General features: G+C 41.6%; 1 non-coding gene and 1 pseudogene across 1 annotated transcript; both read right to left on the bottom strand.

Annotated features, from left to right (window-relative positions):
• Nucleotides 1–38,912: 38,912 nt before the first annotated feature.
• Nucleotides 38,913–42,645, bottom strand: LOC122810450. The gene has a single exon (XR_006366105.1). It is a non-coding gene; the product is annotated as a 28S ribosomal RNA (ribosomal RNA).
• Nucleotides 42,646–43,066: 421 nt separating this feature from the next.
• LOC122810454 lies at nucleotides 43,067–43,219 on the bottom strand (annotated as a pseudogene).
• Nucleotides 43,220–72,089: the final 28,870 nt, after the last annotated feature.

The raw sequence follows: 72,089 nt of genomic DNA, 5'->3' as shown, positions 1-72,089 counted from the left end.
GAGCTTTGGATGTATGCTTCAGTTCACTGTTGTGTTTCAGGATGATACCCCTCCCCATCCTCAGCCTTATTGCAGATGCTTGACAACTATGGGCCACACCCCTGTCTTATTCATCTTATCTGTCTTCTGACCCAACCTACCTTCCCAAATATACCTACTATCCTTCCCCAACATCTTACTCTCACCTTAAAAATAAAAAAGCAATCTGTTCCCCCCAAAAATGTTGCCCCATACATAACTGTCCATTTCGCACACATGTCCACTGGACACATGGAATCTGGTCTAATTGGCTTCACAACACATTATTGTTGTCCTCACCCCTGTCTGAGGGGTTTGAGTGTCCAACTATACCTCCAAATTCAGTATATAAGCACAGCTGTTGCTGTAGAAGAAATGAACAGCTATGGACATTCCCTACACCCAACCTACACATCCCTAGTTACTTTCCCTATTGTTTTTCCCTCTTTGTGCCCCCTTTTTCACCAATTTTCTATCACCCCTTTTTTCTTTTCTTTTAAAGAAATTAGTTCGGGGGTAAATGGGAGTAAGCACATTTAAGCAGTAATAAGCAGGATTAAGCCTGTTTATGTGGCGCTAAGCAATGCCTACACAGATTAAGCAATTTTCCAGCTAACTGTCTGTAAGCATATTTAACTGACAGTTAGCATTGCTTACCATCGTGCAAACCCATGCACACCTGCTTAAAACTGCTTAAAAGTGCCTTAATCACTCTGTATCTAACAGCCCTTGTTCCGCCCAGCAATAAAATAATCAGCCCTGGCAAGTCTCGAACCCAAGACCCGGCACACAATAGCCACATCAATTTATCACTAAGCCATCTGAACTGCAGATATGTGTGATGTTTTCTCAAACATATCATGCAGTATATATATAAAGTGCATTTGGACATCGGATCCACACTGTGAACCACTCACTGCAAAACATCTGACCAAAGGCACTGTAAATGGGGTGAAGGCACCCCAAATAAGGATCTCTTGTAATTATTACCATTATCCCTTCCTACACCCCTGAACTGTTCTGCCTTGCAACAAAATAGAGCATCACACGTGGACAAAGCCTAACATTAGGGGGTTATATAGGGACAGATCATAGATATGCTTATTACAAAGCTCTGAAGTTTGTGCATGATACATTTCACATTACCATGACTGTTCTGAAGGTGGTGGGGTCTGAAACTCATGTCTCTATCATGGCTTCATTACTTCCATCCTCAGCTATTTGCCAGACTAATACAGACGTTTGGAGGAAAAGCACTAACACTATGATGGCTTAAATCTTGACATTCTATGCAGATCTGCGCAGTTGACAGGTATGGCCCACTGACAGGTCAGATGTTATGTCCATAGCAGTTGTTCATCAGGACATCATTACAGCAAGTCTTGATTGCACATAATCTTTCAAAATCATCTATCCCATTATTACAGACCTTGTACTACATTCAATTACATGCTGACCTATTTCAAATACCTGTTTTATTATTATGCTCTCTTATGTGTTTCAGTTGATGTCTTCTTTGTTTGTTTTTTTTAGTATTATTTTTGTTTTTCCTTTTTTTTATTTCTCTCTCTATCTCTCTCTCTCCACTACAGGGATCGTGCTGGTTTGAATAGGTTGCAGTATGGCTTTTGTAAGTGATGCTCATGATCAGGTGATTGCCTCTGCACCAATTGGTGTCCCCCACTTGCTAGTTGCATGCAAGCAGCTGTGTAGTTCTTCCCATAGCCAATGTCATAGCAACCTACTACTATAAATGACTACATCATGTGGGCGTTGTCCCTTTACCTTTCCTGTATGGAAGACATCCTTCCTGTGTGTGGGCAGCGATATTACAGACAGCAGGTAGCAATACCTCTTACAACAGGACTTGTGGACACAGGCCAACTACATGTTTGTATGAGGTTCCAGACCTAGGGACAGTGTGTGAGTATTGCTGTTATATGCATTGAGTACTGCTAGTTTTACAGGGTTTGTGTGTACATGCTAGTTTTGCATGGAATGCAGTGTGTCTGCATAGCTGTCAACTGTGGGCCTATCCACATGATGGCCAGAGGATTGGCTGTTATGTTTTGTCTGTTCTACACACAGGCCTTATCTCTGACATATCAGTGGCATTCTCTCCATTGATTGCTATCAGTACATGGCAACATCCATTTGTATTTCTGACTTCATATTCCTGAACAAGTGTATATTGCAACCAATCCTGTAACACCAGCAACTTCCACAGTGTATAATAGCAATATTTCAAATATGGCCCTGTGCTTCAACCTCTGTCCTTTACCTATATATCAGTCTTTGTTCAGATGTCATGCAGTAAGAGGTTGATAGGTAATGGTCTATCATTATTTAGTGCTGACATCCCTGCTATCATTCCAGTGATGTTGTGGACTACCACACAAATTGTGGGGTAGGTTCCATATATATGAGGGCTAAAGCTGGACAAAACATGTGTGACCCTGTACAGCCTGGAGGTCAGTGTATAGAGACCACTGTTATATCCCCTTGTAAGACATTTTATGGGGAAGGGGTATTAAATGTTTTTAACGTAGGCTGTTGCAACATGTGAAGGATATCAGTAATAAGAAGCATTAAGGTATATGGCTGTACATTTTCATATGTTTCACCATGGGAACAGTGGTGGGATAGAGCTTATTGTCTTACACACAGTTCTCTTTGTCAGTGTGATAATGACATTTTAAGTTAGGCATTGTTATGTAATAGATACATTTACATTGTGACAACTAATACTTTTCCCCCTAGGAGTTGAGTACAGAGTGCAATTGGAGGCTGTTAAACTACATCTGTAATTAAGTGATGATTGATTCTTCTTATCTTCAAGGCAAGTGTGTTTTATTACTGTTGTACTACTTGAAGGCTTTAGCCTAGACAGCAAAGTATGTTATGTTTTGCAGATTACTGTATCATATGTTTTCTTTGACAGTTGTATTAATTAGTTATGTATTTCAAACACCTAAATGCTATAAGAAATGACATAAACAACTGAAATAGTACACAAATAAACATTTATATGTATGCAAACTGTGTGTGGTGTCATGTCCTTTGCATTGTATGTTGGTATATGTTTCATGCAATAATTCTCATCTGTAGGAAATAATCAGATACTGGCCATTTGAAAAGGTGTCAACTGTAGGACTAATGGCTGTTTGATATGCTGTGCACCCTCTATATATACTCTATATATATATATATCTATAAGTATTTATATATGTATGTATGCGTGTATGTATGTGTGTCTATATATATATATATATATATATATATATATATATATATATGTGTGTGTGTGTGTGTGTGTGTGTGTGTCTATGTATCAATGTTTAGTACTTCCACAGTGTACATTCCCTATGGTAGACTGACTGTTCTGCATGATATTTTAGAGAAATCATCCCAACATCTTTCAGCTGAGATCTCTTACTGGTAACTTGTTGCAGTTATGTTGTGCAGGGTCCAGGGTTCAAGACTTGCAAGTGCTGGTTATTTTGTTGCAAGGCAGAACAGTTCAGCTGTGGAGGAAGGGATAATGGCAGTAATTACAAGAGGTCCCTATTTTTGTTCCCTTCACCCCCATTTACATTGCCTTTGGTCAGATGTTTTGCAGTGAGAGGTTCAGAGTGTGGATCTGATGTCCGAATGCACTCTCTCTCTCTCTTTATATATATATATATATATATATATATATATATATATGGGTCCCCTTCAGAATGCCAAAATTCAAAACTTCAAAACCCATATGATTGCAGACCATACGTACGAAGTTTTGAAATACTGACATTCTGGAAATCACATACAGCACGGACCGGGAGATTTCCCTTGTTCTCGCTGTAGTGAGATCTCGGAGTTGGTATATTTAAGTGGGGGGTTGCTGGGGGGCAAAACCCCCTTGCTATACACAGGTTAATGTGTGTTCTTTTATTTTTATGGGTCTAGTTCACATTTTTGAACATTCAAATGTTCGATCATATGGTCTCAGCCATATGAATTTCGAACATTTGAGCGTTCGGTTATGTGAAGTAGATGCCGTATTTGTGTATATATATATATATATATATATATATATATATATATATATATATATATATATATATATATATATAGACATGTAGTTCTACATATATACATATATATATATGTAAATACATTTTCCCTACTGATGAATGACTGTGCTGCATGATATTTTTGAGAAAACATCACACATACCTACAGTTCAGATGGCTTAGTGGTAAATTTATGTGGCGATGGTGTGCAGGGTCCTGGGCTCGAGACTTGCAAAGGCTAATTATTTTGTTGCTGAGAGGAACAAGGGCTGTTGGATACAGAGTGATTAAGGCAATTTTAAGCAGTTGTAAGTGGGTTTGCATGATAGTAAGGAATGCTAACTGCCAGTTAAATATGCTTACAGACAGCCGGAAAATTGCTTAATCTGTGTAGGCATTGCTTAGTGCCATGCAAACAGGCTTAATCCCACTTACTACTGCTTAACAGTGCTAACTCCCACTTACCCCATGCTAATTTCTTTAAAAGAAAAGAAAAAAGGGGTGATAGGAAAGTGGTGAAAAATGGGGCTCAAAGAGGGAAACATAATAGGGAAAGTAGCTAGGGAAGTGCAGGACGGGTGTACTGAAGGTCCATAGCTGTCCATTTCTTCTGCAGCAACAACTGTGCATATATACTGAATTTGGAGGTATATTTGGACACTCAACCCCCCCCTGAAAGAGGGGTGAGGATAACAATAATGTGTTGTGAAGCCAGTTAGACCAGATTCCATGTGTCCAGTGGACACGTGTGCAAAATGGACAGTTATGTATGGGGCAAATTTTTTGGGGGGGACAGATTGCCCTTTTTTTAAGGTGAGAGTGGGATGTTGGGGAAGGATATTAGGTATATTTGGGAAGTAGGTTGGGTCAGATGACAGACAAGATAGACAAGACAGCATACAGTGGTGGTATATGAGACATGTGGGGGGTAAACACCTTGGATGGGGAGGGGTTTTGGAAATTGGAAGCCCATGAGCCCCCAAATGGAAACAGTGAGACTGAGGACCCCACACATGGGCAGTCACCACTGCACCTTCACGGCCCTGAAGGTGGCTGTGCTGGGGGCTGAGCAGGAGGGGCAGGCTGACCCTCTAATTGCACCACATGGCCCTCAAGCTGGTGTAGTAGATCTGCCAATTCTCTGTGGAGCTCCGTAAGCATCAGACCCAGGACCTGACTTTGGGTGACATGATCCTGTCCACGCCCACTGCCAGGGGGGGATGAGCCCCATCACCTGAGGCAGTTCCACCCAAAGGTGGTGCAGGACCAGCGGACAAGGAGGTTCCGGGGTGGGTCCCAGATGTGCTGGGGCCCGGTGCCATGGCCAGATGAGGTGGGAGAGGTGGGTCCGCTGGCACCAGCCTTCCCAAATGTGCTATGGTGTTGCAGTTTTAGAACATATGTGGGTTAGTAATAGTCAATACAATCCAGGATTAGTTATAACAGCATGCACACATATTCCCATTAACCCAAAACACTAGATTTGGAACAGTTGCATAGCAAACAAAACACATGCATATATGGAACCACAGTGGCCATTACAACGGCATGCAGGTTACATTGATAGCAACAGGCCACCAATGATAGTATTTCAATATGGAACATTAATAGAAACACATTTCAATATTTATTGAACAATAGGCCATATTTCCCAACAGTAGTTTTGGTGTAAACATACCCATTGATTTGTGTGTTTAGATTATTGTTGCAGATATGTTGGGGGGGGGATGTTGTTTAACAACTTATATATCCTTGCAGTACTCACAACTTTAATGGTCACTGCTCTAATCTTTACTCTACAGGTATTATTACAATATCCTATGGCCTTGGTTTGGGCAGTTGTATATTTGTACACAGTGTATACTTCAACTGTCTTATAGCTAAATTCTACTTCTCTTACCCAGTAGACCTGTGGAGGGAATGTTTGTTAACACTACCTGACTGTTTCTACACATATTCCCAGATGCCTAGGTATAATTATGCACATACCTTTCAATCTATTAATGCACAATATCTGGCCAAAGTTTGACAACATGGGGGTAACAAACATATTTTGAATATTGCCCTTATAAACTTTTAGACACTTGCTAGAGTAACATGATTAGTTTTTATACACATTTTCTGTAGGATTTGAAGTCTGACACTCAAGTTTATGTCATTAGTTGGTGACTACAATCCTGAGATCATCCCACTGATTTCCCAAGAAAAAAGAGAAACAGACCAAAACTATCAGCCAAATATCTGGACATTCTGGGAAAATCTGTACAGTTGAGAGGTATGATTATGCATAGAGTTTACTACAACTCCCAGGATTCAAACCATGGCTGTGTATTCTGAAAGTACAACAATTTCTGTTTCATCAGATTGACCTGTTTAGACACCACTGTTTGTTCCTTCAGTGCTTTCTTTGTAAGTCTCTCTTGGTTGTCTAATCTGACCTTGTAATTACAACAGTCCTATGCAGACATTCCTAGACATATTTTTATGTAGCACAGTGTGGTTAACAGTGGTTAACACAACATTATTATTCAGAGACTGGAACACTAAATGCCATACATTGCCAGAGTAAACAGAACCAGTCCAGGATTTAGAACTTTATTGCCAGGCAGTTACGGTTTTATTGAAATATCACCTATATGGTACTATTACTATCATATTGTCTGATTTATTCAGTACAACCCATGCACAGTTTTTATACTGCCAGGTGACTTTCTACTACTTTATATTTATTTGATATGACTACTACAAGCAGGATTGTTACTCACCAGCCTCACGACGCAGCCTTTGCAACCTGCTGGCATGGACTTCCTGATTCACAGCTCACTCAGCTGCAGCTGTAAAGGGAATAGAGAAATGTTTAGGCATACCTATCCATCACATACACAGGCTGGACTTTTGTAAACAGTTATTGATATGAATACTTACACACTACTGGGACATCACCCCTCTACCTTGCTTCTTGGACCCACTCATCCAAGACCTCCCTCTTTCTCTGCTTTATGTTGGCATAGTGGTGCTGAACCTGCTCACCAGTCCGAGGGATACCAGTGGCACTGGTGAGATCATGGGCGAGATGGTCCCAGGCTACCACTTTATATTGGGAGCCCTGGTACTGACCTTGCAGCAGTCTCTCATTATGGTTATTTACCACATGTTTTTCCATGACCTTGGACTCCTGTATGCCCCAGTGCTGCACCCAGGAGCGCATGCCCTCGCCAACACCTGCCATACCGCCTACAGATGGAAGCTGCAACCAGTTATGAGCTATATACCCGCCTGCAGGGTTTAAATACGGCCAATTCCCTGCCCTTTGCCATGATTGGATGGTTTTGAATATGCTGAGCTAAGCTAAGCTACAGGCAAACCTGCTTAGCTAAGGTTAGCAGTGCTTAAAGGGGCAGGTTCAGCATTGCTTGCCAATGGGCAAATTCACTTAGCTGGGCTCCTCATTGCTTAGCAGTCATATTTACACAATGCTTACACCTGGTAAGCAGAGCTGTGCATTGCTTAGCATTGCTTATTTTTTTTTATTTTATAGACTATCTGCTGCATGGGATTGATTCATCATTCATTACATATTATAAATCTGCTTACTGTCCCTGACATCCCCCAATGTGCTTTCATTACATTTATTCATGTGTGACTATATGGTATGGGGCACTTGTGTTTATATGGGGGGTTTCACAACTTTATTACACTGACACCTCACATCTGGACCTACTACTACAGTACTCTGGTTAACAAATATATGTTATTTTTAGCTAATTATAATAAAAATGTTTATGTACTGCTTTCACATGTAAAATGCAAATTAGTTATAGTGGGGATCAAACTGGAAATGGCTGCTTGCAAAGTGTACACTCTAACCACTACATTATTGCAGCACTGCTTAAGTTGGATGTCTCTTGCTATTTAACTTCTTGTGCTGTTTAAGCTGGACTAAGTGTAGCTAAGCAATGGGCACACCCACGCAACTTTGCTTAAACTTTATCACATTTATAAAAAAATGTATTTGTTGTGTTTTTTTATTTGTACCTTTCAGAATATCCCTGTTAAAGCTAAACCTGTTATTCTATCAACTTTCTGCTTTGTGGGATGATTGTCCCTTATGAATTTGTCCAGATTCCTTACTCTGATGGGATAGGAGGTGTGTGCTTTGTGCTTATGTTAAACCTGTTATTCTATCAACTTTATGGCTTGGTAGGGATGATTGTCCCTTATGGCTTTGTCCAGATTTCTTACCCTGATGGGTTGGGGGTGTTACGAGCATTCTCGCTCATTTGAAATTGCTGAATGGCAATTCTGGAGTGCAAGCAGCATGTGTATTGTGAGAGTTCTGCTCTCAGACACACTCCCTGCACTGATACACAGAACCATGTCCATTTTACAGCATGGCAGCACGCCTTCATACATATGCTTGGCACACTTCCGTGTGCAGGAATAACGTATTCATGCATGGCTGCTTGCTGAATCCGGGGGTGAGAGAGTGCTGTCTCTTTCCCTTTCCAAGGTACGGTTTTGGATTTTTGGTTACAGTGACTGTTTGGTGCCATTATTCAGCTTGTTTACCGTCCTATAGCACAACAGTTATGGAGTAACTGATACATAATTATAATTAATGCCATACAACATTACTACATTTTCTTTGTTAAAAGAGATCTGTGGTCTTCAAATTGACATTTCAGACATGACATCTGCACCACTGTAAAAATCAGCTCATATGGAAAGGGTATTATACCAGTAAAATTGACAATTTTGGAGAGCAGTAATGTCATAAGTTATCTATCAGTATTAAATATTATAGACAATAAGTGAGACTTAAGAGCTGTTTCAAATTATTTTTCTTACCGAAACAGTACTTTGACAGGAAATAAAAAAAATACATATATGTAAAATGTTTTTTAACACTGCCAGACATTTCATTAGCAGGATGTGGCTACTCAACATAAACAGAAATACCATGAATGATGTGTGCAGCAGACAACATAAAGTTATTTTACAATTTGAATGGATCTTAAACTATCTGATATGCTAAATATAATAAGGTCTTCCTTTCAAAGATATAAATCTGCTTGCATTGACAATGGATCTTTTACTAAAAGGAATAAGTACATTATGTCATTGATTAGCCAATCATACTGTCTCAAGTTTATCTAAAATATTATTTTTGACTTCTAAAAATATATTTCTTTTGCACACTCTTTGCCCTCACTACCTGCCAAACATTAGTCCCCTCCCAATAAATCGACCTATTTGTTGGCCATTATCTTGGTCAATGTTGACCAATATATCATTTAGTCAGCCTTTTGGGATGGTTATTTTTCCCCTTAGCTCTGTGGTCTCCCACAGATGTCTGGTTTGTGGAGTGAAAGGGAAGGGAGAACTTGCAATAGCTTATCAGTGCTTCTCATTTCTCACTTCCACAAGGGGCATCTCCAGCAAATAATCCTGCTACCAAGCAAGGGAAGTACTTTGCTCAGTCTCCATGTGGAAATTTGCACTCCCCTATGCGTTCCCCAAATGCAAGCTATTCTCTTTACCCTCAGGAGAGGTGCGGAGGCCCCATCAATTATCCCCCCCCACACTAATCAAACTCCATTCACATTAATGGCTTCTTCCATCTGTGTCATGGAGCAAGGCAACAAATCTTTTTTATTACTTATACGTCACCAAATAAGTTCTCTGACTTTCTGCATTATTTGTTTATTAATCAGAGTTAAAGAGGGTGCATCAACATCCTAGTAGATATTTTGTTTGTTCTGTAATTTTTTTTCTGTTCACAGCCAGGCATCTTTTATTTGGTTAAGTCATTTTCAGTACTTTATTTATAATGCAGGCCTCATTGTATTTAATTAAATTTATGCCAGTAAATCAAAAGGTCAGAATAATGATCTTTAACATGTATGAACAAATATCAGTTACACATATTCAGCTGGAAGTTCTTTAGAAGGTACTATGTTAAGGTTTCCTGTTAGGTGAATGAACACTTAAAATGTCGAGTACAACATGCTCGACAGCTTTTAAGTGAACGTTCATCTAAGAGAAACCTGAGAATGTCGAAACAAGGAGTTTCAAAAAGTTACAGTTGGCCAGCCGTGAGGAAGCCAATGGCTGATGTCAAAACATTCACCCTGTCTCGGTATTCTTACAGTCCTCCACTGTGGTGTGGTCTCGACGTTCATCCTGTGTAATGTTATGACAGTCCTCCACTGTGGTGCGATCTTGGAGTTGGTATATTTAAGCAGGGGGTGTGTAGGGGGTGAAGCCCCACACTTTATTTTGTTTGTTGATTTGTTTTTTTTTTTTTTTTTTTTGGGGGGGGGTTGTAATGGTGTACAGTACATTGTAGCCATCAGCTGTTGGCTTCCTGATGGGTGGCTAACTATAGCTTTTCAACACTCCTTGTTTCGATATTCTGGGGTTTCGCTTAGATGAACGTTCACTTAAAAGCTGCCGAGCATGTCATACTCGACATTTTAAGCATTTGTTCATCTAATATAGACCCTATGTTAAAACAATTATTTATCTATACTCCAAATGATTATCTAGAATTTCTGTTTTCTTAAACAAATTTTCATTAATTTTTCAAACTAAAGGTCATCATTTTCTGCACTTAGGAAAATCGTTTGCTTTGGTTAAGACACCTTTCAGCAAAGGCCATGCATCCAAAACAACATTTGTTCAGCAAAACATAGGATTACCATTTACAATTAAAAATCAACGTAATTTTGTAAATGTGATTTTGACTAAACAGTGTACTGCCTATAATACAAATATTTAATGGATTTTAGAATATGATACCTCCGGGTCTAAATAATCAAACTTGCCACTAGAGCACAAAAAGTAATACCCACAACCATGCAATATATCTCTATAAAACATTTACCATCAAAATGCAGAACATTCGTATATAACACCATCTGAACTAGCCGAAGTAAAATTTAACAAATTCATTAGGGTACAAATTACTATTATCTAACCAATATGTAACAGCCTCTAAACACCCATGAGGAGGTGTACAGTCTCTCCACATCTAAAGTACAAAGCAAAGTAGTCTCACTTACTTGTAGTTGGTCAATAAGAACTAAAAATTCTGCAGTGTCACAAATATGAGCCATGATGTGAATCAAAAGATTTTTAAAATAAAACTCCAGCAGTTCAGAAAAACGTTCAGTTAATGAAACTCTTCTCAAGACTATATGTCTCACAGGTACTGTGCATGCGTGTATGTGTGTGTGTAACACATGTGCACACACACACTCAGACACATGCAGACATACATGTGCACACATGCACATATATTCACCGTGGAGAAAAGCTCCAATAAATATAACACAGTTTAGTGTAATTCTATTGAAATTACAGTGTACACAAAATAATGACATTTAACATAATAAACATGAACTAGCATACAAAGATATAAAGTGTAGTAGGTAATAAGAAGTGGCATTGGTTCACATTACAGAAGATCACTGGAACAGTAAATGGTCAGTATAATTGTAGCAACATTACTAAGCACTAATAGACATACATTTTCACTCTCTGTTCTCAGCTGATAGAGGAACAATAATGCATTTCTCACTTCAGTGAGTCATAAATGTAGCTGAGAAGAATGACTTAGTTAGCCAACAGATGAAATCTTGAGTATTTGGATATTTTCATCCTGGAGATTCTGAACAGTATCAGACCTAGACTGAGTTAGATGTAGTTTGAGGTTGTTTTAAAAGCAAGGAGGTTGTTTTTCTGATATGTAAATCAAAGACTTACTGAGTGAAAAAGACCCCATGTGAGTTTTTGGCTTTTTGGATATTATATGTCTTGTTTGGTTCATGTGTTTTTTATTAACATGATGTAAGAAAAAGTTTACCAGAATGCATATACAGAACAAGAAAAACAACATTGTTCCTCTCTCTATGCAACAGTCTATATTAGTTTAAAGAGAAATTACAACACAGGATATGACATCAATGCAAGTTGGAACAAGCTGGGACAACAAAGCAATCTTGAGAGCTATGGAGTAGTGTAATGAGATTGTTTTTTGCAAACTATTCTTGGGGTAGAAAATCTCAAAACCTCTCTGCCTACTCAGCTTCACATGAATATTTTTCTGCAGACAAAATCAGTTTACTATTAATCTAAAATGTTTGTTTACTCAGTGTATGTTGAACTGCTTAAACATTGTTACATTAAATTAAAGCTGTGATGTTTTCTTAATCTCTATACTTGTTCTACTGGCATTCTATAATTTATCTATAAATGTTACATGTTTTCCACCCAGGCTGTGCCTGCAATTGGTCAGTTTTGATCAGTGGACTACCCAAGTAAACCAATATTAATAAATAAATAAATAAATAACATAAACTTTATTCAGAAAAATAAACCATTATGAATTTATCAAACTGACAATTCCGGTACTTTGAAATCAATACATACAAGTATTGTATCAAACTGATACTACCAGTACTTTGAAATCAACACATACAAGTATTGTATCAAACTGACAATACCAGTACTTTGAAATCAATACATACAAGTATTGTATCAAACTGACAATACCAGTACTTTGAAATCAATACATACAAGTATTGTATCAAACTGACAATGCCAGTACTTTGAAATCAATACATACAAGTATTGTATCAAACTGACAATACCAGTACTTTGAAATCAATACATACAAGTATTGTATCAAACTGACAATGCCAGTACTTTGAAATCAATACATACAAATATTGTATCAAACTGACAATACTGGTACGTTGAAATCAATACATTAAAGTATTGTATCAAACTGACAATACCAGTACTTTGAAATCAATACATACAAGTATTGTATCAAACTGACAATACCTGTACTTTGAAATCAATACATACAGGTATTGTATCAAACTGACAATACCAGTACTTTGAAATCAATACATACAAATATTGTATCAAACTGACAATGCCAGTACTTTGAAATCAATACATACAAATATTGTATCAAACTGACAATACTGGTACGTTGAAATCAATACATTAAAGTATTGTATCAAACTGACAATACCAGTACTTTGAAATCAATACATAAAAGTACTGTATTAAACTGACAATACCAGTACTTTGAAATAAATACATAAACATATTGTATTAAACTGGCAATACTGGTACTTTGAAATCAATACATAAAAGTACTGTATTAAACTGACAATACCTGTACTTTGAAATCAATACATAAAAGTATTGTATTAAACTGACAATACCGGTACTTTGAAATCAATACATACAAGTACTGTATCAAACTGACAATACCAGTACTTTGAAATCAATACATTAAAGTATTGTATCAAACTGACAATACCAGTACTATGAAATCAATACATAAAAGTATTGACAACTTCTTCAGTCTGAACAGTATATTTTCTCATAAGATGTGACTGCTTAAAGAAGATACAGTAAGTACAAGTCAGAGTATGAAGTAGAAGTAAAGATTCAAGGTGACATGCTGCAGTCTCAGTTAATTTTCAGCATATACCATCTTTTGTGGTTAATGAACAGATTCACGCTCAATGCATTAGAATCAGGAATGATGTATCTCATTAAAACCCTTAACTGTCAAAGAAAATTCAGCAACAAAATTGTAATTTTTAAACTTCAGCCATCATCATTATATTCCTTGATGTATATGGTAGGACACCCTTTCTTCTTTCTGTTCCATTAAATTAAAGTTACTTCTCTTCCCTTTCCTTAGATGCCTTTCTTCTTTATCTCATGGTGTCATTGCATGTCTTTTAGGTATAAATAAAATATGTGTAGATACAAGTCAGATGAATAGATAGTATAGTAATGTTCTATGTTTTATTATCTATTGTTCTCATCTGTGGTTGAGGTTAGGATATAGTTTCATGCAAAATATGGTTTTACACACACACACACACACATGTGTTTGTGTGTGTGTGTGTGTGTGTGTGTGTGTGTGTGTGTGTGTGTGTGTGTGTGTGTGTGTGTGCACGCGCGTGCGTGAGTGTTTGCTGGTTAGAGTCTGAGTAAAGGTAAGTTAAGAAAGTAGATTTACTGTTGTGTTTGCTTGTATATAGTGTGCGTCTAAAATGTGTTGTGCAAAGGTAATGATTCAGGAGAAGTTTTCTAAGGAAAGGTGGAGTGCTAAAGTCTTGGTAGAGTTAACGTTAGTCTTCACCTCCCTAGTTATGTGTGCTAACACTTAGTCTACCTCTGTCCCTATGCCTAATTCTACATCTTACCTTAGATAAGCCCTCTCTGTAACACTATCACTATTTAGAAAAATTAGTTGTGAATGTTGTGGTAGGGTTTTAGTTTATAGATCATAAAACAAAATTATTTTATTTTTATGATGCACTGTACTTTCAGCGTTTGAGATGTTAAGTAAAAAAAATGGAGAGACAATAGACCATCTGGGTCCCCTACATAGTTATTGTAAAACCTCAGCTATGCCACTTTAGAGGCGGAAAAGGATGTTCCCTTTTCCTGAGTGTTTTTTGGGATATCTGTAAATTTATTTTCTGGGGTATGGAATTTAAAAAAAATATATAACATTTTTGGAGTTTTCTTCCTGGGCCTCCACTGAAAATGCACAGGTCATTTAAATAGACTTACATAAAATATAAACAAGTATAGAATTAATTTTGTAAGAGCTGAAAAAGAAATATTCAAACTGACATTTCAGAGAACCACTATTCTGCTAAATAACATCAAGAATAAACCAAAACACAAATTCAGAAGAATAGTGAAACTCATATTAAAGTCAATTATTATCAAATGTTTGGTTTTCCAATAATAAGACTATCAACCCAATAGCACACATGGTAAGCAAGCATCACTTCATACATCCCCTTATAGATAAAAGCACTGGGTCTCTGAAAGGAAGTGCATTCATAATGCCTTTTGCAGTCATTCTAATGGATATAGGCAAAAATATGCTGGTATAAAAATGAACGAGTCAGAAACTTCTCCCACTGTCCACAGTAACACCCCAAACACAGCATGTCAACAATAACAAAAAAATTACATTTTACTTTGTTCCATGTCTCTCAAGTGCTATAATTTAAGCATAGAACCAATATTTTGGCCCTGAAATTTAGCATTGCATCTCCAACATTTACTGATTTCCTTTTTACTTTGGACAATGTTATATGGACTTACCTTATTAAACAAATAAACTAAGGCTATACAAAGATTACCCATCACTAACTGTAGAGAACTGAGTATGGGAAGAACTTATATTGGGAAGAATAAGAAAGTTCATACTCTCTACTATGATCATTAAGGGTCAATGATATGATTTTTAATAATCAGAAACTCAGAGATATGCCTGGCTCAGAACAGCTTGATTAGCTTTAGACTGTAGTTCTAATGAAACTGTTGCTCAAATGATAGCAATGGTTACAGAAACAAGGCAGCAGAAGGCTTTTCTTTGAAGATAAGACGTCAGCTGTGAAGAGAAAGACAGCTGCTCACAGTCAGGGCAAACAACTTGAATTATTTTAGAGCTTAAAAGAGAGCCCAGTACCATTCTACACTTACAGATCCTTCTTTGCTCATCTCTCCATACGTTGTACTCTAGTCTAGAGTGAGACAGAAATGTAAAATACGGACAGAATGCCAAAAGTTCAGTAGTGAGACCTGGGTAGAGACTGTATGAAGAAACATGTTCAAAAACTTAAAATAAAAGAAAGTTGGAAATAAACACAGATAAACAAGAGGGCACAGCATCAAGCAATAATTATGCAACTTTTACTATAAATCAGATATAGTCTGCTTTGCTGCAAAAGGACACAGTGAAAGAATGAAACAAAATAAATAAAATAACTAACAAAGCAAATATAAATCATGATACAATAGTTGCATAATGCTTTAATATAAATTATGATGGCATTTACTCATGCTGAGGTTGAGGTTTGATTACTTGGTCTTACGAATATTAAGAATGAGTAAACTCACCAAACCTTACACTAAAACATAATATTTTGCTTTATTATACTATAGTGTAAGTTATACTTAAGAAAGGACAAATCATGCCCCACAGAAGACTGGGTAAAGCAAAAACATATTAACACAGTGCATGGTTTACCTATTTTTAATAGACTCTTGCTAAGGGTCCTGTAGCAGCTTAGTGAGGAAAGGTGTAGGCAACATGTTCTCGTACTTGCTTAAGTTACAATCCTGTTATGAACTAAAAGAAACATTTGAAGTACTTTATATCATCACTTGTGTACAACAAAATAAGATATTTTAACAAAATTATTTTTCTTACTATCACATATCTCCATCCAACTCACTTTTATAAAATCCCGAGTGAAGCATAAAAAAGTTAACTGTCTCTATCTAAACATTAATATTTTTTTCAACATCTCTCATCCAATACTGCTAAATACTAAATGTCATTACAAAACTTTAAATGAAAGCCTTATTGTCCAATAGTTTCTTCTCTCATGACATAGCAGATACAGTTCTTGTATAAAATGTCTGCTAAAACAAAAAGTGCCAGTATGCTGCAATCACATTTTTTCTTTACTTTAATGCAGAATTACTATATGACCTCACGGTAGTATACTATCTTCACTATATAGTTCTGATTTCTGCTATGATGTAATATATTAACTCCATTGTGTATGATCACTTTAACTGAGCTATCTTTATCAGACTCAGTAGAGGTTTGCACATTACTTCATAATCCATATCCTAATCATGACCATTCACCCACAACCTCTTTTTTCCATTTTTACACATAAGAATGAGTAAACTCACCAAACCTCACACTAAAACATAATATTTTGCTTTATTATACTATAGTGTAAGTTATCCTTAAGAAAGGACAAATCATGCCCCACAGAAGAATGGGTAAAGCAAAAACATATTAACACAATGCACAGTTTACCTATTTTTAATAGGTATCACTTCAATAGCTGCAATCATCTAGAACCAAGGTTTAGACTGCTGGGTGGCTAGCCCTGCTGTGGTAGTTCTTCCACACCACATACTCGCACACACACTCACACCTAATTGCCAATTTAGAGTATCCAATCCACATATTGCACATCTTTGGTATGTGGGAGGAAACCAGACCACCCAGAGGAAACTCATGAAAACATACGGAGGACATGAGGACTTCACACAGAAGACACCCCAGGTGAGAATCAAAATGGAGAACATCTTGCTCTGAGGTGGCAGTGCTATCCACTGCACCACTGTGCTGCATCCAATATTAATTATAAAAAAAAATAATAGGTTTGCCATTCAATCCCTATAATAAAAACAGTCATATTTTAACTTGACATAGAGCAGAAAATTAATCCTTCAAAATGTTTATCACATGCTCAAAATAATTCATCTGAAAGAGGGTCACAAAATGTCAAAAACTCAACCATTATTACATATGCTAGTGTCAAGCCTTTCTCAGTCTTTATGTAATGCCCTCCCACACACACAAACACTCCTCGCTGAATTACAATATCAGCATTGAAGCTGAAATTCCTGTGTTTTGGAAAAACTCAGGGATTTTATTATGTAGTATAATTGCATTATGACTAACTAGAGTCTCACATGGATATACAATAATCAATGATTCATACGGTGTTTCAGTAGTCAATGTAACGTTATTAATAACTAACAAAACAATTTCTTTGCAGCAATCAAAACCAGTCTTGTTGAAAGGATAGAGACTGCAAATTCATACCTAGGTTATTTGGGAACATTCTACTAACTAGGGGAAATTATTAAATTAGAAAAAAATACTCTTTGCACCATTGGGTGATATGGCTATGCTTCTGTGTGAATACTTAGGTTATATGTTTAGTATCAAATTATGAACCTCTGAAATTTGATGTTAATTTGAAGTTTCTATAGGCACTAATCATCATATATAGTCTCTTTAGCTGCTCAGTATTTTAATTAGTCTCCCATAGTTCAAATATTAATTATGCATCCTTTACTTTTTTGTACAGAATTCTATAGAACTACTTGATTAATTAAAGCATCACTGTGAGGAAATTTCTTAACTACATCATAATATTAGAGATATTCACATCCTTATTGTTCTAAATTAAAACAGGAAAACTTTTCTCAATTAGAAGATGGTGGGACTATTTAAAATTGGATTACAATAGCATTTCAAGACACTATGTACTGAGCATCCCTGACACGTCTGTTCTTTGTGTGTTATGCAAGTGTCACGTTATTTATTTATTTTTTTTTTACTTATTTATTCTTGGCCAAGGACAGCAGGGCTTAATGGTGTTGAGAAAACTATTGAACTGTCAATTGTGAATGTCAACCATACTGATTCTGTTCAGTAGATGTCAACTAATTCAGTATCCACTTCTGTCTGTGATATATTGACTTACCATGTTTCTATTAACGCTGCTGATGATGTCATTGGCCTTTCCAGTGTATCTGCGAATGGTTTAGACATAGGAACAAGGAGAAAAACCTTTGTTGTCACTGCTGAGGTGCACAATGACCAGAATAAAATTGTTCAAGCTGTTGGTGAACAACATAAGGCTAATATCTTGAAGTTTCCTTTACCTATACACCAGAAGACTGTAGAGAGATGACAGTGGTCTCAGAGTCAGACAAGGTACAAACGCAAGTCGAGTCAGGACTCTGTAGAAACACTAAGCATAAAGAGGTACTGGCAAAAGACCTGATTTATAACTTGTCTAGCAAAGTACTGAAAACTAAAGAATTATCATTGTTACAGAAGGGTCCTTTTTTTGTGCCCTCCCTGAGTATTGATATTACTGAGATGATTTTTGATGGGAAAACTTTCACTAAAAATCTAATGTTAAAGTAAATGTATAAAGACAAAGCTTTTACCTCTAGTGCATATGTTTTTAGGAAGCCAAGCACTTGCACACCTGTTTTACATTCCCTTATTGAGGCTTTCAAAAATATGTTTAGATGAAATTTATAAGATATATGATTCTACAAATAAGGGGAAACACTTTTTTGATATGAGTGTTAAGAGAGAAAGAAGCACTTGAACACTTAATGTGTGACCAAAGCAGTGATATATGCCCTGCCAATAAGGGGGGGGGGGGCTATCGTGATTCTAGAGTCTTCATGGTATGTTGATAAAATGAACAGAAAATGGAAATGATACCAAACCAAGTAGTAAAGAAATAAAGTCCAAACCACCACACTGGTAATAAAATCGATTCTTTTTACTTCCAACCACAACAGATGAGCGCTTTCGTCTAATAGATAGACTTCATCAGATGAAAGCACTGATATCATAATACACTTATATATAAAATCACAAACAATTAAGAATCCATTAATTGTAATTTAAAGGCATACAGGTTCAAAAACCTAATATCCAATTTTAAAAAGACTTCCCAACTTTCAAGACTTTAATAAACACATATATATTCTATATGCAAACATTAATAATATAATTGTTCAACTGATAAAATACAAGTAGTAAAAATGTGCAACAATTTAAAAAAAAATATATAAAAATTTATAGTCTTTTGGTTTATTATATACTTTCAGCTTTTTTATGTACCACAGATTTTATACTGATGTTGTCATTTAAACCTGGTGGTGAGTTTGAATTCAGCCTGAGCTGCCATATCAGCTCTTTGTATAGTAAATGGTTCTTGAGGTCTCCCCCTCCCTTGTGCAAACCATACCTAACTGTATTAATAATACCAAACCTAAAACTGGATACACCTGAACATGCAGTGCTGTGTTTATATAGAGCATTGGTCTCCCTATGAGTTCTAATTTCATATAGATGTTCATAAATTCTATCCTTGAAGGGTCTCTCGGTTTTACCAATATAATATGCCATACATGTAGTACAGATAGCAATATATACTAGCATGTTGGATCTACAATTCCCCTTAACAAGCTTCACCACACTTTTAAGACTATTGTTAAGTCTAATGGTATCCTCAGTCCATATAAAAGAACACACGCTACATGCCCCACAAGGTGCAGTTTTTTTGTATGGTAATTTCCCTCTTTCTCCTTGTTCCAAGAGTTTCTTAAAGTTGTTTCCTACCCTGTATGTAAAAATGGGTTCTTTACCTACCCTCGTGTACACATCCTTGTTAGTTTTCATAAGGTTCCAGTTATTTCTAACTATATGTGTAAAAGTGTCTGAAAAAGTGCTGTATTCAACAATACAGGCTGTATTATATTTAGTTTTACTATCCTGTGTATTATAGTCCTTAGTAAATGAGTGACCTAAAAGTGCTTTATACTTTTTATCCCATTCCTTCTTCACTTCTTCCAAAATCCCAAAAACGAATTCCATGGGGTATTCCCTTTCTACAAAGCATTTACTAAGAAATGTAAATTCTTTTTCTAAATCCTGAGGATCTGATGTCATTCTGGCTATTCTTACAGCCTGTCCCTTTATCAGACTTTTCTTCTGCATAAAAGGATGGTGACTAGTGAAATGCAAGTAACTATTGCACCATGTAGATTTCCTAAAAATGTTAGACTTGAAACCTTCCTTTGAACCATTTACTATACAAAGAGCTGATATGGCAGCTCAGGCTGAATTCAAACTCACCACCAGGTTTAAATGACTACATCAGTATAAAATCTGTGCTACATAAAAAAGCTGAAAGTATATAATAAACCAAAAGAATATACATTTTTATATATTTTTTTAAAATTGTTGCACATTTTTACTACTTGTATTTTATCAGTTGAACAATTATATTATTAATGTTTGCATATAGAATATATATGTGTTTATTAAAGTCTTGAAAGTTGGGAAGTCTTTTTAAAATTGGATATTAGGTTTTTGAATCTGTATGCCTTTAAATTACAATTAATGGATTCTTAATTGTTTGTGATTTTATATATAAGTGTATCATGATATCAGTGCTTTCATCTGATGAAGTCTATCTATTAGACGAAAGCGCTCATCTGTTGTGGTTGGAAGTAAAAAGAATCGATTTTATTACCAGTGTGGTGGTTTGGACTTACTTTCTTAATTTTTTTTAATTTTTTTTTTTTTAATTTTTTTTTAATTTTTTTTTTTTTAATTTGTTTACTACTTGGTATGTTGATAAAATGAATATTATGTTATCTGACAATTCTTTTTATAGTAAAATTACACTGATGCTAATAACAAGGTAATTCCTGTTATAGACAAGTTGAGCTTTATGATGTCATCTGGGCTAATAGAAGTCTGTCTGATTATTTTTTTGTTCCACATCCCTTGAGTCCCTTTATGCTGGGCCTGCCCAAGTTACACAAGGATCCTGTAAATCCACAGCTTAGACCCATAGTCTCAGGTAGAAAATGGAGTACAGAGTCTATGTCCATCTTTCTAGAAGAATATTTTAGACCACTTGTCAATACCAAATCACATATCCTGAGTGATTTTCGACAATTTCTGATTGATCTTTATGAGTTCATACAGGCTACATTTGATGTAGAGGGATGGTACTTGGTAACAGTGGATGTAAGTTCTCTCGTCACAGTTATGCCAAATATGTTAGGTATTGAATGAGTGACATGATATTTGATGTAACAACATATATTTAGTGATAGTAAGATTTAATTACTTCAGTATTTACTTGAGTTGGTTTTGTATAATAATGTATTTGTTTTTGATGGTAATTATTGTTTGCAAAGAGATGGCTTAGCAATGGGCAAATCATGTGCCAATAGCTACACCAATCTCATTAGCTCATCTGGGAACTTAAGCACATATTGGTTGATACATATGTATTTTATTTTACAGACGTTTTGTGGATAATTTATTTTTAATTTGGAAGGGTACACGAGATGAGTTGGTTACGTTTATAGAAGAGAATAATGCTAGTACTACATTTTTGAGATTTACAGTTGAGTATCCCAAGATAAAAATTAGTTACTTAGATGCACTTATCAGAGTTTCAAGCAGTGGACAGATGGATACTTCACTGTACAGGAAACCTTATTATAGGAACAACTTTTTACTCTGAACAAGCATGCACCCCAAATTTATATTTGATAACATAGTATAAGGGTAAGGACTTAGAGTCTCAAGGGTGAATGTCAGTGATGGCAATTTTATGGCTGAAATGAAAGATCTGGGGAATAAGTTTGTGGATAGGGGCTACAAGAGGAGTAATGTACAATAAGTATTGAATAAAGTTTCTGATGTAAGAGAAGGTAGAGGCAGGCCCTTCTTTTCTTTAAATCCACCTTCAATTCACCCTAAGAGACTGGGTAATGGTAAATGTAGGGTGTTGGTGACTTATTCTTACACTACAGGGTATGTCTTGGATATTATAAGGAAACATTGGCCCATTATAACAACAGATAATGATCTTAAAAATATAGTGGTTTAACAACCTAACTTTATCTTTAAGAGGAAATGATCTCTAAAACAGATGCTTTGTTATCCAAAACAATTCATTGATGGTAAAACTACTAGGAATGAAATGTGTTCCACTTATAAAGGAACTAGTCCATGTCATACTTGTAAGTGCTGCAGCTATATTGACACTACTGGCATGTTTACACATCCAGACCAGGGTAAGCAGTATGTGTTTGATGTTCAAGCTACTTCCACTTCCTTCTCATGTGAATTATTTAGCATGCTGCACTGCCTGCATGACATTTTGTGTAGGCAAGACTGACAGTTGAAGGAACGTATAGTAGAACACTTAAGACATATAAATAATAGTACTGAGTGCAGTGCTCTGTCTAAACATGTAAAGCTCACTTCACACACACATTGTTTTAAGTTTCAAGTCATAGCAAAGGTAGCAGCTACTAAGAGGATGGGTGATGTTAGGAATGGTACTGAAAAGTGGATAGCCAAGTTAAGGGCTGATTATGGTTCAGGGATAAATGATAAAGTTCCCCTTAAACCTTTTTTACAGACATGCTCAGTCTTTAGATGAGTTTTACATATACTTATGTGCATTAGTTGATTTTAAGTTCATCTCTTATTTTTATGCTTTAGTATGTTTGCTGTTTGTATTTTTTTTAATACTTAATTGTTTAACTGGTTAATTTGCTAGTTGAATTTCTGTATAAATTGTTTTGTGTGACTGGATTTTTATACTGACATCTGAAGAAGCAGCAAGCTGTGAAAGCGTTTATGTTGTTTTAAAATAAAAGATTGTTCATTTTATGCTGAGATCCTGGTGTCATCTCATCATTCTACTTTTTTGGACTGCCTATTTATTTATTTATTTATTTATTTATTTTTTGCTAGCCAGGTATGACCATGAAACACAAGTGTCTCTTTTCAGGGGTGTCCTGGGAGTGCTGTTTGGTTAAGTTTCTCACTAAAAATGATAGAGTTTACAAGCTTGGAAGGGACTTAAACTAAAAGCTAGAGTAAATAGCAAACTAGTAGTTTGCAGCCAGTACTTTCACAGTTGACAGACACATTTCTTAAATAAATCAGTGAGTCTTTATCCATCACAAAATATAATATTGGTTCTGCTGCTTGACAGATAACTGGTGCTGGAGTGTGACACTTGGGGTTTATCCTTATTCTTCTCCCCTCCCGTTAACACTAATACACTTCCTGCACATCTGAGATGGTTTAATTTCTATTTATACTGCTTGTTATGATAATTATTTTAAATTATTTTGCATTAATAATGAGTAAACAGTAGTCAAATTAGCTTTAAGGCAACTATACATTAGTAACTCCTGGTAAAAGTCCTATACTGTGAAAACTTCATTTCTGCAATTCATTATTAATGTACTGAAACATGAGTTGCACAGGATTCTTACATTTTTTTTTTATTAGAGATTTTTTCTTCTCCTTATTTTTGTTTACTTGTGTACTGCTTTATGAATCACAAAGGCTAGATATATTATGTCTGAAGTCTGACTTATTAGTAAAATCATATCATGATTGGACTTATGTAGTATGGACCATTATCACATACAACTTTATTGCGTATGTAGCAAAAACATACTTTAGGATAGCTACTACACTGTGACTCATAGTATCATGTAGTAGCAGTAGTATAACTGCAGGATATTTACAGTAATAGTCAAAACACAGGAAATAACGAGTATCTGCACTAAAATAAATCAAAATCAACTCTAATCTTCATTCACGTCATAATATCAATGAATATTAGTTTCTAATGCTATTTCTGATTACATATTTACAGATGTCACCTTTCTGTCAGTCAGATTCTCTGTCTGTTCTGACATTTTTTGCAAATACTAAATATAATGAAAGAGCTTATGATATACTGTAACTGCAAAAATGAGATTAAAGAATTGTGTAAAGCACTGTGAAGCTAAGATAACTAGGAATTATGATTTTAACTACATTTAACACCGAGCCTTGCATACTCAAAAGATCATCTTGATAAGAAAATACTTGTGGATGCTTGGATGATCTTATTGTATTTCAAATCATATAGCCAGCAATTCATGACTGCAGCTTTGAAAAGTTGCATTTCTTTGGCTTCACTGGTGTATTACAATAATTCCTCTAACTTTTCTGCTAAAATAGGTAACTGCAAAATTATCCAGAAAACATAAAGATCTTTCTCTAGTAAGTCCTCCCAGCACTCTTGAGGATTTAATATGCCAAGTATGTCTTATATTTGTTAGTTTGCTAGGTGTATACTGAACTTGCAAGTTCAGTATACTTCTAGAAAATTAATAATGTTCTCTATCTTCTTGATAGAACCTTGTAATGGCTTCAGATAATATTGCACTCTTACTGATATGTAATAAATATAGTAAGGGGATTTCTGACAACCAAATATAATTGCTAACATGTACTTCTCTATATGCCCATATCTTGCTTCTACTTCTGTGATAGTAACTATCAATATGATACACACCTACCTTCCTATGGTAGGACTGTACTAAGCCCTACCATTGCTTTAAAGTATTATGGGTAAAACTTCAAAGTAGTAAACTCTATAATAAGCTTATTCACCATTTGCAACTTGAGTCCTGATTGAGTTATCAAAATCAACATCATGCTACAACAATATCTTGAATGGTACTATATCTCTTATATTTGGTATGAACTGGGAAAGATACTGAACCACTCCAAAGAAATGTACAAAAACTGATTTGTAGCTTGTACATATTAAGTACATCATTGATTTTAGCAGACTCTTGTCTTAGTCCTTTAAGTGTGAAAAGATGACACAAATATTAAATATCAGATACACAAATTTGACATTTGCTTCCATTTAACAGAAAGCCTTTTTGTCTTATGCTGTCAAGTACTATAATAATCAATGTATCATGTTTGCGCTTTGCAGTTTCTCACCCAAGAAGATCACCTATTATATTAAGTATGCGTTCAAGCTTATCTCATTATAGCTACAGTTTTCTGGAAGTCTTCTGCAACAGTATATAATTCCAGGACCTGCCCTTGCCATGACCCCACATAGTCTTCCTTCCCTTTATGTACCCTCAAAAGGACCATACTTAGTACCGCATTACACCTCTCTCTCCAATGTGTCTACTATGTATTTGCATAATTTTATACAAACAAAAAAAAATTATTGTTGACCTATTGAACTATATCAATGTAAAATTATGTTACTAAGCTTCTTTTTAATGCAACTTTAACTTTATATATGCAACCCAATATATGTGAATCTTTTTGCTATAACTGCTATTATATCAATATTGTTTAAAATTGTACTTGTTTAAAAATGTACTACTGGAGCTTTTTTCCTCGGGTCTCCACTGAAAATGGGCAAAAAGCCCAGTTGGACAAACCCGGTTAACAAATGTCAATAAATAAATAAATTATATATGGATCTAAACTGAATGACTGAAATTATAAAACTTTGAACTCATATGGTCGGGACCATATGATCAAAGTTTTATAATTTTGAACATTAAAAAAAAAAGAAAAATAAAATTAAAACACATACATGTAGGGGGGGGCAAGCCCGCCTGCACCCTCCACACCACCCGATATTAAATTATACCAACTCTGATATCGTACTACAGCAAGGAAAAGGGAATATTCCCATTCTGTGCTGTATGTAGATCTCCGTTTAAGTGTTCAAAGTTTTAAATCTTCGATCATATGGTTTTGGCCATATGAAATTCGAATTCTAAACTTTGATCACTTAAATAGGACCCATATATATATATATATATATATATATATATATATATATATATATATATATATATATATATAGATATGTATGTGGGTCTATATTAGAAGACCAAAGAGGTGTTTAATCGAACACCTCTTCAGCGACACATAAAGAGCGAATGCACTAAAGCGCAAATGCTCAAAACAGAGATTTCTTTCCCTGGGAAAGAAATTGCTTGACCATCCTCATGTGTTTGCCCCTTTCTCCAATGAAGTGCGATCTCGGAGTTGGTATATTTAGTTAGGGGGGTTGTGGGGGGCACATCCCCCCCCACATTGAGGGGTGTGGGGGGCAAAGGCTCCCACATTGTAATGTTTGAATGTGTGTGCATTTGTGTGTTTGTGCTACTGATTTCTTTCCCAGGGAAAGAAATCGGTGTTCTGAGCATTCGTGCTTTAGTGCATTCACTCTTTATGTGTCGCCGAAGAGGTGTTCGATTAAATGCCTCTTTGGTCTTCTGATATATATATATATATATATATATATACATATATATATATATATATATCTATATATATATATATATATATATATATATATATATATATATATATATATATATATATATATATATATATATATAGATATATATATAGATATATAGATATGTATGTATGTATATATATATATATATATATATATATATATATATATATATATATATATTTATATACCCTAAGAGGTGTTAAAAGAAAAAAAAAAGTATTGAGCTGCATTCATGCACCTTAATCTGGCAAACACTTAACATCCATTGTTGACGGGATTGTAACAGCAACTTGTTCAACAAATTGAAGTGGATAATGTTCCCTTTTGAGTTATCTGAATCTTGGAAATCTATATATAATCAATCCATGTTTTGTTTAATGACTGCTCACAAGTCACTGAACTAGTCACTCATTTTTCATATGTAGAATTATACCAATGATTTTCGCACTTTATAGTTTTCGATTAGTTCATATAGCAGCCCTTCTTACTCAGTGAATCCATGATATTGCACTGTGTGTAATCTTAATGTGATATTCCCCTGGAATACAGTATAGTCAAGTAAATTAATTTAGTTAGAATAACTCTTAAATATCTACTGTATCCTGCCAACAGATTTGCTAGAATTGTCATGGACTTTTACTTTCTAGAATGATTTAGAAACTATCTTGTGGAACCATTTAAGCCATCAATGAGGATGCCAACATTTGTGCTATTTTCCAGATGCCTTTTGTGTTATCATTGATAACAATATTAGAAACACTCAGTTTATCAACACTTTTATGCTGTTTCCTATACAAATACTGCATGATGTGAAGTTGTTTAATCTCGCCTTCATTCTTACTGATGGGTTTGGAGCCGAGTCGGCCAATTTGCAAAGCTCGAGGTCTCTAACAGCTCGAGGCCAAAGCCCTATCCCACAATGCACCACTACATTATCCAGATCTAGTTTGCCACTGCAACTGATCGTGCATTTCTCTACAGCTCAGGCCATTGGAGAGATAAGTCTAATATTTTGTGCTATAATTTTCTGAATAATTACCTTTTTTCTTGTTAGTTAGGGTTTATATAGGCTTGTTGTCAGGATGGTTTATCCATTTTCGGATTTTATATCCTTTTTTTATCTATATCTCTCTCCAGTCTTTGGGCATTGGCCCCTGTTTTCTTCTCTGTTTAGCCGTTTGGCTTTTTTGCCCTATCCTAAGCCGAGTTAGGCTTTTGCAGTTTTCTGCAATTTTCTTTGTTAGCCGGTTAGGCTCTTAGCTGTTTGTTGGCTGTTTCCCATTATTTATCTTAGCCTGTTAGGCTTATTCTGTTTGCAACAGACTATAGGAAGTTACAGTAAGCTTCCTTTTAGTACTTGTAGCCGGGTAGGCTTAGTTTCATTTACTGGCAGGGTATTGTTGTTTTCCTTGCTGACTTCTGTATTCTTGTCACAATGTCTGAGAAGGCAAAATCAGGGTTTAAAAGATGCCCTAAATGTAAACAGAAGATGTTGATAACTGATGGTCACTGTACATGTGTGTATTGCTTGGGTGAGGTCCATTTAGAGGAGATTTGCTCCATTTGTCATGGATTCAGCTCTAGAGTTTTGGCTGAAAGGAAACATAAGCTAGTGGAGAGGGGATTGATTAAGTCTGCTTTCCAAGCAGCTTTGGAACCGACAAAGTCCTCTCCTGTTGTTTCTGCTCCTCTTCCGACTCGAATTGAGACATCGGAGCTGGAGGAGGCTATTCAGTCATTTGTGGAACCATCGGTACCGACACTCACTTCTGATCTGTCGGTACCGACAACCCTGATGTCCTCTGCTCCGGCAGCAGAATCTGGGAGCTGACACTCTCATGTCGGTTTCTGGGGGGGAGTTGAACTGATAAGTCAGTTCTGACTCTTCCTCTTGCGGGTTTGGCACGGATGAGTTCAGCTCCCACCTCGAGCTCAGAGCCGGTGGTTCTGGTGCGGGAGGAGTCTTCAGTGTCTTCAGACCTGGGTACTTCCTCGCATTGGAGCTGTGGTGCTTTCGATGCCATGAGGAGGGCTTTGTCCCCCCAGACTGCCACAACCTCTGATATGGCCACCTACACCCAATAGGCACCTGAATCATCTCCGCTATCACAGCTTCACCATAAGCGTAGGGACCCGGAACATCAGGATGCACCTTTGGGTGAACCCTGCTCTTCTGAGGCCTCCCCAGAAATTCCCACTGAGGAGGCCCCTCAGAAGAGGTTATGTAAGAGGAGACATTTAGATTCCCCCCAGGAATCCATCACGTCAGACACTGATTTGGAGGAATCGGAAGGGTTCCCAAGGTCCCTCTCTGAGGATATCTCCTTTGGGGATATCCTTGAGATTCTTAAGCAGAGGGTTGACTGGCAGCCCCTAAACCCTACCGAGGATGAATCAGTTCTCCTGAAGCCTTTTGGTTCCTGATCCTCCACCTCTTGAGTGTCCCGCCCTTCGATGAGTTGATGGATCTTTTGTCTCAAAGGGCGTGGGAGTCACCAGATTCTATGGAACCTATTCCTAGAAAGCCCAACAAATACATCTCAGCACCCCAAGATAAGTCCTTCTTATCCAAACCCATACCTGTTGATGTCATGGTGGTGGCGGCAGCCACTAAAAAAGAGATGTCGGAGACTTCTATGTCTGTCCATCCTCCTAATAGAGAGCCTAGGATTATGGACAGATATGGGAAACACATGTTTAGTTCTACGACCTTTGCTTTTTGGTCATTGAACTATCTAACTCACTTCACAAGGCTTCAGAGGGATCTCCTGAAGGAGCTTGGAGATACTCTCCAGGGTGCAGTAGCCAATTTAGTGGCAGACAAAGTGGCGTCTCAGCTTGCTACCCTCAATTCCATCGTAAACACGTCCATGCGCCTCATGTCTTATGCAACTGAAGGAACGAGTAGGGCAGTGGGTACAGGAATTGTTTTGCAAAGACATTCCTGGATGCACTTATGCTCTTTTGTGGAACCTTTCAAGTCGTCATTTGTGAATGCCTCCTTCGATGGTTCTTCCTTATTTGGACCAAAAGTTGGAGACCCTCACCAAATGTGAGCAAGATGGTAAGACTCTATCTGCCATAGAAGTCTGTTTTTCTACCCCTACTAGACCTTATCCCAAATGTCAATGGGTAGGGAAAATGTGGTTCCGTAAGACCCAAGGAGCCTTTCCAAACTCATAAGGTGAAGTCTCCTCCAGGGGCAGAGGGGGAGGGAATGGTGGAAGGTGATGCCTATGTGGCAGAGGGGGTCTGCAGAACCAGGGTGACAGGGATCAGTTTCTTGGGAAGCCCTATCAGCACTCCTGAAAGGAGGCCCGACTGTCCTGCTCTGGAGGCAGTCGGGGGACATTTGTCTTTGTATCTAGGTGCCTGGCTAAAAATCTCAGAAGACCAATGGGTACAAAACATTATAGCCAGAGGATATTCCATCCCTTTTCTCTCACAATGCAGACCAACAAAAGGAATCCCAGACATTCCACCCAGTCTATGGGATATGGCATCCATCGAGGTCCAAAAACTATTGAAAAAAAGAGTCATCCAGCCAGTCCCAGCAGACCAGCAAAGATCTGGCACTTACTCAAGATTCTTTTTGGTACCAAATAAGACAGGGGACTGGAGACCTATTTTGGACCTCAGCAGACTCAACAAATATGTGGTAAAGACGAAGTTCCGGATGTTCACACTTCAGTCCATGCTCCTATACTTAGGGAGGGGCAATTGGATATGCTCTATAGATATCCAAGATGCGTAATACCATATCAAAATGGCCAGGCCATCCAGGGATCATCTGCACTTCAGGCTAGGAGCCAGTCACTTCCAGTTTCAGGCCCTGCCGTTTGGTCTCACTACAGCCCCCAGAGTGTTCACCAAATGTATGGCAGTGGTCATGGCTCACTTGAGACATTTAGGAATCCGGGTGTTTCCTTACTTGGACAACTGGCTCCTTACCACTCCCAACAGGCTTCATCTTATTCAAGCAAGGGACACTGCCATAGATCTATGATTCGAGCTGGGTATTACGATAAATTCAGAAATGTCTGCTTTATTGCCATTGCAGCGTACAGTCTTTATAGGAGCAGACTTAGACACAGTCAGCATTTCCCTGAAGCTCCCTCCAGAAAGAGTGATTACCCTTCTACAACAAATTGTGGATCTCCTGTCAAGACAAAAGCACCAGCATCACAGATTCTCAAGTTGCTCGGCACTATGGCAGCAGCAATTATTGCAATACCCCTTGTGAGATCTCACATGTGCATTCTTCAGTGGCTGCTATTCACACAGTGGACATTTCAGGACTTACCGATGAATCACCCAGTTGTGATTATCAACTCTTGCAAGGACGATCTTCGGTTGTGGCTAATGTCTGAGACGATAACTATGGAATGTCCATTTGTCCTCCCAGCTCCAGTTGCAACAGTAACCGCGGAAGCCTCCCTGATCAGATGGGGGGGGGGGGCATTATCAGGGATGGACAGCCCAAGGTACATGGCAGGCTCACAAGGCTCATTTGCACATAAATGTCCTGGAGATGAGAGCAGTTCTTTTAGCATTGCAGTCCTTTCAAGACTCTCTTCCCCTAGGCATGATTGCAATCCAGTCAGACAACATGTCCGTAGTCTGGTACATAAACAAACAAGGAGGAACCAAATCTTACCCCTATGTTGAGAGGCTCTAAGATTATGGAAATGAGCAGAGTCCACCCAGCACTTTCTGATAGCAATGCACATTCCGGGGAAATCCGTGATAGCGGACAGACTCAGCAGAGCTATTCTGTTGCCTCACGAGTTGTCTCTCAAGAACAAAACAGCGGATATGATTTTCCACAGATGGGGCCAGCCTTGCTGCAACCTTTTAGCCACCTCCACAAACACCAAATGCAGCAACTACTTTGCCCTGTTCCCTCAACAGGGACAACCCCCGAGGGATGCACTCATCCATGATTGGCCCCCGGGACTCCTATATGCTTTCCCTCCTTTTCCCTGGATTCCCAAAGCCTTACAGAAAGCCAGTTTTCTGGGCAGGACACTTATCTTGATAGCCCCATATTGGCCTTGTCAAATTTGGTTACCTTTCCTGAAGCTTCATCTACTGGAGGAATTCTGAACCCAGTGCTGGATCTGTTGACCCACTCATCAGGAGCTCTTCACCCTTCTTTTCAGTCCATCAAACTGACAGCTTGGCTGCTCCAATTCCCCAGAATAGCCAGGTTCCAGAATTTATCAGAAGAGGATCGACATATTCTCTTGTCGTCACAAAAATCTTCAACCAGGAAACTTTACCTCAGTAACTGGAAAAGGTTTTCCATCTGGGCACAGCAAAATAACATTGACCCTTTCCTGGCGTCCATTTTGGATATTTTGGAATTTCTAACAAAACTGTTCAATGAAGGAGCTGCAGCAGCAACCATTTGAGTCCAACTGGCTGCTATTTCTAATTTTCATAGAGGTGCATCTGAAAATGGTATTATGTCTAATAAGTTGGCTAAGGCTTTTTTGAAAGGTACGATGCACTTAAAACCACTGATCAGATCTACTACTCCGTGGAACTTAGCCCTAGTTCTGTCCAAGATTATTCTCCCACCCTTTGAACCTGCCTCCTCTTGTCAGCTGAAATATCTTTCTTGGAAGACCATTTTCTTGGTGGCCATTACATCAACACACAGAATTTTGGAGTTACAAGCCCTTTTTATTAAGCAGCCGTACTTAATATTTCACAAAGATAGGGTTTCCCTTAGAACAAATCTGTCATTCTTACCGAAAGTGTGTTCAGAATTCACACTTACTCAGACAATTCTATTACCTGTTTTCTTTCCCAGTCACTCAAATCAGTTGGAATATATGCTTCAAAACTTGATGTCCATAGACAACTTTGCTTCTATTTGGACAGGAAAAAAGACCATAGAAGGGCTGATCAGCTGTTTGTCTCCTTCTCGGATTCTAGAAAAGATGCACCGGTCTCCAAATCTACCTTGTCTAAAATGGCTCTCTGATTGTATAGCCTTTATTTACTGTGAAGCAGGTATTGCATTACATGATAAAGTCAAGACTCATTCTACAAGAGCGGTTTCTACTTCTGCAGCCTTCTTGACCAGGTAACCTATTGATTCAATTTGTGCAGCTGCCACCTGGTCAAATCCACATACCTTTATATCTCACTACAAAGTGGACAAGGCCTCTAGGGACAGAACTTCATTTGGGTCTGCTATGCTGAAGCAGGTACTCGTGTGAGCCACCCAAGATTTTGACGCCGGGGACGCTACCCATCAGTAAGAATGAAGGCGAGATTGAGCAACTTCACATAAAGAAGTTATGTAGTTACCATAATGTTCCATGTGAGTTGTTCTTCTCGCCTTCATTATTACGGCCCCCCCCACCTACCCCCCATCCTATGTCTGGAAGTTCGAGAGGTTCTATCTTGGTTTTGGTTCTCCTGAGGAGTTTCCTCTCACAGTGGTCTGCATGATTTCCTTGAAATCTGGGGTAGGTTTTACACTAGTTGGCAGCAAACAAGATCCGGGGAATGCAGTGGTGCATTGTGGGATAGGGCTATGGCCTTGAGCTGTTAGAGTCCTCGAGCTTTGCAAATTGGTCGACTCAGAGCCGAGGATCGGCTCCAAACCCATCAGTAATAATGAAGACGAGAAGAACAACTCACGTGGAACATTATGGTAAGTACATAACTTTTTTTTTTTTTTTTGGTGAGATTTAAAAAAAGAAATAATAATATAATGATATGCTGTTATACTGGTAGCATAAGCCATATCACTGAACAGGACTACATCTTGTCCAAAAATTTCTGCTGATCATAATTCCATTTTCAAACCAGGTTTTGACATTGTAACCTGCTTCCTGAGCTTAATGTTGTGGCATACTCTTACAGCTCTAAAAAAGTGTATGTTTTTTAGTATATCCTTGTATATGTAAATATATTTTTTTCATTTCTTTTGTGATCCTGTTCAGCTAGGTTGTGGATGCAAAGAGTCCCTTGAGATCAGTGAAGTACCCTGATAAACAAATATAAATAAATAAAATAAATAAATAAAACAAACTTACTGTGACAGTGACGTGGGAAATGCAAACATATTATGCTTATATTTTTATGTGTAGTGACTGCAAAGATGGGCAACACATAAGCACTATAAGTAGCACTATTGCCATACAGAAAGACATCCTCTAGTTTGGGTCTCAGCCAGGGTGTTTTCTGTTTGGTGTCTTCATGTCCTTCCTCAGAATTCAGCAGAACTCACTATCAGAAATCAAGGAAAGAGAGAAAAGGAGTGGAAGTAAAGAAATAAAAATGGGTTCTGTGTATTTCCTGATGCATAAATACCATATTTCTTTATAAATAAGACCTAGCCAGAGAATAAGGCCTAGCATGGTTTCCAGGATAGTCATGATATAATCCCTACCCCCAAAATAAGACCCAGATAAGCTTGTCAACAGCACACGACAGATGTGATGCATTATAAAATAATATTATTGACACCCGTTGACTGAGGTTATCGTACTCTGCCCACCATTTTTGGACCATTCGGACACCCAACTTCTCTTTGCAGAAAGTCATAAGATTCTTTGCCTGGGAGTCCTCTACAATCTTACTGTAACCCTAACCATCACTCACACTTGATGGTTGAGATCCTTGGCCCATAAACACTGGCAGGCGTATTTTGATCGATCAATGTACAGACAATGTGCGTAAAGCATGCGCACGTGATAGTGCATGGTTGTGGGTGTGCCTTCTCTTTGTAAACAGCGTCATTTTGCGTTACCTCTCCATTCTCGTAAGTCTTCAAATTAACACCCCCCCCCGACAAGAAGAGTGCAAAAAGAAAGAGCTATTCCATCGAGTACAAGAAAGGAATTGTGGCAGACTCCCGGGGAAATAATCTGACAGCTTTCTGCAAAGGGAAGAAGTTAAATCTCCAAATGGTCCGAAAATGGTGTGCAGCATACGATAACCTCAGTCAACAGGCCAACAAGGGAAATGCTAAGAAGTGCAAGTGTGGACCAGGTCGGCAACCACTATTTCCTGAGCTGGAAGACATTATCTGTCAGTGGATTGCTAACAGGAGAGCAAAGGCTTTGGTTGTGCACAGGGCTGATATGCAAGCTTTTGCCCTTATCATGGCACCACAGTTAGAAATATCCCCAGAAGATTTCAAAGCATCACAACATTGGCTGGATGGCTTCATTCACCGATATGAGCTGTCTCTAAGAAGATCAACAACACTGTTCAAGCTGGAAGATACTGAAGTTATTAAACGTGCACTTACGTTCAAGTCTTTTGTTGATGACATTGACTTTTCTAAATACCAACTCTCCATCATGATTGCTATGGATGAAACTGCAGTGTTTATGGGAGAAGGATCTCAAACAACAATTGATCAGAGGGGTGCGTTGTCAATCTACATTCCCTCCACTGGTTACGAGAGTGCAAGTGTTACCTGTATTTTGGCAATTTGTTTAGATGGAAAGAAAATCACACCTCTAATCATTAGTAAGGGCAAGAAAAATAAGGCTGAACGTGTTTCAGGCATTTACTTTCTTGAAACCAAAAAAGCCTGGTGCACACAAGCAGCTATAAGGAAGTGGGTCAATGTAATGCTGCCACTTGTTTTGCGAGGTGGCAAAAGAGGTCTGCTAGTCTGGGATACAGCCAGCACTCACTGCACCAAAGAAATGAAGAAATTCCTTGCACAGAGACGAATAGATCAAATAATGATTCCCTCAGGAATGACTGCCTATCTCCAGACTCTCGATATTGCAATAAAAAAGCCATTCAAGGACCATTTGCGCATGGAACTCAATGAATACGTAGAAAATAGAATGGAGAGAAATCAGCATGGAAACGTTATGAAGCCTAGCCTGCAAGAGGTCATGACTTGGGTGAAAAAGTCATGGGAAAAAAATCACTGACAGATGTGTTGCCAATACACTAACGAGCAGGCTACTTGGATAAGCATTGCTAATTTAAGGTGAACTCTATTGCTAGGCATGACAGATTGGGGCGAATGGTTCTACAGGAAATGGAGTTACAAGAAATTCAAGTAAAAATTCAGGTGATGGACACTTAGGACAATGTTCCAAAAGAAGATGACATGACTGTATTTGAATAACTGTAAAAACCAAGGTGCAGATACTCTGAAGTTGAAATGTTTGGTGCACTGTTTATGTAGAATTCTCACACAGTTGTTGTAACGCATTAGAACTGTGGTCCAATAACAGAAAAGTATGAAATAAATGTCAATTTGCGTACATGAATAAATGTCAATTTTTGTACATGAATAAACGTCGATTTGTGTTCATTAATAAATGTTGATTTTTGTACATGAATAAATGAATAAAGGTAGATTGTTGGACAATGTGTGTCCCCATGCCCTCGTAGCCTTTCAGGGAGAAGTCCCTCCGATCCAGGCCGCTCTCATGGAACTCCCCCCGGCCGCAGAGGGGCAGGCACGCTCTCATAGGGACTTCTGAGCCCCCATTCTTTCCAGTCCAGGGCACCGCAGTCCCCGTCTCCTGCATATCCCATGCAGGCTGCCAAATCATGCAGTGTCCCCATGCCCTCGGAGCCTCTCAGGAGGACCTCCCTCCGATCCAAGCTGCCCATGTGGAACTTCTCTGGCCACCGAGGGGCAGGCCCACCCTCATAGGGCCTTCCAAGACCCCCCTCCTTTCTGGTCCAGAGCACCATGGTCCCCGTCTTCCTCAGATCTCCTGGAGGCTGCCTAGCTGGGCTGTGTCCCCGTTCCCTTGGATCCTCTCAGGGGGACATCCCTCCAATCCAGGCCGCCCTCGTGGAACTCCCCCTGGCTGCAGAGGGGTAGGCACGCTCTCATTGGGACTTCTAAGCCCCCCTCCTTTTCAGTCCAGGGTCATTCTGGGGACTTTGCGAAATTGTGGGATCACTGTTGCAATACCGGGTGAGGTCAGACACCTTCCCCCTGCCTGCAGGAGCACTCCTGGTCTCGCAGCCTTCCACCAGATGCTTCCTTGAGGACTTCCATCGTGGGGGCTGTACCAGAACCTGCTCAACCAAGCAGGAGCACTCCTGGCCCCACTGCTTTCTGCTAGATGCTCGCTGAGGACTTCTGTCCCAACACGGGTGCGATCCGGATCCTCTCACCAAGGAGGGAATGCTTCCTGCCTGGCCACCTTCCACCCCTCTCTCTGCCTTCTGGACTTCCACCGGGATGGACTCCCCCTTCCAGGCTTCCACTTCTACACAAGCGGGAGTGCTCTTTTTCCGGGTTGCATATCTCCTGGAGGCTGCCAAATCGTGCAGTGTCTATGTGCCCTCGGAGCCTCTCAGGAGGATCTCCGTCAAATCCAGACCGCTTTCGGAGAACTCATCCCGGCCGCCGAGGGGCAGGCCTGTCCTCATAGGGACTTCCGAGCCCACGCTCCTTTCTGGTCCAGAGCACCATGGTCTCCGTCTTCCCCTGTTCTCCTGGAGGCTTCCTGACCAGGCCATATCCCCGTGTCCACAGAGCCTCTCAGGGGGACCTCCTTCCAATCCAGGCTGCCTCATGGAACTCCACCCGGCCACAGAGGGGGCAGGCACATTCTCATCAGGACTTCCACGCCCTCCTCCTTTTTGGTCCAGAGTTATTCTCGGGACTTTGCGACATTTTGGGAACGTCGTCGGGTACTGGGCAAAGTTGGACGCTTACCCCCTGCCTGGCAGGAGCACTCCAGGCCCTGCAGCCTTCCACCAGATGCTCCCGTGAGGACTTTCATCATAGGGGGCTCCGCTAGACCCCACTCAACCAGGCAGGAGCACTCCTGGCCCCACTGCCTTCTGCCAGATACTCCCTTGATGACTTCCATCCCACAGGGGGCATGATCCAGACCCTCTCACCCTGGAGGGAGTGCTTCCTGCCCGGCCACCTTCCACCCCTCTCTCTCCCCCTTCTGGACTTCCACCAGGATGGACCCCCCCCCCTACGGGCTTCCACTTCTACCCTTAGAGCCTCTCAGGAGGACCTCCCTCCGATCCAGGCTGCCCTTGTTGAACTCCACCCAGCCACCGAGGGGCAGGTACGCTCTCATTGGGACTTCCACGCCCACCTCCTTTCTAGTCCAGGACACCACGGTCCCCGTCTCCCGCATATCCCCTGCAGGCTACCAAGCCGGGCCATGTCCCCATGCCCTCAGAGCTGCTCAGGGGAGCTTTCCTCCAATCCTTCCCAGCCTCGTGGAACTCTGCTTGGCTGTGAGACCTCAGGCAGACCCTCATCCAGACTTCCATGATGCTGGTTTTCCCCTTTGCCCTCCACCTAGGGCTTTCAAACTCTCACAGGATATGGCCCCGGGTCCCGGCATCTCAGCTCATTTCATCTCAAGCCTCCATCTTGCTCCTCACCTGCGCCAGGCACCAGCAAATGTGCTTCACTTTGAGCCTTCTGGCATGTGCCCCCTTGCGTCCTGTTAGCAGGGCGGCATCCCCATAGTGCCAGGTGAAAGACCAGAGGCTGAGCTAGCACTTGAGCATGGTCCCGGGTGTGAGACACCACAGAGGCCATATCTCTGCACCCCTGGGGACTGGGAGGATGGGATTCCGGATCTGGCTTACCAGGATGGATCTCTGCCCTCTTCCGGGACCCACGCACTCACCGCTGGGTTGTCCCTCTGGGGACAACCCTTAAGCCCAAGTACACAATCTTAAGCCCCTTTCATGCCCGCAGGGGTTCTGGCTATCTGGTTGAAGGCGCCGGATGGTGTGAAGCAAGGGCGTGACTGGGAATGTCCTGTTGCACAGGATGCCTTGCCACCAGGTTGCCCCTGTGGGGATGACCCTTAAGCCCGAGTACACAATCTTTAGCCCCTTCTGTGCCCACAAGGGTTCTGGCTATCTGGTTGAAGGCGCCGGATGGTGTGAAGCAAGGGCGTGACTGGGAATGTCCTGTTGCACAGGATGCCTTGCCACCAGGTTGCCCCTGTGGGGATGACCCTTAAGCCCAAGTACACAATCTTTAGCCCCTTCCGTGCCCGCAGGGATTCCGGCTATCTGGGCGAAGGCGCCAGAAGGTGCACAGCGAGAAGCGTGAATGGATACCTCATCCCACAGGGGATGCTCCTCTGCCATTCACGCATGAACCCCCTCCCTCGATCCCCCCCACCAGACTTCACGCCCGGCGCCAAAGGGCAAAGTCTCTCCAACGATCTGGATGTTAGCAGAGGAGGGGTAGCACACAGGGTGGGATGGCCAAGGACAGGTCTCCCCCACCCCATGAGGGCACAAAACCCATCCGCCACCTGCAACAAAAGCTTGGCTCAAGGGCAAACTTTCAATAGATAGCAGCTTTTCACTGCCCTGCTACGTAAGAAACCCCGACCCAGAATCAGGTTGTCTATGTATGATTTAGCAGCCAGCTCCCCATGAATGTGCTCTGCACTGCTGGAGTAAAGCGGCCCCCTTCCGTCCGCGCTCTGACCCAGTGATGAGGGCTCTCCTTGCCGACCTTGTGGCCGGCTATCTCTGCCCAACCGGAGGTCCGCGGCACTTCAGTATTGTTATGTTTAGACAGGATTCTGACTTAGAGGCATTCAGTCATAATTCCACAGATGGTAGCTTCACACCATTGGCTCCTCAGCCAAGCACATACACAAATGTCTGAACCTGCAGTTCCTCTCGTACTGAGCAGGATTACTATCAAAACAACACATCATCAGTAGGGTAAAACTGACCTGTCTCACGACGGTCTGAACCCAGCTCATGTTCCCTATTAGTGGGTGAACAATCCAACGCTTGGTGAATTCTGCTTCACTATGATAGGAAAATCTGACATCGAAGGATCAAAAAGCAATGTCACTATGAACGCTTGGTCTCCACAAGCCAGTTATTCCTGTGGTAACTTTTCTGAAACCTCCTACTTAAAACCCAAAAAAGCCAGAAGGATTGTGAGGCCCCGCTTTCATGGTCTGTATTCATACTGAAAATCAAGATCAAGTGAGCTCTTGCCCTTCTGCTCCCGGCAGGTTTCTGTCCTTAGGACACCTGCGTTACTCTTTGATGGGTGTACTGCCCCAGTCAAACTTCCCACCTGACACTGTCCCCGGAGCGGGTCGTGCCCGGACGCTCTGGCACTTTCAGCCAGAAGCGAGAGCCCTGGTGGGGTTCGCCCGCTGCCTCACCGGATAAATGAAAAAACGATAAGAGTAGTGGTATTTTACCGGTGGCCGAGGTCTTCCACTTATTCTACACCTCTCATGTCTCTTCGCAGTGCCAGACTAGAGTCAAGCTCAACAGGGTCTTCTTTCTCTGTTGATTCTGCCTAGCCCGTTCCCTTGGCTGTGGTTTCGCTTGATAGTAGGTAGGGACAGTGGGAATCTCATTCATCCATTCATGCGCGTCACTAACTAGATGATGAGGCATTTGGCTACCTTAAGAGAGTCATAGTTACTCCCGCCGTTTACCCATGCTTCATTGAATTTCTTCACTTTGACATTCAGAGCACTGGGCAGAAACCACATTGCATCAACACCCGTCTCAGGCCTTCATGATGCTTTGTTTTAATTAAACAGTCGGATTCCCCTGGTCTGCACCAGATCTAAGTTAGCTGCTAGCTGTCAGACGATGTGGGACGCTGATTCGGACCAGTGCCCATCACAGCCAGAGCGATCTACAGGAAGGGCCCAGGGCACATCCAGAGTCACCGCCGCCATACCCACCGGCCCCCCCAGGAGGGGGGAGCATGGCAAGGGCTGGCTATGCCTCTTCCAGCCACGGCGTGCACCCAGCCCCGCTTCATGCCCGAGCCTGACCGACCCAGCACTTAGAGCCAATCTTTATCCCGAAGTTACGGATCTGGCTTGCCGACTTCCCTTACCTACATTGTTCTAACATGCCAGAGGCTGTTCACCTTGGAGACCTGCTGTGGATATGGGTATGGCCCAGCGCGAGACTTACACCCTCTCCCCCGGATTTTCAAGGGCCAGCGAGAGCTCACCTGACACCGCTGGAACTGTAATGCTTTCCAGGGTGTGGGCCTCTCTCTCGGGGTCAACCCATTCCAGGGCACCCTGCCCTTTACAAAGAAAAGAGAACTCTCCCAGGGGCCCCTGCCGGCTTCTTCAGGATTGTTTGCGTCATCACACTGGGCGCCATGAGGCACCTGTCTCTGCCACTCCGGATTCGGGGATCTGAACCCAACTCCCTTTCAATCGGCCGAGGGTGATGGAGGCCATTGCCCGTCCCTTTGGAATGGCACTCGCCTGTCTCTCAAGACCGACTGAGCCATGTTCAACTGCTGTTCACATGGAATCCTTCTCCACTTCGGCCTTCCAATGCTCTCATTTAAATATTTGCTACTACCACCACGATCTGCACCCATGGCGGCTCCACCCCGGGCCCTCGCACTGGGCTTCAGTGCCACTGCGGCGGCCCTCTTACTCATTGTGGCATAGCCCCCTTGGCTCCCAGCGCCGTCGACGGCCGGGTATGGGCCCAATGCTCCAGCGCCATCCATTTTCAGAGCTAGTTGATTCGGCATGTGAATTGTTACACACTACTTAGCGGACTCCAACTTCCATGTCCACCGTCCTGCTCTCTATATCAACCAGCACCTTTTCTGGGGTCTGATGAGCGTCGGTATTGGGCACCTTAACCTGGCGTTCGGTTCATCCCACAGCACCAGTTCTGCTTACCTACAGTGGCCCGCTGGGCGGTTGCATTCCACGCCCAGCTCCAAGCCAGTGAGTCAGGCTTCTTACCCATTTAAAGTTTGAGAATAGATTGAGATCATTTTGGCCTGCATCCGCCGAGCACCAGCAATCCTGAGGGAAACTTTGGAAGGAACCAGCTACTAGATGGTTTGATTAGTCTTTAGCCCCTATACCCAGGTCAGATGACTGATTTGCACTTCAGGAACGTGGCGGATCTTCACCAGAGTTTCATCTGGCTTCGCCCTGCCCAAGCATAGTTTACCATCTTTCGGGTCCTACCAGGTGCGCTCACGCTCCACCTCCCTGATGGGACGGGTGAGACGGGCCGGTGGTGCGCCCCCCGCATGGGGTGGAGGGATCTCTCCTCAGCCTTCATGCACCAGTCCTCACTTTCATTGCACCATGGGGTCTCCTACCCACCCTTGGACTCATGCACCTGTTAGATTCCTTGGTCCATGTTTCAAGATGGGACGGGTGATTCATGGATGTCATCTCGGACCACGGGCACCCGAGGTGAGCCCGCCAGCAGGACACGGTCAGGCTGCACTGAGGGCAGTCTGGCCCAGTCTAAAGTTCCGGAGGGAGCAGGGGACCCCCGGCCCCCACCGTGAAGGTGGGGAGGGTGCAGTGGTGGTCATTTCCCACGACCCTGGGGCACAGTGAGGGCTGATGCCACGGGCTGAAACATGCCCCTCTGGGGAGGGGAGCCACTTTCCATGTGGCTTTCCCGCCAACCCCAAGCCGGTCATGGCGCACTGCCTCTGAGAAAGTGCACCTAACGGTGGCCGGCATGCCTGGGGATGGTCCCCCACCTCCCTGGAGGGGGATCCACTACCCCCGGGCAGCCAGCGCAGCCGCCGGGTTGAATCCTCTGGGCGGACTGCACGGACTCCACCCGTTAACCTCTGAATGGTTTCACGCCCTCTTGAACTCTCTCTTCAAAGTTCTTTTCCACTTTCCTTACAGTACTTGTCCGCTATCGGTCTTGTGCCGGTGTTTTGCCTTAGATGGAGTTTACCACCCACTTTTGGCTGCATTCACTAATAACTCAACTCAGGGAAGACCTGATCCCAACACGCCAAGGGCCGCCACCGGCCTCACACTGTCTGTGGGCTGAGCCTCGATCACAAGGACTTGGGCCCCCTGGGCGGCACTGAGGAGATGGACTTCCTTACACCACATTTCCCTGGACACATCACCCAGGTGGGGATTCGGTGCTGGGATCTTCCCTCTTCACTCACTGTTACTGAGGGAATCCATGTTAGTTTCTTTTCCTCCACTTAGTAATATGCTTAAAGTCTGCGGGTTGCCATGTCTGATCTGAGGTCACATTCCAAGCGAGGTCACGGGGGACGGCGGGATGGCAAGGGCTTCGGGGGGGCAGATGGACTGGCCGTCCTCCCCCTCAGAACCCCTATGTGCCTGCTCCCCACCGCTGGACTTCCTGGTGGCAGAGGAAGATGGCCCGACGTGGCCCCGGCGTGTGGGAACCGGACAGGTGAGTGTCGGGCTCCACCCCAGGAGGGCAGCTCAGTGGTGGTACCACCGACAGCCTCTGGGGGGGCGGGCCAGACACACACCTTCTCCCTCCCATCCTCAGACAGGCTTCCTGGCTTGGAGCAGCAAGGCACTCTTCTCCTGCATCTGCATCTCTCCCTGGGGGGACAGAGGGCCCACAGCAGGCTCCCTTGACTCCCCAGCCCCACCCTCAATGGGGGCCAGACACCCCCGGGGGTGATGGAAGGCACAACGACCCTCAGATAGGCGTAGCACCAGGAGTAACCCAGGCCGCAAAGTGCATTTGAAGTGTTAAGGATCAATGTATCCTGCAATTTACATTAGTTCTCGCAGCTAGCTGCATTCTTCATTGATGCATGAGCTGAGTGATCCACCACTCAGAGTCATACAGTTTTCATTCACCAGGGCACCGCTGCCCACGTGGCATCACACCTCAAGATGAGCATGCAAGGTTTCACAGGTGTCATCGTGGGCACCCAGACCGGGCTTATTGGCCCCACACCACAAGACAGCAGGGAGTCCTGCAGCGGCAGGTGTGCGGCCACACTGCCAACCTTCCGGGTCTTTGAACCGAGACGCAGCGTGGAGCGGGGCATCCTCCACAGGTACCCGTGACTGACATCGAGGGGAGAGGACTCTGGTGTGCCACCCCCAGGGATGGCCCACACACAGACAGAGGAGAGGCCACCACCCCCTACCAGGATGGCACCTCTCCCTCCCCCTACCACACGGGCAGCCAGCCACCTCTGGGGCACGCAGTGGACCCCACCATTGGGCCAGGTGCACCCTCCACCACCATCCACTCAGGGCAGCAGAGGAACACCCACACCTCCTACCACACGGACGGACCCCCTCCCTCCCGCCATCAGGAGGCAAGAGGGGGACAGACACCACCCCTCCTCTCACTCCCTTCCCTCTCCCTCCACTCATTCTCTCCCCCCAAGTGCCACGGGCTCAGTTCCACTGGCCTCCACCAGGGCACATAGAGAAATGAGAGACAGAGAGAGAGACATAGAGGGTCAGGGTTGTGGAGTGAGGAGAGGCCCTGGTACACAGGAACAGCACCATCCCAGGACCCTTGGCATTAATGATCCTTCCACAGGTTCATCTATGGAAACCTTGTTATGACTTTTACTTCCTGTAGATAGTCAAGTTTGATCGTCTTTTTGGCACACCACCGGGGTCTTGACCGACTCCAGAGGGGCCGATCCAAGGACCTCACAAAACCATCCAGTCGGTAATAGTGACAGGAGGTGTGTACAAAGGGCAGTGACTTAATCAATGCAAGCTTATGACCCACACTTACTGTTAATTCTTCGTTCTTGGGAAATAATTGCAATCCCCAGTCCCTATCACGAATGGGGTTCAGCAGATTACCTAGACCTGTTGGCCAAGGGTAGACACACGCTGATCCATTCAGTGTAACACACTTGCAGCCCCGGATATCTAAGGGCATCACAGACCTGTTATTGCTCAATCTCATGTGGCTGAAAGCCACTTGTCCCTCTAAGAAGTTGGAGACGACCACACTGGGCCACATCACTAGTTAGCATGCCAGAGTCTCGTTCGTTATCGGAATTAACCAGACAAATCACTCCACCAACTAAGAATGGCCATGCACCACCACCCACAGAATTGAGAAAGAGCTATCAATCTGTCAATCCTTTCCGTGTCCGGGCTGGGTGAGGTTACCCATGTTGAGTCAAATTAAGCTACAAACTCCACTCCTGGTGCTGCCCTTCCATCAATTCCTTTAAGTTTCAGCTTTGCAACCATACTCCCCCCAGAACCCAAAGACTTTGGATTCCTGGAAGCTCCCCGACGGGTCATGGGAATAATGCCACCGGGTTGCTAGTCAGCATCGTTTATGGTTAGAACTACGACAGTATCTGATCATCATCGAACCTCCGACTTTCGTTCTTGATTAATGAAAACATTCTTGGCAAATGCTTTTGCTTTTGTTCATCTTGCTCTGGTCCAAGAATTTCACCTCTAGCGGCACAATATGAATGCCCCCTTCCATCCCTCTTAATCATGGCCCCTGTTCCGAAAATCAACAAAATAGAGCCGGAGTCCTATTCCATTATTCCTAGCTGAAGTATTCAGGCAACCAGCCTGCTTTGACCACTCTAATTTTTTCAAAGTAAACGCTTCGGACCCCTGGGACACTCAGTTAAGAGCATCGAGGGAGCGCCGAGAGGCAGGGGTTGGGATAGGCAGTAGCTCACCTTGTGGTGGACTGCCAGCCTGATCCCAAGATCCAACTATGTGCTTTTTAACTGTAGAAACTTTAATATGCACTATTGGAGCTGGAATTACCTCGGCTGCTGGCACCAGACTTGCCCTCCAATAGATCCTCATTAAAGGATTTAAAGTGTACGCATTCCAATTACAGGACCTCGAAAGAGTCCTGTATTGTTATTTTTCATAAAAGAGTCCTGTATTATTTTTCATCACTACATCCCCGAGTCAGGAGTGGGTAATTTGCGCGCCTGCTACCTTCCTTGGATGTGGTAGCTGTTTATCAAGCTCCCTCTCTGGAATAAAACCCTGATTCCCCATTACCCGTGGTCACCATGGTAGGCACAGATAGTACCATCGAATGGTGATAGGGCAGACATTCGAATGTTGTGTCACCGCCACAAGGGCATGCGATCGGCCTGAGTCTATCTAGAGTCACCAAAGCTGCCAGACTGAGACTCGGATTGGTTTTGGTCTGATAAATGCAGGCATCCCCGGAGGTCAGTGCTCATCAGCATGTATTAGCTCTTGAATTACCACAGTTATCCAAGTAACGGTGGAGTGATCAAAGGAACCACAACTGATTTTAATGAGCCATTTGCAGTTTCACTATAGTGTCCATGTGCACCGAGACTTGCATGGCTTAATCTTTGAGACAAGCATATGCTACTGGCAGGATCAACCAGATAGGAGCACCTCAGTGGATGGGCAGAGAGGAGGGGCTAGAGCCCACACCCCTGCCAACAGGAGGGGTCCTTCTCCCCACAGAGGGGGTACCCTGGGTGCTGGTTCTGGACTAGCAACCTCGACCCTGGAGGGCCACAGGCCGGCACAGTGCGCGTCAGCGCTCATAGCTAGAGACAAGTGGAATAGAGCTCCCCCCATGCTTCAGCCGCGCATGGAAGCCAAGGGAACAGCAGCCATGTCACAGGACTCCTTTGCCTCATCCTGGACTCATCGGTCTCACCTAGACTTCTGCTCTGAGGGGCATGGAGCACTCCACACCCCCACCTGCACCTCGCTCCCGGGGTGGAGAAGCTCAACCCACAAGCCGTGACTCACAGAGCCACGCCATGGGGGCCCTCCACCAGTGGGGGTTGGTCATCCCGATCGATTGATGAACAGTGGCTAAGGGCACCTCAATCCCACACAGACACCTGGCAGGACATCACCCAGGGCTGGGACATGGACTCTGTCTGACAGGACACCCCGTCTTCCCTCTTCCTGGGCTGGGACCCAGACTGGTAAACTCACACTCATGCATTTTAAAGGGATGCCCCATCGTCCTTCAGCTCCCAAAGGCTGCCGAATCGTGCAAGATTACACGTGCCCACCAGCCCTTCCAGGGGATGTACCTGCAGGGAGCGATAAGCCCCATGGAACTCCCCATGACCGATGAGGGGAAGGTCCGCTCTCATACAGACTTCCAGCCGGGAGGAAGAGGCCCGTGAGTGCACCTCGACTCCATGCAGACACCTGACAGGACATTCTCCCCTGGGGCTGGGATCTGGACTCACACTCTGACGAGATGGCCCATCATCCCTTAACTCCTGGAGGCTGTCAAATTGTGCCAGATCATGTGTGCCCACCAGGCGATCAGGGGAGCAAACCTGCAGGGTGCGACCAACCCCCACGGAACTCCCGTCGGCTGCTGAGGGGAAGATCCACTCTCATACTGACTTCCGGCCAAGAGGAAGAGGCCAGTGAGGGCACCTCAACCCCACACAGATACCTGGCAGAACATTCACCCCTGGGGCTGACCCCCAGACTCACACTCTGAGACACCCCGTCGTCCCTTAACTCCTGGAAGCTGACAAATCGTGCTGGATCACGTGTGCCCACCAGACGATCAGGGGAGCAAACCTCCAGGATGCAACCTCCCCGTGGAACTCCCCTCGGCTGCGGAGGGGCAAGTACTCTCTCATATGGACTTCCAAGTCCACCTCCTTTCCGATCCAGGGCTACTCTGGGGATTTTGTGATTTTTCGAGAACACCTTTGAGAATGTGGCGGGGTCGGATACCTCTGCCTGGCCAGGAGGTCTCCAAGCCTGCAGGCCTCCACACGAAGCTACCTTAAGGACTTCCATAAGGGCCTACCATGGTGACCCTCCCCTTCAACCCTGCAGAGAGACCTCTATACCTGGCTGCAGCCCAAGGCCCACCTAGAGGACCCCGCCACCGCCATGTCCCCTGCAGGCTGACAAGCCTTGCCATGTCGCCATGCCCTCAGAGCCTCAAAGGGGGACCTCCCTTCGATCCAGGCCACCCTTGCGGAGCTCCCCTTGTCTGCTGAGGGGCAGGCACACTCTCATAGGGACTTCCACATCCCCCTCCTTTCTGGTCCAGAGCACCATGATCCCTGTCTTCCCCAGATCTCCTGGAGGCTGCCTGGCCAAGCCGTGTCCCCATGCCCTTGGAGCCTCTCAGAAGGACCTCCCTCTGATTCAATTTGTGGAACTCCCCCCGACCGCAGAGGGGCAGGCACGCTCTTATCGGGACTTCCGAGCCCCCCTCCTTTCCAGTACAGGGCCATTCTGGAGACTTTGTGGCATTTCAGGATCACCGTCGGGTACCAGGCGAGGTCAGACACCTTTCCCCTGCTTGGCAGGAGCACTCCTGGCCCCACAGCCTTCCGCCAGGTGCTCCATTGGGGACTTCTGTCCCACTGGGTGTGTCATGATCCAGACCCTCCCACACAGGAGGGAGTGTTCCCTGCCCAGCCACGTTCCACCTCTATCCCCCTTCTGGACTTCCATCTTGGAGGCTGTGCTCTGGACCCCCTCACCCAGATGGCAGCTCTCCCAGCCCGCCTGTTTTCCACCTCTCTCTCCCTTAAGGAAGTCCATCGGGAGGGACCCCCTCATGGCTTCTACGCAGGCAGGAGAGCTCTTTTCCTGGGTTGCATAACTACTGGAGGTTGCCAAATCATTATGTGTCAAACTTGCCTTCAGAGCGTCTCAGGGGAGCTTCCTCCAATTTTTCCCAGCCTCATGGAACTCTGATGGTCCACGAGGCCTCAGCCAAACCCTCATCTGGACTTCAGTGATGCTGGTTCTCCCCATTGCCCTCCACCTAGGGCTTTCACACTCACAAAGGATATGGCCCCGGGTCCCGGCATCTTGGTGCATTTCGTCTCATGCCTCCTTCTCACTCCTCAGCCATGCCAGGTGCTGACAAATGTGCTTTGCTTTGAGCCTTCTGACATGTGCCCCCTTGCCTCCTGAGTGGTGCTGTTCGCAGGGTGGTATCCGTGCAGTGCTACTAGGCGCTTGCGGATGGTCCTGGGTGGGAGACACCACGGTGGCCATATCTCGGCGCCCCTGGGGCCTGGGAGGACGTGATCGCAGAACTGGCTTCTGTCGGTGGCCATCGGCACACATGCGCTGTTGGCCAACTCCACCCGCTGAACCCAAGTGCAAGACACCACTGTGGCCGTATCTCCACATCCCTCAGGGCTGGGAGGAAGCGATCACAGACCTGGCTTCCTGAGGTGGCCCTCAGTACACCTGCACTGTCAGCTGACTACTCCTGCAGGATCCAGGTGTGAGACGCCATGGCAGCCATATCTCAGTATCCCTGGGGCCTGGGAGGACGCCATCACAGACCTGGCTTCTGGGGGTGGCCCTCGGCATGCCTGCACTGTTGGTGATTTCCCCCATGAACCCGGGTGTGAGACACCACATTGGCCATATCTCAGTACCCCTCAGGGCTGGGAGGATGCAAAAGCAGACCTGTCTTTTGGGGGTGACTTTCGGCACACTTGCACTATTGACCAAATCCCCCCACCGGAGCCAGGTGAGAGACACCATGGCGGCCATATATTGGCACCCCTGAGACCTGGGAGGATGCAGTCGAAGACCTGGCTTCCAGGGTTGGCCCTCGGCACACACGGTCTGTCAGCCGACTACCCCCACTGGAGCCGGGCGTGAGAACCCATGGCGGCCATATCTCAGCTCCCCTTGCGGCTGGGAGGATGCGATCACAGACATGGCTTCCAGGGGTGGCCCTTGGCACACCCACACTATCAGATGACTATCCCTACCAGAGCCGGACATGAGACTCCACGGCAGCCATATCTCGGCACTCCTGGGGCCTGGGAGGACGCGATTACAGACCTGGCTTCTGGGGCTGGCCTTCAGCACAGCCGCACTGTTGGCCAACTCCCCTTGCTAAACCCAGGCATGATATGCCATGGCAACCATATCTCCACACCCCTTGGGGCTGGGAGGATGCGAAAGCAGACCTGGCTTCTGAGGGCAGCCGTTGGCACACCTGTGCTGTCAGGCAACTCTCCTGGCCACTGCCTCGAACTCACCTCTGGGGACCCCGCTGCTTTCATGTCCCCTGCAGTCTGCCAAACAGTGCCTTGTCCCCTTGCCCTCGGAGCATCTCAGGGGAACCTCCTTCTGATCCAGGCCACCCTCACGGAGCACCCCTAATGGCCACCGAGAGGCAGGGTCACTCTCATCAGGACTTCCACGTCCCCCTACTTTTAGGTCCAGAGCACCACAGTCCCCGTTGCCCACATATCCCCTGAAGGTTGCCAAACCATGCCATGCCCCTCTTGCCCTCTGTGCCTCTCAGGGGGACCTTCCTCCGATCCAGGCTGCCCTAATGGGACTCCCCCCCGGGTGCCGAGGGGCAGGAATGCTCTCATCGGGACTTCCACGTCCCCTTCCTTTCAGATCCAGAGCACCACAGTCCCTGTTTCCCACATATTTCCTGGAAGCTGTCTGGCCGGGCTGTGTCACTGTGCCCTTGGAGCCTCTCAGGGGTACCTCCCTCTGATCCAGGCCAGCCCCACAGACTCCCCTCGGTTGCTGAGGGGCAAGAACGCTCTCATCAGGACTTCCACTTCCCCTTCCTTTCAGATCCGTCCCCTTGTCCCTGTGCCCTCGGTGCTTCTTATGGGGACATCCCTCTGATCCAGGCCAGCACCGCAGAACTCCTCTTGGCCACAGAGGGGCAGGCATGCCCTCATCAGGACTTCTGAGCCCACGCTGCTTTCTGGTCCAGAGCACCACGGTCCCTGTCTTCCCCAAATCTCCTGGAGGCTGCGAAACCATGCCGTGTCCCCGTGCCATTGGAGCCTCTCAGGAGGAATCTCCCTCCAGTCCATGCCACCATGGCGGAGCTCCACTCAGCCGTTGAGGAGCAGGCATGCTCTCATCAGGACTTCCACATCCCCCTCCTTTCCGATCCAGAGCACCACGGTCCCGGTCTTCCCCAGATCTCCTGGAGGCTGCCTGGCCGGGCCATGTCCCCATGCCCTCAGAGACTCTCAGGGGGGAAATCCTTCTGGTCCCAGCTGGCCCCCAGAACTCCTCTCGGCCGCCGAGGGGCGGGCACACCCTCATCGGGACTTCCAAGCCCACGCTCCTTTACAAGTCCAGAGCACCACAGTCCCTGTCTTCCCCAGATCTCCTGGAGGCTGCCTGGCCAGGCCGTGTCCTCATGCCCACGGAGCCTCTCAGGGGGACCTCCCTCCGGTTCTGGCCGGCCCTGTGGAACTCCCCTCAGACGCCAAGAGGCAAGCACACCCTCATTGGGACTTCCGAGCCCACGCTCCTTTCCAGTCCAGAGCACCACTGTCCCCGTCTTCCCCAGATACCCTGCAGGCTGCCAAACTGTGTAGTGTCCACGTGCCCTCTGAGCCTTTCAAGGGGACCTCCCTCCGATCCCGGTCCCCCTCGTGGAACTCCACTTGGCCACAGACGGGCAGGCATGCCCTCATTGGGACTTGCACATCCCCCTCCTTTCTGGTCCAGAGCCATTCTGGGGACTTTGCAACATTTGGGAATGCCGTCGGGTACCGGGTGACATCGGGCACCTTCCCCCTGCCTGGCAGGAGCACTCCTTGCCCCACAGCCTTCCACCAGATACTCCCTTGGGGACTTCCATTCCACTGAGGGGTACGATCCGGACCCTCCCTCACAGGAGTGAGCATTCCCTGCCCGGCCTCTTTCTTCCTCTATCCCCCTTCCTGACCTCCATCCTGTAGGTGGCTGTGGTCTGGACCCCTTCATCCAGGTGGCAGCTCTCCTAGCCCAGCCGTTTTCTGCCTCTCTCTCCCTTAAGGACTTCCATTGGGAGGGACCCCCTTATGGCTTCCACTTCTACCCAGGTGGGAAAACTCTTTTCCCGGGTTACATACCTTATTTCTTTGTAAATAAGACCTAACCAGAGAATAAGGCCTAGCATGGTTTTCCGGGGTGGTCATAATATAAACCCTACCCCAAAAATAAGCCCCAGATAAGCTTGTCAACAATACATGATGGACATGTTGAATTATTAAATAATATTGTTGACTGAGGTTATCGTATTCTGCTCACCATTTTCGGGCCATTCGGGCACCCAATTTCTCTTTGCAAAAGTTGTAAGATTCTTAGCCTGGGAGTCCTCCACAATTCTTTCTGTAACCCTAACCATCACTCACACTTGACGGTTGAGATCCTTGGCCCATAAACACAAGCAGGCATATTTTGAATGATCAATGTACAGACAACGTGCGTAAAGCACACGCACGTGATAGTGCATGGTTGTGGGTGTGCCTTTTTTCTTTGTAAACTGCATCATTTTGTGTTGCCACTCCGGTCTCGTAAGTCTTCAAATTAACCCCCCACAGACAAGATGAGTGCAAAAAGAAAGAGCTATTCTGTCGCGTACAAGAAAGGAATCGTGGTGGACTCCCATGGAAAGAATCTGATGGCTTTCTGTAAAGGGAAGAAGTTAGATCTCCGAATGGTCCGAAAATGGCATGCAGTGTACGATAACCTCAGTCAACAGGTCGACAAGGGAAATGCTAAGAAGTGCAAGTGTGGATGAGGTCGGTAACAGTTATTTCTTGAGCTGGAAGACATCTTCTGTGAGTGGATTATTAACAGGACAGCAAAGGCTTTGGTTGTGCGCAGGGCTGATATCCAAGCTTTTGCCCTTGCAATGGCACCACAGTTAGAAATATCCCCAGAAGAATTCAAAGCATCACAATATTGGCTGGATGGCTTCCTTCACAGATATGAACTGTCTCTAAGAAGATCAACAACACTGTTCAAGCTGGAAGATACTGAAGTTATTAAACGTGCACTTGCGTTCAAGTCTTTTGTTGATGGCATTGACTTCTCTAAATACCAACTCGCCAACATGATTGCTATGGATGAAACTGCAGTGTTTATGGGCCAAGGATCTCAAACAACAATTGATCAGAGGGATGCCTCATCAATCTACATTCCCTCCACTGGTTACGTGAGTGCGCTTGTTACCTGTATTTTGGCAATTTGTCTAGATGGAAAGAAAATCCATCCTCTATTCATTAGTAAGGGCAAGAACAATAAGACTGAACGTGTTTCAGGCATTTACATTCCTGAAACCGAAAAAGCTTGGTGCACACAAGCAGCTATAAGGAAGTGGGTCGATGTAATGCTTCCACTTGTATACAAAAACCAACAAACAGTCCTGGATGAGAAGCCTCTTCAGAACAAATACAAATGTCTAAAAAACAGATGAGGCTCGCCACGGCAGAAGTATAAAAATAAATCCTTTAATAACTGCAGTATATGGTAAGCACTTTCACGTCTACATAATGCTTCTTCAGACTTTAATACCTGCTCTAAAACACATCCATTTAAATAGTACTGCCTATAAATTTAATCCAGTCACATTCAATTCAATTACAGCTTAATGAAACACATTTAAAAACATATACACTGTAAAACCAACCGTAAAAAGTTCCTATACATACATATATATGTGTGTCTAACAAATGTATCTAAAAAAATATATGACCAAAAATCAATGTGAGTAGGAACGTGCTGCTAAAAAAGGCTTCAGAGTCACCTTTTCATTAAATCCATGTCCCCTGTGACTCTGATGTTTTAATATCCACCTGTTCTCACATTCCTGAGTATGATTCCTAGTGTCACCTAGTCTGTCTGTCTTATTTATTAATTCTAGGACATTAAATTTAAACTTATGCAATGCTCCTACATCTAAAACATGTTGAGCTAATGCATTGTGATCATCCTCTCTGTTGATCGCTTATGCATTCTCTCTTACACGTTCACGAAGGCTTCCGTTAGTTTTGCCTATTTAAAAAGACTGACATGTCTGACAGACAGCCAAATATACTAAATCCCTGGATTTGCAGTCAGCATAAAAATTAAACCTGTATTCATAGCCTGTATCTGGATGTGTAAAATGATTATTACCAGACATATAGACACATTGATTGCATCCTCTACAGGGAAAGTTGCCTTGTCTATTGGATGCGACAGGCCCTTTTTTGTTATTTTCATAGCACAATAACCTCTTTAGTGACTTTGTGTTCCTATATGAGAAACTAGGTTGAGGACCCACTAGCTCTGCAATTCTGTCATCAGTGGTTAAGATGCCCCAGTTTTTACTAATGACATCTTTAATCTTCAAATTTTTGTTAGAGTAAGGAATTACCATCATATTTCTCTTAATTCGTTTGTCACTATTGTTGATGCTATATATATTCCCTCGAGTCCTATACAGGAAAGGTTTCCCTCTTCCCTTTCTCATGGGCGTATTTACTTGATACAGTCCTTCCACTTCTTTCTTACTGTATCCCCTTGATGAAAAGTATCCAGCTAACATATCTTGCTTCATTCTATAACTTTCATCATCAGTGGTAAGTTGTGACATTCTGAGTGTCTGACTTTTTACAATATTATGTTAAATGTGTTGGGGATGCATACTACTGCGATGTAAAATGCTATTCCTCCAACAAGGTTTCCTATATACTTCAGAATGTATCATATTATCTTCTTTAATTATCTGTATATGTAAAAATTCCATCATAACATCAGAGCTTTTAAATTCAAAACTCAAGAAGTCAGTAGTACCATTTATGTAGTTAATAAATTCACTTAACTCCATTTCAGTACCAGCACATGTAAAAAAGACATCATCTACAAAATGCTTATAGAACTTGATTTGGTCGCTATATAAAGTATTAGCTATAATGTAATTCCTCTCCCAATATGCTAACACAAGGTTAGCGTATGAGTTTGCACAAGGGGGGCCCATGGCAACCCCTTTTTTCTGTAAATAATATGTGCCATTATATAGGAAAACATTATTATTAAACACCAAATCCCGTAATGCTAGGGTTCTGATGATTATACTCCTAGGGATTCCTTCTTCAATTAAGAGAAGTCTTACAAACTCCATTCCTGTGTCATTCAGAATCAAGGTGAACAATGAGACAACATCTAGAGTAACTAATAACTCATTACTTACATTATTTGTTGAAGACATGTAATCACCATAACTCTCTAGGAACTTCTGACTATCTTTTAATATAGACGTATTTCTGTCCACTATTGGTCTAAACTGTTTCTCAACAAAGATAGATGCAGGTTTTGTTAACCACCCACCACCTGAGACAATAGGTCTCATGGGTGGGTTTACTAGAGCTTTATGTATTTTGGGGAGTCCTCTGAATGTAGGAACCAGTGGCTTCTGAACCAAAAAATATTTATACAAATCATCATCAATAGTATTGCATAAAAGGAGGTCATACAATTCTGAGTGCCTACTCTTAATTAATCTATCTAGCTGCATACTGCTCAAAATTTGATATGTCTCAATGTCTTCCAACATATTAGTCATAGTTTTAGAATACATATCACAGTCTAAGACCACAATGGCGCTACCTTTATCTGCTTGTCTAATCACTATGTTGTGATTATCCTGCAGTTTCTTAATAGCCTGGAATTCATCGTGAGACAAATTATAAAAATCTGATTTACTTCTTGAATTGTAAAGTTCAACTAAATCAAGCTCACAGGCTTTCTTAAATGTTTCTAATAGAGGATGTCCTTGGGGAATAAAAGTGGAAGGCTTGGTAAATACATTCCTACTTTCCATATCATTATCGCCAAATAACATTCTCAAATTCACCTTTCTAGTAAACATTCTTATGTCTACCAAAATATCAGTTATATCTGCTGATTTAGATGGTATGAAGGAGCGGCCTCGATTAAGTAGAGACCTCTCACTTTCAGTTAAATTATAATTAGATATATTCACTACTAAGTCTTTGTTACTGGTCGAAGTACCTTTTTCTGGAACTCGTGTCTTTCTCCTGATGTCTTCCTTTTTCTGGTGCGCCCCTGTGGTGACCATCCAACCGATGTCATCTGTCAGATGGGTAAAGGAAAAAAATGGTCCGAAAATGGCGTGCGGTGTATGATAACCTCAGTCAACAGGTCGACAAGGGAAATGCTAAGAAGTGCAAGTGTGGATGAGGATGGCAACAATTATTTCTTGAGCTGGAGGACATCATCTGTGAGTGGATTATTAATAGGAGAGCAAAGGCTTTGGTTGTGCGCAGGGCTGATATCCAAGCTTTTGCCCTTGCAATGGCACCACAGTTAGAAATATCCCCAGAAGAATTCAAAGCATCACAACAATGGCTGGATGGCTTCCTTCAGCGATATGAACTGTCTCTAAGAAGATCAACAACACTGTTCAAGCTGGAAGATATTGAAGTTATTAAACATGCACTTGCGTTCAAGTCCTTTGTTGATGGCATTGACTTTTCTAAATACCAACTCTCCAACATGATTGCTATGGATGAAACTGCAGTGCTTATGGGCCAAGGATCTCAACCAGCAACTGATCAGAGGGATGCCTCGGCAATCTACATTCCCTCCACTGGTTACGAGAGTGCATGTGTTACCTGTATTTTGGCAATTTGTCTAGATGGAAAGAAAATCCATCCTCTAATCATTAGTAAGGGCAAGAAAAATAAGACAGAACGTGTTTCAGGCATTTACATTCCTGAAACCAAAAAAGCCTGGTGCACACAAGCAGCTATAAGGAAGTGGGTCGATGTAATGCTGCCACTTGTTTTGCGAGGTGGCAAAAGAGGTCTGCTAGTCTGGGATTCAGCCAGTGCTCACCACGCTAAAGAAATGAAGAAATTCCTTGCACAGAGAAGAATAGATCAAATAATGATTCCCACAGGAATGACTGCCTATCTCCAGACTCTTGATATTGCAATAAACAAGTCATTTAAGGACCATTTGCACATGGAACTCAATGACTACATTGAAAATAGAATGGAGAAAAATCAGCATGGAAACTTTGTGAAGCCTAGCCTGCAAGAGGTCATGACTTGTGTGAAAAAGTCATGGGATAAAATCACCGACAGATGTGTTGCCAATGCACTACGAGCAGGTTACTTGGACAAGCAGTGCTCATTTAAGGAGAGCTCTATTGCTAGGCATGACAGGTTAGGGGCAATGGTTCTACAGGAAATGGAGTCACAAGAAATTCAGGTCGAAATTCGGGGGTTGGACACTTATGACAATGTTCCAGAAGAAGATGACATGACTGCATTTGAATAACTGTGAAAGCCAAGGTGCAGATATTCTGAAGTTGAAATGTTTGGTGCACTGTTTATGTAGAATTCTCACACAATTGTTTTAATGCATTAGAACTGTGGTCCAATAACAGAAGTGTATGACATAAATGTCAATTTGTGTACATGAATAAATGTCAATTTTTGTACATGAATAAACTTCGATTTGTGTTCATTAATAAATGTTGATTTTTGTACATGAATAAATGAATAAAGGTAGATTGCTGGATGGTGTGGGTAAATAAGGCATCCCCTAATAATAAGCCCTCATGCGTATTTTGGCGGTGGAAAGAGTATAAGACCCAGTCTTATTTTAGGGGAAATATGGTATGTGTACCAGGACTGTGAATACTTTGCATGTAAAATCACCCAGAAAGCGTCTACTCCCAGCAGAGTAAATCTCATAAGTATGATCACATCAAGTTAAGGTGGCTTATTTGGACATGCTTGTAAGTAGGCTAAAAAGTTAAGAAATGGAAACAAGTAGATAAACCTTCAGATTGTTTTAATATTAGGAATATGTATAAATATGGATATTTGAGGTATACTTATAATTAAATAAAGATACGCTACACACTTTACTCAGAGATATGTGGAAAGATAAGTATTAAAATAAACATCTGAGTGAAGAACATTGTAATGTTATCACCGGCATAATATACTGATAGATGAATCACTTTATTAAAATATCTAAATGCTTGATTACAGGATGAGAATTTGGCTTTATGTATTGTTTGCCATTTATCAGCTAAAACAATCCTTGCTGTTTGTTTGGGTTTCTTGAATAAAACACATACGCTTTCTGTTAAACAAGCCTGAATGTTATGATTAGCCTCCCTAACCCATGTTGCAGCAGTGTTGAGCTCTGTATAAGTCCATTCTGAATCTATACACCAGTGCTATAGCTTTTGTGCCATCATATTTCCTGCATGCACAGACAAATATAAAAAAATCTTGTTAACACTGCAGTGCAATAAATACAATCATCATGTACCATTACATTTTCTTGATATTCTGTATTTGTCTGATTTTTCAAACGTTATTCCAAGCTGACTTCTGAGTAATACATGCAACATTTCATATGTGGCCATTTTAAATTATTAAGGCCTTATCTATTGAGTATGTTTCCCGGCTGTGTTTCATCTTTGCCTGTGCAGTTTTGTTAAGTAACTTGACCACTAGTACTGCATGCTGAATGCATGGCAGACCTTGACTGTAAACTGCAGTATAAATAAGCTTACAAAGTCATTACAATGTTCAAAAGCATTATTTATTTCCATGGGGCAAAGAATTCAAGTCATCTGCAGTCAACACTAATCCATCAAAGAGGAAGGTTTTCTTTTTTCTAAATCAGAAAAGTTACTTGAAGGAAGGGTTTGTTTTTTCCCCTGAAGCTTTTCTAGTGCTAGCTGAAATAGTTTTAAAGAGTTTTAAGCATAAACTGCAAACAAGGCATCCTCTCTGTAGAGATAGCATGCAATTATTGATGTTAGGGAGCTAAAAGTTATCAATAAGTGTTACGCAGTCAAAAGTGAAGTGCATGCAATAGCTCTGGGAAGTTATCTGCTGTATAAATAAATAAATAACAGCAACACACTGAGACAGTTCTTAGAAATATGAAACTATACCAACTTGTGAATAACCCAGCCTAATGAAAAATATAAACAAGCATACTTTTTTAAAGATTTCTGATTTAGTTGCAATGTATCTCGGATTACGTGTGTACATTAGATTCATTGTCACTGACTTTTTTTGTTAATTTTATTTAAATATTTTTGCTCTGAAGAGCCTTTGCTAAGAGAACTTCTGACATATATCCATCCATCCATCCATCCTCAGCCCCTTTTCCCATTTCACACATGAGGTCGGGGTGTGACTTCAGCAGTGACAATCATCTTGAGGCAAGGTTTACACCATTGGGTGGCTAGCCCTGCCACAATAATTCATTTGTACCACTTATTCACACACACACTCTCACCTATGTATAATTTAGAGTGTCCAATCCACCTACTGCATGTCTGTGGAATGTGGGGGGAAACCCATGTAACCACTGAGTGGAAATGCAGAATCTGCACAGAAGGCACCCCAGCCAAGAAGTGAACCAGAGAACCTTTTGCTATGAGGTGACAACACTAACCACTGCACCACCACAGCCACCCCATAAAATAAAATAAAATAAATAATAATAATAACAATAATAATAATAATATAATTATATATATATATATATATATATATATATATATATATATATATATATATATATATATATATACATAAAGAAAACAAAGAAAAATAAACAGGTATAAATAAAAACTTTTAATGCCATAATGTTGGAAGAGCAGAGTATCTTTCAAGTTGGATTAGAAATGAATACCTGAGAACCACTCACATTGCAATACAGAATAATTAAACCTATAGATAAAGCAAGCCTAGGAACTTGCAGAAGACATCATACAGCATAAAGAATGTGAGTTTTACAGCAATGTCTGTTACCTATGCACCCATTCTGTCTACCATACAGTCTTGATTTTTAAATATACAACTTCCAGGGTCATTTTTGTGTCTCCTAGCAAACGGAGTCCAGATAATATGGCAACCCTTCCTGACATAGCCAATTTATATTAATCTCCAGGGATTTCAGAATAGATCATATTCCAAACATTAAATTTAATCATATCTGACCAGCAACAGAGCCTGATGAGTTTACAATCTTCTTTATAAACAAGATTAAAGGTTCTGTCTCTGTATGCATTACTTATTTAACTCAAAAGTTATTATCACAATGCTCTATGTAAAAAGTGTGTTGGGAAGCAAGAGTTGCATTATTCCTGAATGGAATAAATTTATTTGCATTATGTACCAAACCAAAAAGTAAATGTAATGGTTAAAGACAACACAATGAAATCACAAAAATGACCCAGAGACAAAAAAATGTTGCTAAAACACATAATTTATTAAAATCAGCTTTTTCCCTTCAAGTAGGCAACCCAGAATAATTTTGCTTTTAATTCAAAATTTTTGTGATAATACACTATGAGCAGCTTAATAAGAACCATCCATACACAATTTAATTGTGAGATTTAACAACTGGCTAGTGTTTTTAAAGCTCAGTAGTAATTGTGAATAGCTCCTTATTCATGCCAAATGAGAATGCAACAACCTGTAACTATAAAATGCCTCTTGGTTTTGTAGGACATCTTTAACACAATTTCATTAATACATGCACACATTATCTTAACTATATTTAAAGTTACATCCAGACTGCATGTAGAGTAGGGACTGATGGTTTGTATTCATAACTTCATTAATTCTACTAAACTTGAAAGGATACCAAGGTACTTCACTAGAAAGACAAAAACACAGAAAAAGTAGGTGTTTACCCAAAACCAAAAAATAACCACTGTAGAACACGGAAAACTCCATAGAAGCACTAAAAATCCCAGGATAATTGGAGTCAAGCAGTCCTTCATGACAGTGTCTTAAAAATACAGGTTTATTAAACAGATTGAGTGCTTTCGTCCACTCAAACATGGACTTCATCAGAATCTGAATACACTCCATAACTTAGTCATATAAATAGACTATCCTAACCAATGGGAAAATACTAATTAATCAATGCCAAACTTTATGCTTAGAAAAAAAGGACGAGATGTCTTGATAGTATACAACTTTAAGTATTTCAGCTTGTTTAAAGATATACTGATGAATGTAGCAAAGAAGGATTTTATAACATATTATGGCTTTTTAAAGAATAACAAGAGTAGATATTTCTAAGATGAGCATGCAATTAAATAGCTTGCTGTGCTTTATTAGACTGTGGATGGCAACATTTAGATTGTGGAAATATAACATTTAATTGGCAAAAGAAGTGCTTATGGTTTTCCAAATGTTGTAACTTGATTATTCGGTGTTGCTATGTATTTTCATTAACCAAGGCTCCAAAGAAATAAAAAAGAGAGTAAGGGTGCCCTTAACTAGCATGAATAAGACGTCTATTTGGGCCTATAAGCCAGACATTAATAGATAAATATACATCAATGTCTGTATATTTGGGATGGCCCATATGTAAATATTCATCAACACCCCAGAGCCATTCCATGCATAGATAACTATAAATACAACACTAATGAGGTGTTATATTGAGCTGCCTTTCATTTTATATCAAGAAAATAGAATGTAAACTGTCAGAAAGGATTTATGAACATGTTTCTTGTATCAAGAATGGTGAGGAGAGAAATGTCTTGTGAAAACATTCTCTGGTTTGCCTTACTCTCTCAAAAAATATTTTGGAGAAACTTCTATGGGACTTGAGGGGGTGATGGGGAAACTGTGTTTTTTGTCTGAGCAATTGCCTTGACAAAATAAATTTAATGCATATGTCCCACTTGGGATCAATGCTTACATCTCAATTGCTCCTAGTCTTAATTTTATAGCCAATAAGTTAGCCAACTGAATTATGTAACTGTGGCCATGTTTTTTTCACATTTTATTTAACATGTGATTGTTACAGACTGTTTTGTTCTAATGAAGTTCCATTCTACTAGGAAATAAAGCACTCAATAAAGTTATATTTGGATTGCCTGCAGGTCTTGGTGATGTTTTGCTTAGTTGAGAATTAGGCTAAACTCCTCAACTGACTTTTAGACTGAATGTCTAATATCTACCTGCGAACATAAAATGTGTTATTGTTATAAAAATAATCAAAAACTGTATCTGAATTAACAATGTAGTTTAATAAATAATATCTGCTTTCTTGATGAGGTGAAGATTTAGCCTCCAGTCTGAGTTCAATTATAGTTCAGGAGAGAAAAAAAACTTTAAGGATGAAATTAAGAATGATCAGAAAAAAAAACGTGGTTCTGAACAGTATCTTAGCTCAAACTTGCAGAGCAACTTGAAGTGGAGGAAGATATCAAGTCTTGACCAAGATCTATGTGAAGTCAAAAAGAAATAGTAAACCCCCACCTTTGAGGTTACAAAGTTTAGTATAGGTCAAGAAGTCAAAAGCATTCATGAAGTTGTATAGCTGGAAAATATATTTATTATGTACAGATGAAGGTCCTTGCATATCCAGTGGAGAGTATAGACTACAGTCACCCCCTACAATTATGTCCTAGTCATTAACAAATATGTACTGAAGGAAATGTGTAATGAAAATGTACCTGTTTGAAAAAAGGTGCATATAACAAAGCAAAAATATGGGATGAGAATGTGGTGGAATGATATGTGTGAAAACAAACAAAAAAAAATCTACCCTCCAAATCTCCCATTGATTGCAACACCAGAACAGGAATGTTCCTCTAAGTAGGATTGCTATCCATGAGTTATTTGTAGAGTTTGCTAATGCAAAAATCAGGAACCTATTTTTCTTTTAAAGATCACAATGTGAGGGACATATACATGTCTTATGTCTAAGAAAAACATTAGTGATCATTTCATATGTTACATGCCAGTATAGTTTCTTCTTCTTTGTTTCTTGCAACCTATGTACATTACAGAATGAAATAGTAAAGTCAGTCAGTGTTGTATTCGAAATAAATAAGTAGAAGAATAATTTTATGTGATATACTGTTTAGACCTTTCCTTGCATAACTTAAAACATAACTTAAAAAGTCATCTGTGCTTCCTTATTTTACAAACATAGGCTACTCAGTTTACAAACATTTTTCCTCAGTTAAGTTTTAATAACACAAAGAATCCATAAACTGCTAGTTTTTCACCAATATGACTTGAGTCTAAAATCTCTTCTTGTGTTTAGTTGGAAACTATGTAACCTGAATAAGCCATGAAAGTAAAGCTTGCCCAACATAAAAGCTATTACTTATGTATGCACTGTGATTTGTATAGTTGGCAAAAATGGTAGCTCTGCTCAAAACTAATGTACGAGTCTCCTACTCATCTACTGAATACAGTTTGCTATGTTCAACAAATATTTTCTTTAGTCTTTTGGCCAAAGATACACAAACCTAAAAAAGTGGCACTATCTGATCCTAACACAAATAAAATAGCATAAGCAGTATTATCCAACCAAAAAGGACAAAAGCCAAACATTTCTGCATTTAGCCTTGCCAGATACCATTGTTGATGCTTAAACTGTGTTCATAAAGATGTATAATTAAAAAAGAATGCTGCAGATTGTAGCAATGCAATGTGAAGATCCATCCGGCTACAATGGTGCCATGTTGTCGGGTCTATTTTTAACTGTCGAATAACATTTCCATCAAACGGCTAAACACTGAACCCTATCCATCAAATGTTCATTCAGAGAATGTTCCTTTTTTTTTGCCAGGGAAAGTAACTAGTTAACCAACACTTCTCCATCTCACATAACACAGTATTTGAACCCCACATCTTTTCATGTACCTTTCATACACTGTGTCCACCAACTGCACATGAAAAGACAAAAGGTCGAGGTGCATCCATCTACATAAAGGATAAGCACAGCACAAGACTAGTCAAAGAATAATGCTTGAGCTACTCCATGTCCAAATAACCAAAGGAAAAATCCCTTACCATATCCTTGCTAGCTACAGGCCCCCAACCATGAACCAGGAGAACCATATCTCATAGCTGAATTTAGTAGAATCACTTACCATTCATCCCAACACCATACTCATGGGTGATTTAAACTACCCCTCCTTTAACTGGGAAGCAAACATGACCACTAACATGCAGGCTCAAAGATTTCTAGACTTTTTTGATGCAGATTCCTGAAGCAGCTAGTCTGCAGTCCCACTAGGGATGCATATATCCCAGTCCTGGTACTCACACATATGGAAGAGTATTGCACCCCCCAAGTGTGATCTGCTTACTGGTTAGATCAGCTCGCAAAGTGGTCCCCTTTGAAGTAAATATAAAACTATAATCCACCCTAGAACCCAAGAGCTTTTCTAAGGAAAACTTTCTCCTATTAAGTGATGTCATAGCTAATTTCCAAGCTCCACCAAGCTCAGAAAGCAGAGAAGCCTACTTAAACGCATACACAAAACCCTGTACAGCCATATAAACTACTGCATAGAAACAGCAGTACCAGACCAAAATAAGCCTAGGACAAAGTGTAAAAACAAGCCACCCTGGTGTACCCTGGTATAAATAGGTTGTACAAGAAAAGAAAGGAAATCCTGTTTGGAAGTAAGAGAAAATATGTGCAACAATGGTGAAACTCTCTTATTACTCTAAACAAGAAAATCAAGGGACTAGCCAAGTCTTCAAAAGCAAATTGTGAGGCAAAAATAGCCTCCCAGGCTAAGAAAATCATAAGGCATTATTCAGTTATGTCCACAAACTTAAAGGCAACACCCAACAAATGCAGTAGAGTTAGTTTTAGACAGCATAACCTACTCCCAGCCAAAAGATATAGCAAATATGCTGTCTGATAAATTAAGCTCAATTTCATCTCCTCATCACCTCCAGTTACCCCCCCCCCCAATAAATAACCTCTATCAATCCTCTAGCAGTTATCACCAAAGAGCAGGTCGCCATTGTGCTCTCTCTAAAGCTAAAAACATGCCTTCACTGGGTTTCTTGCAATATCCCAGGATGCTTCTTAAATTGCTTGAAACAGGACCTACCAGGCCCACTATGATCTTTATTTATCCACAGCCTCCAGACTGGCTTTGCCTCTTTGGATTAGGGGATAGCAACAGTCATCCCTCTGCATGAAGGGGAACCATCAACAGGCCCAGGGAATTGACTATTGTTGAATGCAAGGCCATGAAAAGAAAAATCATGGACCTGATAAACAATGACATAGGAAACCTCAAAACACTGGAACCAACCCAGTTCAGCTTTGACAAGAGTAGGTCATGCCTGCTCAGTCTGATGAGCTTCTTTGAGAAAGTCACTAGAGCTATGGATGAGGGTAAAACAGTGCATACTGCCTACCTTGATCTGACCAAGGTATTTGACACAATTCCAAACTCAGGTATTATGGATAAACTCACAAAACTGGGCATGAATTCCTATGTCACCAGATGGATAACCAAATGGCTCACAGACAGGACACGTGTTAGAGTAGGAGAATCCTGATCCAGCAAGAGGCCGGTTACTAGTGGTATACCACAGGGCTCAGTGCTGGGACCTATCCTGTTTAGAATATACTTCTCTGAAATCAAGGCTAATGTAGAAGGCCTTTGGCTGTCAAATGTGGATAGACTAAAAGAATTATCCCTTTACTCTGTCTCCCACACTGACTATTAAGGGATGATTTAGGCCTAACCTACAAGACGCTCTCAAATCCAGCCCTGATGGAACTGTTACACATTTGCAAGACAAACCACAAAAGGGCCACACCATGCAACCTAAGGATCTAAACCTGGGATGCGACACTAACAAATCATGCTGGACAGACAGATATGTGTCTCAGAGAGTATCCCTTCTCTGTAACAGGCTTCCTGTTCACCTTTCTTCAAACATGGTTTGTATCAATGGATGGGAATCATAAATTTATTCCTGGAGTGATGTCCATGTCCCTTTTGGACTGTAAAATGCTCAAAGGTATAGGCACAAACCTAAACCACCCTCTAGCCCTTAGGGATCAAAAATCAAGCAAAATTCAGATAAAAAGGCTAGAGTCATAAGGGCTCTTTAGCTGTTAGCCTAGTAATCTCCTGTGAACCTATGAATGTACTGACAATGTTCATTGGTTCATAGGTAGATACTAGGCTATTGGCCCTAGGGCCTATATAAGCCTAGCCATAAAGATTCCCTGGCTTTTGCCATCCAAACAAATTATTTTCCTGTGCCCCTGTCGAACAGAGCTACAGAAGTGATCCCCAGGGGAATTTCCTATTTCCTATCTAATCATCAAGATTTTTCTTAAAGAGGGCTAATGAGGTGCTCTGCTTGACATGAACGGGCAGTCTCTTCCAGAGTATGGGAAGTCTCTGGGACAGGAACCTATCCCTCCAGTATGTTTTGTTTATTGTGGTGACAAGGTTTAGGTCCCTGGAGAGTGTGGCTCAGAGAGATTGGGATTTCTTTAAGTGTAGCAGGTCCAACAGCTCTGTGTTTGACACGGTTTTGTATGTTAGGCAGAGATCGCCTCTGAGTAGGTGATATGTGACAGAGTAGAGCTGGAGTTTTTTGAGGCAGTCTGCATAGGGCATCTGTTTGAAGCCAGTGATCCTCTTTATGAGGTATTTTTGCAGCCTTTCAATTTGCTGTAAATGTCTTGTGAGGTACATACCAAATGGGGCATTGTACTCTATAATAGGTCTAATGAGGGATGAGCAGAGAGGAACAAAGACCTCCTTTTTTCTGGATGAGAAACCTTTTGTGATGACATGTGTCATATAGAAGGATTTCCTGACTACTGTGGCAATGTGGTTATCAAAGGAGAGACTACTGTCCACCTGTGTCCCTAGGTCTCTTATCACACTTTTGGTGTTAAGTGGACTACCGCCTATGTGGTAGTTCATGGGCACAGGGTTTTTCCCACAGAGGATGACTATGCATTTTTTGGCATTGAGCTTGAGGCCATGGCTTTGACACCAGGCATCTTTCTCAGTGAGGCCCTTTTGTAGAACGTTTACATCATTTTGGGGATTCAGTAATGGCTCCCATTTTACAGTCATCTGCGAACTTTGTTAGCCATAGACCCTCTGTGTTGGCCTGAACTTCAGAGAAGTAGATGCCAAACAGGAGGGGACACAGGACTGAACCCTGTAGTACTCCACTTGTCACTGGTCTGGAGTCAGATTTGAAGTCGGCTACTTTCACAGTGTGGGTTCTGTCAGTGAGCCAGTTGGCAACCCATTGTGTGACACAGGGATTTATACCCAGTTTAGTGAGTTTATCTATGATTCCAGAGTGAGGGATGGTGTCAAAGGCCTTGGCTAGGTCTAGATAGGCTGTGTGAACCACCTTACCTTCGTCCACGGCACTGGTGACTGCTTCAAAAAAGTCAATCAGGTTTAGGAGACATGGTCTACATTTCACGAACTCCATGTATTGTACAAAGTTGAAAATTACACACAAAAGCATAACTGACATCAAAAGTCAAACTGCAGAATTACATTAAGTCCAAAATATGACTAAAAAAGTTTGCACTTAGTTATAGGAAAGTTATTGGTGAAGGTTTGAAAGGATTACATTATGTTATATGAATGCAGCTTTCACACAGTGAGACTCTGAAAATGTGTCTAAAAAAGATCAGATCTGAGCATGCATTTATTTTACCACTTAGTGACTTTATATCAATTAGTTAAGTTAATAATAGGAAAATAATATTCAAGTTTAGAAACTAAGAATCCTTATCTAATCACTTTTCTAACATCAGATGAGAGGACGTTTGTAGTTATGCAACAGTCTTTGTACTAACCAGTATATGTACACAAATCTGGAAGAGTTTTGAAAGAAAGAATGGTATCAAGCCAGACAGGTATTTATATTTCTAGACCAAATATATTGAGTTCTTAAGTACTAAGGTCTTAAGTGGGTCAAGTAGCTTTTTCTCACTTAAACTATGTAGTGTGCACAAATTATAGCATTTTGATGCATGCAGTTTATGTCTAGCTTATTGTTCTATAGGCATAGAAATAACTTTTTAATGATCTTTCATATCTTTATTCAAGTAATTAGATGATAATGTCTGTGAACAGTGAAAGGCTCTGCTTATCAAAGTCATTGTCTAGGTTATTAATAAGTAACAATTATAAGACAGGACAGCCCTGGTGGTCCACAGAATGAGGGGGCATACATTATAGAAGGGGGAACAATGAAAACATTGTAGCTTCTGTTACTTAGATAATTGATAGGTTCATAGGTAGGTACTAGGCTATTGGCCCTAGGACCTATATAAGCTTAGCCAAAAATGTACCCTGGCTTTCTCCACCCAAGAAAATTATTTTCCTGTGCCCCTGTCGCGCAGAGCCACAGAAGTGATCCCTGGGGTGAATTTCCTATTTCCCATCCAATCATCAAGATTTTTCCTGAAGAGTGCTAATGAGGAGCTCTGTTTGATATAGATAGGTAGTCTGTTCCAGAGTATGGGAAGTCTCTATAACAGGAATCTATCCCTCCAGCATGTTCTGTTTATTGTGGTGACAAGGTGTAGGTCCCTAGAGCATGTAGCTCGGAGGGATTGGGATTTATTTAAGTGGAGCATGTCCAACAGCTCTGGGTTTGACATAGCTTTGTATGTTAGGCAGAGATCGCCTCTGAGTAGGCGATATGCGACGAAGTAAAGCTGGGTTTTTTTTAGATGGTCTGCGTAGGGCATCTGTTTGAGGCCAGTAATCCTCTTTGTGAGGTATTTCTGTGACCTTTCCAGTTGTTGTAGATGTCTTGTGAGGTACATACCAAAAGGGGCATTGTACTCTATAATGGGTCTAATGAGTGATGAGTAGAGGGGAACAATGACCTCTTTTTTTCTAGATGAGAAACCTTTTGTGATGAGGTGAGCCACATAGAAGGATTTCCTGACCACTGTGGCAATGTGATTATCAAAGGAGAGACTACTGTCCACCTGTGTCCCAAGGTCTCATCACATTTTCAGCGTTAAGTAGACTACCAGCTATGTGGTAGTTCATGGGTACAGAGTTTTTACCAAAGGGGGTGACAATACACTTTTTGGCATTGAGCTTCAAGCCATGGCTTTGACACCAGGCATCTGTCTCAGTGAGGCCCTTTTGTAGTACGTCCACATCGTTAGGAGTTTCGATTATGGCTCCTAGTTTGCAGTCATCTGCAAACTTTGTTAGCCAAAGTTCATCACCTAAGACTAGTTGTTTACTTACAGAGGAGAATGAAATGGCTGACCGCTTTAAATGTCCTTTCTAGAGCCACAAAAACTCTCAATAAATAGTATATTTTACACAGCAGGCATCTCTAAGAGTACTTTAATCCTTTTTAAGGCATCTTAGTTGTGGGAAATACCACTTTTGTTTACATGTTCAATAACCTGTGAGTATACTTTTTCTAATACATTAGCTATTGAGCATACTTATGTAATGGAGTGGTACTAATTTTGCTAATTAGTTGTCATTATTTGAGGAAGTAGAAATGCCAATGGAATTTTTGAAGAAAGTTGAGGAAGACACTCGTGGTAAGACAGAGAGAGAGAGACAGACAGAGACAGAGAGATAGGGAGACTAAAGATGTGGACAAGTGTTCGGACAAATTAGGTGAAGTCATCTTAGGAAATGTAATTAACAAGATTTGTTTGGCTTGTGTGACAGAGTTTAGCTATTATAGCAGAGTTTTTACTTCTTTCTTCATCATATTCTTGAAGTAAACTGTATTCCTAGGGACTGACTTTGGAGAATCATTGTGAGGAGTCAAAAGTATGGAATCAATGAGCAAAGGGAAAATATTTCTATCCATCTTTTGAGTATAAGGAGTAGTTTATCTCAGACAGAAGTTAATATTTGAAGGCATACTTTAAGGAGTTATGCTACCTTTCTGAATACTAAATTCTAGTTTAAAGAGTCTAATACTAATACTAGGCTCATTTCCATGTTATCAGGTATGCATCTCCCGTAACAAGAATTGGCGTGCCCATATTAAATTTAAGTGACAATTATATTATCTTTATAAAACTTGAATGACCATTAGGTTACGACAATGACTGCTCAACGAATCTGATAAAACTTCAGTCTTGCTGGTATAGACGGGGTCAAGTAAGCTTATATTATTTCAAGTGATGTCATTTATATGATGAAGTAAACAGAAGGGTTTTAATAATACAAAGTAAAGGGATTTGGTAAGTTTCATTTTATTTGAGCAGTGGGTTAGTAACCAATAGGATATTTAATATATTTGAAGACCATATTAGGTTATGCTTTGCAGTGCAAGATTTAAGGGAATTCAAAGTTTTATTTGAAGACTGCTTCTTAGTCATTTGTCTAGGTATAGGGAAGTATCTTTCAGTCTGCAGAAACTACAGAAGGAAACGAGAAGTCATGACAGTTATTTGTGGAGATAGAGTCAGGAACTGTCTGGATGGTGTTCCTATCTGATCAGTCTCACCATTATGGAAGATATTTGAGGGAAAAAACTGTTAGGTTAATAAATATGTAATGAGATATTTTTAGATTAGAGACTACATTTTTTTCACATTTCATACAGACACTGGACTTTAAGTGTATTAGGGTGGCAATATTTTTTGTCCTTAAGTATATTTTTCAACTTGTCATCTATGTCATAACTTGTTGTATTGCTGGCTGAGGAAAATAGTAAAATTCAGTATATAATGATACGTGTAATACATATAGCATATGGTTAAGAAAATCCAGTCAAAGAGCAAATGGCTTGCAAGGGCAGCTATCCTAGTACTTGCCTATGAACCTATAATGGAAGAAGTACAAAGAAAAAAAACAATATATGCCTAAAACACAATGCAATCATATATAAAATACATAAACATATACTCATTTATACATATGAAATATATACATATAAAATGTCACATTATAAGGCTGAGAAACGTTACTTAAATGTACTCTGTTATCTATGATAGTGCATGATCCCATTGTCACTGCAGCAGTTGCAGATAGAGTCTATAGAAAGATGCTCTTTAAGTCATTTTTGAAGCTTTTAATTGTTTCTAGGTTATACATGTAACTAGGCAGGCAGTTTTAGGTAACAGGTCCCAATCTAGAGAAGGGTTGTCCCTGCTAAAACAATTTTAAATGGAGAGAGACTTGAGAGAAACTTTTGCACTGTATGCTTCTGGGCCCATAAGGGCTATTTGTAAAGGTATCTCAGTCTTGGGGGGATGGCAGTGCTTTAGCATCTTGTATTTTTAGAATACTTCAATGAAAACTGGACCTGTGAGGCAATGAAAGCCATTTAGATTTTTTTTTTTTTATCAAATTGCAATTGTGCATCTGGGAGACTACTAATATAATGAAACTTCAGATTTTATTCTTAGCAGTCAATATTATGGGCTGAATGAAAAATGAGAAAATAATGGCCATATTAAAATATAAGTATTAAAATATTTTTAGCAATAGCCCTGTCAGCATTGGAAAAAGGAGGTGACTGATCTGATAACAATTTTAAGGACTACATGTTATACTATCTGTATGTGTAGTAAAGGAGAAAGAGCAGAGATAAGTTTAAAGCCTATGTACCTCTCTAAAATGTGATGTTAGGTATCATGTTCACATTGAGATCCCTTAAAACAATAGGAGGGACACTCAATAATTTCTTAGCTAAGACTAAAAACATGACATTAGTTTTCTTAGGGTTAATTAATAGCTTGTTAGATGTTGTCTCGGTGTATAACTGAGTGAAGTTCTCCTGTAAATTTGTTTGCATACTGGATTGTACAGCATCTGCATACATTACTAATTGATTATGTTATAGTTCTAGGGAGATGTCTTTTTCACAGAGGTAGAGGAGTATAGGACCTAGCATAGAACCGTGCAGTACTGCTGAGTTAAGTAAACCAGCAGTAGAGGATGGGATGTCACTATGGACGTGGAAGATTCTGTCTTTCAAATAACTGAGGTATCAGCAGTTAGTGTTATATCCAAAGTTAGATTTTGAGTTTAAGTGCAAGTTTTCCATCTAAATTTCACTATGACCAGAGCATAATTGTAGACTTTTAATGTTTTGTAATAAGTTATAATGAGTAGAATAGGGTGCTCTCATCACCTTATTGACTTACTGAGGTAGGCTGGCAGCAGGAATGTTATCAGAACCCATTGAGAGACAGATAACAATTGTAACCACATATTCATATACATTAGATTAGGTAGCAATGAAGTATTACAAAAATAAGCAAATTGCTTTTGTGGTATATGGTGGATGGAAACCATAAGGAGAAGTAGAAATGTAATTGTGCTACTTGTGGTCTGATAGCTGACTCCAGAAACACTTGTCAATAATTGTGGGCATCCAGGTATTGTAACTGGACTAAACTGGCTGCAGTCAGTGAGTAGATTAGTTTCTTTATGTAATGGAAGTGTAACTGACTATTTCAATAGCTTAGGAGAATACCTGCCCATAAAAGATATGTTTATGATTATTACATTGGGGCATGCAGCTACACTGAATGATAACTAAAGAAATTGCCAAAAAGGCCATATGTGAATTATTAAAATGGCAATTCTGTTTTAAAGTTTTTATACTAGAGATGCTGAGATTTTGGGAAGTTGTAGAGTAGTTTGGTGGGTTGCATGGGTTACATTGACAACATACAGATGGAGGGAGGGCATGACTTGGGAGCTTGGGTTATATGCTGGCAGAAATGTCTAGCTTCTGCCAGTGGGCTAGCTTTCTTGTGTAGTTTGGGTTTCTGTGGTATGTCAGAATTTAGTAACTTACTGATGCTTTGACAAAAATATATGGAAATACATAAGTTAACCTTGCTTTCCACTTGAAGTGATATCTCTTATTGTTTTTTAGTGCTGATTTTAGTTTATTGTAGAGTTGTTTATATTGTATAGGTGATGCCTCATCTTTCATGGTGCAGTTCTGTTTCTTCTGTTTCTGTATTGTTTTGAGATGAGTCATATAAGTTTTGTTCTCATCTGTTATGAAAGGAAGTTTCCATAGAGTTTGACCTCTAAAGGTGTGCCACAGAGTCTAGTACACAAAGTATCAATAAAGAAGTGGACTGCTGAGCTAGTGCCCAAGGACAGAAGCTAACTCTAGACCTTCTACTTGAGTATA

The sequence above is a fragment of the Protopterus annectens genome, chromosome 8.part1 (assembly GCF_019279795.1).
Source record: "Protopterus annectens isolate FY-2018-M chromosome 8.part1, PAN1.0, whole genome shotgun sequence".
Classification (NCBI taxonomy): Eukaryota; Metazoa; Chordata; order Ceratodontiformes; family Protopteridae; genus Protopterus; species Protopterus annectens.
The sequence above is the reverse complement of the archived record's forward strand: the minus strand, read 5'-3'. Positions and strand labels throughout refer to the sequence as shown.